We start from the raw sequence: 72,089 nt of genomic DNA, 5'->3' as shown, positions 1-72,089 counted from the left end.
TTGACCATTTTAATTTTTCACATAAGGCTTAATATTCGAGTTAACTGGGGTTTGATTAGTTGAAGGAGTTGATTTCAACCACCATTGACTCGCGCTAGCTTAGCCACTCCGGAGCCCTGAAACTAACAAATAACTGTCAAACTGCACAGAATTTGTTCAAATCATTTCCAACGACTAATTAAACCCCGGCTAACTCAAAGATTAAGCCTAATGTAAAAAATTCTGAACTTCCCCTTTAAAATAAAGACCATTGAATATGGCCATTAAAATGTTGTCTATAAAAGTTTTAGAGCAATAAAACAAACAACAAAAATGAATAAAATGAACAGGAATCCTTCAAAGTATTTCATAATGGGTCCAAATTATTTTTCGAACAGATCATGTGACTATAGAACCTTAGAGACAGCCGTTTGCATTGCTTAGCCAAAACTACAGCTGAGGAGGCAAGATGGATATTTAGAATTTCTTTAAACCTAAGCTTTCAAAACCCTCAACAACAACTGAGCTTGAACCGAGGATTGAGCACGAGCAGTATCAAAAAGTCCTGGCTGTCGTGTTACCTGTTGTGCTGTAATTCCAAGTGGTGCTTGAATTGGATGCTTATAGTGGTCGACAGTCTTTTTGAGCCAGCGCAAAGTTCGCAGCGCACGGAGATACTTTTGTTATCTTTACTGGACAAAAATGTGAAGTAATGGCTGTGTTTCCAGTGTGCAAATGCAGCCGTTTGTAGTATATCTCCTGCCTATTTCATTGCATCCTGGCGAGGTAGCAAGGCTATGTTGTTTTGGCCGCAAACTCCCAGCGCTCACGCATCATGGTAATACACGTGACCCTTTTTGTTCCGTCCCCGATTAAAAAATGTGACATGTGATGTCACTCCCATGACTACAGTATTCTTCATTCTACTCACATTATGTAGTAATAGTAACGCACAGGCATCAAGAAAAGTAATTTTACTCAGATTACTGATTTAGAAAAATGAACGCGTTAGATTGTTCTTTACTGAAAGAAAGTAATTAGATTAGTTACGCATTACGATACCGCGTTATTGACAACACTGCTTTTATATAATACCGTTAAATACACAAGCTTGACGCTACCTTAATGGGAGCTATTTTTTCACCGGACGCTCCGGCAGTGTTCAACGCAAGCTGCAACGAACGGCAGTAACTTTGTCATACCACAAAATATGAAAACGAAAACCATTACTCACTAAATTCAATATGCTGGCAAATGCATTCATCTAAAAACAATTGGGAGTGATACTTTACCTCCTCCAGCGAATGTGAATTTGTGCTTAGTACAAGATCATCTGTCGCAATTAGCGATCTTTGACGCTCTTTTTTTTTTTTTACCCTCCCCGCATACAAACTTGTTTCTCTCTCAGCGGCTGTGATGAACCTCAATGAAGTTGCTGTCCTAGCTAAGCCTTGCCTATCATTCGTCTTTGTAAGTTTTTAGTAACTTTGTGTATTGAATTTGAAAGGAAAATGTGTTTTGTTTTTGACGAACTTTTTCATGAAGCTAAACTGTTGAAGCTACTCACATGTGGAAAAATACGAGTGTACAACGTTTTCAATTTATTCATTTGGTATATTTCAGTTACCACGATTTGAGAGATCAATAAATTGAAGAATTTACGCCTTGCGTTTGGAGTGCTTGTTTTTGGGTTTGCTGGAATAGCGTCACTGACACACGCAGCATTAAACAGGGGAAGGGGTAAGCGCTGCCGCGCCAAGCCAATTCTGGCTGCATTTTCGACACATGAAAAATAACGAATACGTACTACTGTATGACGGAAAATTTTAGTGGTTTTGTAACCGCGACGTTTTCATAGCATGGTAATCCGTGAAGGTAACTGGCACATGCCTACAAACGACCCCCCCCCCCCCCCCCCCTTAACATTTTTCTCCTCGGATCTACACGATTCACGTAGGTCATCCTTTTTGACTTCAAAAAGGTGAGAGATTTTCATGCCTGTACAGTCTATCAGTGCTCTTGGCACTAGATAACACATTGATACGGAGAAGTGAAATTGACTTGATTGATATGGGCAAGTGAAATTTTAGAGCTGCATGAAGAATATTTATCGTGTCTGTTAAAGCATATCCTTTGGATGTATAATAGTTTTCATAGTAGAATTCTGGTGTCAGCAATACAGTACCACAGGTTCTACAAAACATCCTTACTAATTCATACAAATGGTTCATATGTTTCGTTCAGGTAATACATTACTAATGAATGATTCTCAGCCGCCACATTTCACTCATATCTGATAATGTGCTGCCTCTTCATGCTCACATATTTATCTTGCCATCTCCTCAGGGAAAAAAGAGCACCTAATGATTTTCTTTTTAATTGGTGATGTTTGCAGGTGCCAGACAGCTCTCACACTTGAATGTGTGCATGCGCACACATGTGTGCGTGTGTGATGAAAGTAACAACTAAATGTTCAGAAATATCCACTCATTCTCCAACTCCCTAATCACAATGAATGGGTGTTTACTCTTGTGAACAGTCTTGTTTACCCATCAGTCAAATGAAAAATACTATTAGAACATCTTTAATTACAGTGCTGGCCAAAAGTATTAGGACCCCTGCAATTCTGTCAGATAATGCTCAGTTTGTCCCAGAAAATGATTGCAATTACAAATGCTTTGGTAGTAATATCTTCATTTATTTAGCTTGCAATGACAAAACACAAAAGATAATGAAAAAAAATTAAATCATTATCATTTTACACAAAACTCCAAAAATGGGCCAGATAAAAGTATTGGCTCCGTCAGCCTAATACTTGGTAGCACAACCTTTAGACAAAATCACTGTGAACAACCGCTTCCGGTATCCATCAATAAATCTCTTACAATGCTCAGCTGGAATTTTAGACCATTCTTCTTTGGCCAATTGCTCCAGGTCTCTGCGGGTGCCTTCTCCAAACTGCTATTTTCAGATCTCTCCACAAGTTTTCAATGGGATTAAAGTCTGGACTCATTGCGGGCCACTTTAGAAGTCTCCAGTGCTTTCTCTCAAACCATTTTCTAGTGCTTTTTGAAGTGTGTTTTGGGTCATTGTCCTGCTGGAAGACCCATGACCTCTGAGGGAGACCTAGCTTTCTCAACCTGGGCCCTACATTATGCTGCAAAATTTGTTGGTATGCTACAGACTTCATTATGCCATGCACAGGGTCAAGCAGCCCAGTGCCAGAGGAAGCAGAGCAACCCAAACCATGGGGACCATGTATTTTTCTTTAAAGGCCTTGGTTTTTCCCCCGTGTAAACTCTGTTGGTGCCTTTTCCCAAAAAGCTCTACTTTTGTCTCATCTGACCAGAGAACATTCTTCCAAAGCGTTTTTGGCTTTCTCAGGTAAGTTTTGGCAAACTCCAGTCTGGCTTTTTTATGTCTCTGGGTCAGAAGTGGGGTCATCCTGGGTATCCCACCATAGAGTCCCTTTTCATTCAGGCGCCGACGGATAGTACGGGTTGACGCTGTTGTACCCCCGGACTGCAGGACAGCTTGAACTTGTTTGGATGTTAGTCGAGGTTCTTTATCCACCATCCGCACAATCTTTCGTTGAAATCCCTCGTCAATTTTTCTTTTCCGTCCACATCTAGGGAGGTTAGCCACAGTGCCCTGGGCTTTACACTTATTGATGACACTGCGCACGGTAGGCACAGGAGCATTCAGGTCTTTGGAGATGAACTTGTAGCCTTGAGATTGCCCATGCTCCCTCATAATTTTGCTTCTCAAGTCCTCAGATGTTCTTTGGTTTTCTTTCTTTTCTCCATGCTCAATGTGGTACACACAAGGACACAGAAAAGAGGTTGAGTCAACTTTAATCCATTTTAACTGCCTGCAAGTGTGATTTAGTTATTGCCATCACCTGTTATGTGCCACAGGTAAGTAACAGGTGCTGTTAATTACACAAATTAGAGAAGCATCAGATAATTTTTGAAAGGATGCCGATATTTTTGTCCGGCCCATTTTTGAAGTTTTGTGTAAAATGATAATGATTTAATTTTTTTTCCCGTTCTATTTTGTGTTTTTTTCAATGCAAGTAAAATAAATGAATATGTTACTATCAAAGCATTTTGAATTGCAATCATTTTCTGGGAAAAATTGAGCATTATCTGACAAAATTGCAGGGGTGCCAATACTAGGACAGCACTGTAAATTACTGCAATCCTACAATCTTAACATACCAAGCGAAATGCTGAGTAAACGAAAAAATAGAGAAAACATATCGCTTGAGCTGTATGTAAAATAATAACAATTAAAAAAATAATAATAATAATAATAATAATACTTATTCACTGCACTTCCAAATAGCACAAAAAAAATGGAACATTCACTGTTGTGGACAGTGAGTGATTCCTAACAGCCGAGGTCTGCAAACCAATGTTTTCAGATTGACAAGTACGATAACGACTTAAATACGTGTTTGTAGCGCCACTATGTGGGCAAAACACAGTGTGCCTAATCTCCGGAAATTACATTTGGTATGTTTTGACCTTCGTTGCTTTCCGTAGAACTACATCATGTCTGCCCCCTTGGTGGTAAGTTACCCTTCATGTTTTGGGCTTATAGCACCTAAGTAACCAGAACATTTAATGAAAGTTTATTTGCACACATTAAATGGGATACTAAGTGACTGTATTTTAAAGCCTGTGCCGCATTTCCTGTTGTCCTGGCGTTTGGTTAGCTAATGTTAGCTAAAACACAGACTCTAGTGCCTAGTTAATATGTCAGCTTATATGTTGGTGCATTTTGTTGATTGTGTTTCTAGTAACAATATTGTCTGTACCATTACTCACTAGTCTTTAGTTGGGTGCTGTCAGCGGTCATCTCGACTCCTCGTTGCTAGGCGACCATGGAGTTCCAGCCCTGTGAGTTCGCCACCCCTGCACAAAAGGTTGCTCCTATTCCTCACGGAACGTTTTTATGACGTCGAGATGCTCCTCAGATGGAAGTCTGGGATGAAATGGAGAGGGCTACAGAAGAAGAATGCGTAAGGAAATGACAATAGATTTGCAGTCAATTTTTAACTTGGACTGATGTACACCTTACCTCAGAGGAACATTTCTGTACAGTTTGAAAGCCAGACCCACAAAACTGGTCACAAATCCTTACACATTAAAATGTAACCCATTTAAAGCAACACTAGGTAACTTTTCAACCTTTATGAAATACTTTCATAACATTTATGATAATTCGTCAACTGACTGCTAGTTGAATGACACCTCTTTTGTATCTCGAGGGGGTCTGTATTGCTTTGACCAGCACTATTTAACTTTGAGGAGGGTGGCAAGAACCCTGCCACACACAAAAAAAAAACAAAAAACCTACAAATGTGCCGATTGCTTTACGGCATACGTCTCCTCCCCCTTTCCCCATTCATTATTAAGACAGAAGTGATGCAAACACTTTCGTGTGAATTCTAAAAAGACAGCAACAACGAGCAACAAAAGATGAGAAGTATTGTCTGAGAAGGAAAAAAACGAGAGGCTACCAGGATATACAGAATAAACATTGGCCCGGTGTAGGTGCGCTATCCACTCGGGGTGCACAATCTTCTCGGGGGGCCTGCGCTTGACAGTGATGTTCAGTTATTGTCACAATATGATTGGCCAAAGAGTCAAAATGCATACCCGGAGCCGTGCTCTCCTGTAAAATGCCTGTTAAAAAGTTGACAGTTGTTCTTAAGAGTCATAGTAATGCGTTCGCTTAAAAGTGCCAGTTTAAAAATGCGTATGTACAGCGATTGATGATATCACACACAGAGGTGATTGTTAACAATTAAATATGAAAGTTTAAAAAAAAAAAAAAAAAGAAAAAAAGAGCAAACGTGTGCGCACACCTGTCTCTCAGACTTTAAATATCAGGGCCCATCACGGTCCATTTCAAAAACTAGTTCAATTTTTTCATGTCTTATGTTTTTTTTTTTTTTTTTTTTTTTTTTCCTTTCTTGCTTGCTTTTGACATCAGTACCTTTGTTGTATGCTCCTTTCTTTAAATAATGAACATTTTATTCATATAAACAGTCCATTATTGACACATTAGAAAAAACAACCTGACCAATTTTGCTGCATCTAAGGAAGGTGGGAAGTCACACTTAACCCACTCGGATGGTCCCAGTTGTGACCTCAAAGCGTTCCAAGCAAATGTAAACACCAAAGCTGGTTAATAGCGACAATTAGTTGTTTTTTATTTTGGCCATTTAAAGACATTTTTTACCTCCAGCAAACCTGCCTTTTCATAAGTGATAGAAAACTTTAGGAAAAATTAACGTTTGAGATAAATTGCACACACTGTAACTGCTTTCTTTAGTTAAATCCTTGCTGAAAGGCAATATAAAAATATTCATTCATTAAGCTAATTTACGGTATGAGAAATGGTGCCTCAAACAAACTTAATTTAACTTCATTATTGTGTCATCAATATGTTGTCCTGAACTCCATTTTGTCCAGTGACGTCAGATTAAAGCAACTCGTGAAGTGGTACTTTTTCCCCTCGACTTCACGACTAGGATCTCCCAGTTCAAATGGCGTCCCAATTAAATTTTTCCTGGTCGGACCAAACACTAACCCCCCCCCCCCCAAACGAATTCTTCAGCGCTGACAAGTTCAGATGGGGTGGTGGTGTTAGCCACACTAAACCACACAGTTTCCTACCGTCATAAGTTATTTTTTTAGCCACAACTGGTATCATTACCTAATTATTCATCCCTCTCACAGCCGCTGGAAACAGAAATGTTTTTTAATCCATCTGCAGGCAACCAAGAGATTGATTTTTGACCAGTTGATGATTTTATGACACTGCGTGGTTGTGCTCTGGTCCTCATGGGAAACGCAGTCTTCATTAAGTCAAAACACTACCGCATTTGTCTACCGGCATCGCTAAAATCGACCAAAACTGAAAAGTTACCAAGTGTTTCTTTAAAAGTCGTAAAAGCACATTTCCAAATGTTTAATTCGTCAGTACCTTTTGCAGAGCTGTCGATTTTTTTTTAACAGGTAACTGAATAACAATAATACAAAAAAACTGGTGTTGCTACTGAATATTTCACTATTTTAAGTGCACTCTTTATGGTCACAGTCTATTTTGGGTCCAAGCTGAAATGTTTACCTGAAAGCGCTAATGGCACTGAATTTTTGTGAGTAGTCAAGGCTTGTGGTCTCAAAATTTGGAGTCTCAGATAAAAAGGATGACAGCTTTGATCACTGTTCAGTTCAATATTATTTTTGGAATAAATTTGTCAAAATATTGTATTGTAAATATTGTATTGTTCTCCAGTGAAAGTTATTATATTTTGTTATACAATTACAATACGTGTCAATTGTCTATGCATCTTTCACAGTCACTACGGCTACACAGAGAACATTCACGGGGCCAACATTGCATCAGCTTTCTACATCTTGAGTTTGAAGGGTGGTTTTCGGTAAGTAAACTTTTCTTTTTTTGTTTTTTTTCCCCAATCCCAATGTAGAAAGGAGAGAGAACATTTTCTCACTATGCGGAAGACCTAACATGATTGTTTGGCTTATCCTTCAAATGACAAGTAGAAAAGTGATTCTGGGTTCCATCCTCTCATGTACACACACGAGAAATAAATTGTTCGGTCCCTCTAAAAGACACACACAAAAAAAAACCCATACAAGTCCCGAAAGACAACTGAAGCTGACAAGGCTTGAATTGGACAAAGCCCATTTTGACAAGCCATAACAGGTTACCCGCGGGTTATTAAAAGTATTAAAAAAGCATTGAATTTAGTTTTCCATTATTAAAGGTATTAAAAGCATTAAATTAGCTGTCGTAAGTCTGGAATTTTTTCACAGTGGTTTTAATTTTCAAGAACATCTCAGTGCAACCTCAATTATATCCGTGACAAAGTTTTTTTTTTTTTTTAATCCAAGATGACACGTAGAATTTTAACGATGCGCTGCACCTCGTGCGTGCGAGCCGTTAGCATCATTAGCATCAACAGCAGGCAATCGCACAGTACTGTGTGCTAACCAGTGTTGTTAATTTTACTTTAAAAAAGTAATTAATTACAGTTACAAATTACTTACTTCTCCCAAAAAGTAATTGCGTTAGTAACTCAGTTACCTGAATTTCAGAGTAATTAGTTACTTGGCAAAGTAACTAGTGATAATTTTCATGTTTTTTTTTTTTTTTTTTTCCCCTCCAAAAAAAAAAAAAAAAAAAAAGGTCACACAATGTGAAGTTTAAAGGGTTTTTGGGACAATTGGCCCTAGCCCAATTCTTTACCCTCCACTTAACTAGACACAAGGGTATTGCGATAACTAGATAGTAACCTTTGCTATGTGTGGAAGTCATTTAAAGGGGAAATGTTAACTAAGGTTGGCCAACCATGTTTTTGAATAATATCAATGGCTAAACAATTATAAGCATATTTTCGTTATTTTTTTTTTTTTTTACGCAACCCTTCCAGATTCTTTGTTTAACCCATAGCAACGCCCTTGACAACGAAAATGCTTTTCTTCGGAAATCTTCGGAAATTACGTCACACCGGGAAGTGCGAGGGAAGTCCGCCATAGATCAGTATTGTTTGTTGCATTGCTTCTCGGTAAGATGCCACGACGGTGTGTGGTGATGTTTTGTTCTCACGCAAACGAAAAGTTGTATGAGTGGCCAAAGGATAGCAGGGCACGTAAATGGACATCTTTCGTTCGCACGAAGCGAATGAATTTCATGCCATCATCGAGAAGTGTTCTCTGCTGCAAACACTTCGAAGATGCCTGCTTACTTAACCGGTCTGCTTATGATCAAGGATTTGCCAAAAAGTAAGTGTGATTTTTGGGTAGATGACTGATGACTTTGTCAAAGGCAGAGCTGCCAACTGTTGTGGAATGAACAGTATAAGCTAGCGACGTTAGCCGAGGCTATCCCTGTTCATAGTTGTTGTTGGGTTCGTTAGGTTAAGCGTGTTTAAATTGTGCGTCATCTACGATCTTGTCCGAAAGGGTTAATCCACTGTCAATCGGGAAAGGGGTGTGGATGTGCACATAAACGGGTCGTCGTCGTGGTAACTCACGGTCACGTTGCAGTAAGAGACACACACCGCCGGTGAGTTTGTTTATTTATTAGTTATTTATTTGTATTATGTATTTCCACCTTCATGCTTCAAGCATTGCATTGCATTTGTACCGTTCCCCGTTTCTTTCACGGTGATCGCTTTGAAGCCTTCTAGTTTGTGTTTCGCTGCTTCGCGAGAGCCGCTGACAGGTGACAAGTGTTGATTTTAATGTCTGGCAGCGAATCAGCGAGCGCGCAGGCCACGCAGTGAATCATGGGAAATGTAGTCTCGGGACAACACTGAAGTGGTGCTTTGTAATCTGTTCGCTTGTGTGAAAAAACAACATTTCCTCACGCCATTAGACGCCACTTTGTTTTCTTATTGTTGCCACAATAAAGTGGAGAAAACCATCGGCGACTGATATAGTGGATAATATTTAGTTGTAATACGGGAGTTCACCAGTAGAGTGTACGCATGTCATTTAGATGTGTTATCGTTTGTGCCTTACTCCTTCACTGAAAAAGATAAAAAGTTGTTCAGAGTCACTTAGCAAGACGTTGAGTAAAGTTGTAAAAGCCAATAAAGGAGTCATGTGGGTCACTCGGTCAAGATATAACAATGACTCATCTCCTTCTTTCCCCCCAACGTTTTTATATTATTATTTTATATGCACGAGAGCTGCCGGAGCTGCCAAAATGAACATGAAGTCTGATTATTATTTTTTTAACAATGTCATCAGATAGACAAAAACATAAAATTATGTGCAAATATCTGCATCTTCAAATCATGTAAATAATAACAGCCTATATCTTACCAATGTTGTAATCTCGATGGGTCTTGTATCCATTCCATGTCAGGAAGTCTAGGCACATTGTTTGCATCCTGATTAGCGTCTGGCTAATAACATAAAATTCCAATCTCCTCTTCTTCCTCCAACTCTTCAAAAACTTGGATCTCCTCCCTTGCGCTTGATCTATCGCTTATATCGCTGTTTGAATCATTGTTTGAAGGGCTTTGTATGGCGGCCGTATGTATGGAGGTGCCATCGCGTTCCCGGTGTGACGTATCACTTCCGGTTTGTCCCCTTTCAGGCTCGAACTTCGGAAACGCGATTATTTTGTCAAATATACAACATATAAATTATTTTTTCATGCTTTATTTGTTGGGCAATGTTTAATTATTTTACTTGTGACCCTATTTGGCATGTGAAGAAATTGCTTCACATTACTGCTTTAAAGTTGTGAATCAACCGTTAAAGTTGTTAAAATTGCTCCCGCTATTGCATTGTTACCTTCTGTCTACTTTCAACATGTGTAAGTTTTAAAACTGTTTCATCATTTAAAGATAGATTTAAGTCAAGATTTTGCCGATTTAGGACCATTTTAGATTAAAAAAAAATAAAAAAATAAAAAAGTAGGTTCGCTAGGAAGGATCTGTACAACAGAGCCTTCCTGAGAGGTCTACTGCTTTAAGATGGCGGCTGTTTACTAACGCATGTAGTCCTTAAAAAATGTTGCCAATGCAGCCGTGTCTATCATTTGCATCTAATTCTATAATATGTGATATCTACCGTATCGTGGGCGTAGTTTGTAGGCTACAGTCAGGTATTATTGGAGCCATCGAGCATCGCGTTTGCAACGGCGTCTTCCCCACTCCTGCTCTGCTCTCTCGTCTCCGTGAGTCCGTCTCTCTGACTTTTTTTAGTCAACCAACTTAGTAACGCATAGTAACGCACGCCTTTCCCGCCTCAGTAACGGTAACGGCGTTGCCAAGCTGAGAAAAGTAATTAATTAGATTACTCACTACTGAAAAAAATAACGCCGTTAGTAACGCCGTTATATTGTAACACCGTTATTAACAACACTGGTGCTAACGCAAGGAACTGCTCAGATGCCTGTTATGTTCGACGAAAGCCTCTCAACAAGACAACCAAGTCCAAACAGTTGGACCAGCATGTGAGATATTGGATCGGCGACCAAGTCGCATCCAGATACTTTGGGTCGCAGTTTATGGGTCATGCAAAGGCAGTGGACCTGCTTAACATTTCAAAGTAAGTTGTCAATTTCTACAATTAAAATGTGTTAGATACAATAATGTATTTCTGCACGGTTTGCCTTTCGAATGAATGTGAATTTCGCAGTTTTAACTCAAGAGTTAGCCATGTTCAATGGGGTATTGGCAGGTGCACTAGCCTTAGCATGGATAAACCGGAGTCGTAGATTCACCATCACTCTCAGATACACAACACGGTTGACACTGTCTATTATTGGAACGAGTGCGGGGTAACTTACTAACGTTGATCTGAATAACATGGCATGGTGATAGGCAAATTATAATGTAGGTGATAGTAAAACACCTCCTGGTATATTTAAATGTTTTTCTTGATTAAATAAGAGTATGGATTTTCTCTATCTGATTAAAAGAACTGTCTTCAATTGCTAACAAAGGATTAACATGTGTTTTTTATACTTCTTGTAATGTGATTAGAAAAAAACAATTACCAAGGGAAATGGTCATGTGTAGCTTTTTTATTTTGTGGTAATTAATGGTAAACTACTGCCATTTAGTGGCTGTTTTTTAAACTTTCACTGCCAATTGCAAACACTTTACAGTTAAAGTGGCCAACTTGACAATCACCTACCCACCACCTTGACTAGGTCCTCTTAAAAACCTGTTGTATTGCAAATGTAATTTCTGAAGTTGCTTTACAATAATAGTGTAAAATCCATTTTATCCTGGGGAAAAAAACTCTGAAAGACCTTATATTTAAATGTGTTTTAATTGTATCTTCAATAAATGTTTATTCTTTTGTCAAACACACTTAGTAATTGAGGTTAAATTTGATGTTCAGTGCTTTATTTTTTAAATATAATTCAATATTATCTAAATAATGGGTGCGAGAAAAGTATTAATTTTCTGTTAAAATGGCATTAAAAATGGTCTTAAAAGTCTTCAATTTAGATTTGTCAATCCTGGGGGAACCCTGCATAAAGCCTTTACCACAATGTCTTGAATTGTGTTGAAACTGGAGCTTTTTCAACAAGTCACAAAAACTCTGTTTATACAGTAGATGCAAAAATGAAGTAAAACATGTAGGATGCTCGATAAGTTGGTATTGTGATTACATTGCACTAAATTGACCCTATATTCTACACTTTTTTGATTTTCAAGAAATTCTACCTAACTGCTAGCTTACTGTCCCGATGAACTTAATATTGTTAGTGTCGTATGTTGTGTATGTCACATTTTTGTAGTAGCTATATCAGAGGCAAAATTGCATCTATTATGTAAAATGTTTATTTATATACAATACAAATAAGGCATTCAAGTTTTATTTCCTGAGCCATAGACTTCACTATTAATTGACGGGGCGCGGGGCCAATTCATAGGAGGCCTATTTTAGAATTCAAATATTTTCAAAACTAAAGCCGCTAGCGACTTAAAACCAAAACAGGCACCTATATTAGGCATGTATAAGTCTCCATGAGTACCGGCATCAAAAAATTCAAAGTCCTTCCCTAATAAAATCCAGATTAATTACTTTTTTATATAAGTAAAAAAAAAACTTCAAATGGCTATAAAATTCTCAAATTTTACGCTAGATGCAAAAAAAATCACCAAATGCAGAGATAATTACCTATATTTCCGGGATCAATAGCAATATTTACCATATCATAAATTATTTTTGCCCGAAATAGTGACTTAATTTTTTTATTTAGTGCAATTTTGACATTTTCAACAGCTAATAAATTACTCAATATTCACATCAGAAACATAATACTTGAGGAAAGCATGCAGAATTAATTATAAATAATATATAAATAAATTCTATATACAGTCGCAACTCATCATTTATTGAATTCCGATGTCGCTATTGCCTGAGCACCTTTTGTCAGCTAGCTGGCCCTCGTCGTTCAACAATCACATAGCCTCTTGGCCTATGACTTGTGGGCCTTGGTTAGCTTCCTGGACTTGTACAAGTCCCTGTCCCTGCTGACCTGCTTATGTGCGGCAAAATGGGGTTGGCCAGCCTGTGCCCCTCCTGGTACCTGTACTCCTGCAATGTTGGGTCTGAGGCTGCCAGGAACTCAGGCAGGTGACTGAAGCCGTCACTGTGGCACATGGCAAGGGAGAGGAACCTAACCCTGCGCTCCTTCTTCTCCTCCCTGCACATCAGGGATTCCCACAGCGACATCCCGAAGGACGCCATGTGGGCCATGGGGAGAGATGGCCGCTTGAGGACCACACGGCCTGTCTCCAGCTCTCCCCTGTCGACTAGCTCAACCAGGGCGTCGAACATCACAGAGGGCGGATCATCCCTCTCCTGTCGAATAGCTCAACCAGGGCGTCGAACATCACAGAGGGCGGATCATCCCTCTCCAGCTCCACAGCGATCTCCGTGTTCTACTGCTGGGCAAGCTCCTGCTTGGCCTAGACCTTCCTGGCCAGGTAGCCGGCGTAGTTGCAGACAGTGGCGAGGAGCAAGTCATCCGTCGGTGGGTCCGGCTGATCGTTGGCCAGCTCTCTGGCAAGCTCAGCCAAGATCTCGTCATCCTCTTTCTCCTATGCCTTGGTGCGGTCCAGGTTGGCCTGCATGTCCCCGGGGAAGAACCCGATGAGCTTTAGCAAGTGCAGGCACTGGGCCAGCCTATTGCTGACCATGAAGTTCTTTACGCTGGTTCAGTAATTGGTGCTGCACATGTGGCGGCGCTTGCCAAAAGAATGCTCCGTCGGGTCGGGAGTTGGCCTTCCCCATCCACACATACTTGACCCCTGGGATCTTGCGGAGGATGATGTCACTGCAGGAGGCGGGCAGGGCATTGCACGTGATGTGCAGAGCGGAGGTGGTGGGCGTCTCAGCCTGCCGGTCTTTGTCCCTCTCTTTTTTTTCTTCTCTTTGCTGGCCCAAACCTGGAACATTTTATAAAATAAAAATAATAATAATAAAACTGAAAAAGCTTGCTGTCGATTCAATTCAGTTTAATCAGCTAAAGTGGTGTTATGTACCTTGAAAATCTCACCAATCTCCTGGAGGAACTTGATGCTGGCCTCCAACTGCTCATCAAAACAGCTTGCCTGTTCTTCAACACCTCCTTACTCTCTTTAAAATGCAAGAAGCAGCAGTACCTTTTGGCACTTGGGTCAACGTTCTTGTCCCTCTGTATGTTCTTGAGACACCTGGCCCTCAGCTCGTGATCCCTGGGGAATTTTTGGAGACTGATCAGGGTCCCCTTGGTGGCCTCCTGGTCGACCTCCTTGTTAGTCAGGTAGCCCGTCTTGCTGTCCACAATGCAACACTTATGCCCCATGGTTTTGCACTGAAAGTTTTTAGATTGAAATGTTACATACAAATCAACAGTAAAAGCTGATTTTTTAAAAAATATTGACCCAGAAATGTTAATTTAGAGATACAAAATCCAACATAGCAGCCGTAGCAAATTAAAGAACTTTTTAAATTGAAAATTCTTGTGAATAAATGTGTAAATCCTTGATTTTTTTTTTTTTTGTGTGGATATGAACGTAAAATAGTCTGGAATCTTGGTTAAAAGCAAAAAAACGGGCATTTATCATTCATTTTACTTAAATATTTTGAAGTATAACACAAGTGTGTAATCCAATGTGGCGGCCATAGCGGTTTTTTTTTTTTTTTTCCCATTCATTGTATTCACAACGTTTCAAAGTGCATGCATGGTGCCAAAAATATAATAATTACCTTGAATCCTCGACCAAATCAGTCTTGAGACACTTATGCCTGCTTGTATGCAGTACCAGTTTCGTCCTGTTTCGACCTAAATCCGGCGTTAGAACGCAGCGTGTGTTTGAGGATAACAGGTCTTGCTGGGCCAGTGTGGGCCAGCCTCCTTCGAGAAGGCGTGGCGCAATGTCTGGGGGAAGTGTCCCGTCAATCCATTATGAAGTCTATGGCTGAGCCGACTTTGCATGTATATTGTGTGTCCCAGATTTGTTGGCCAGTCAGAATGGTTCCGTGCAAACCGAAGGGGCAAGTTCAGTTGGGAGTTCTTGAAATACAAAGACACACCTCTTGAGGAAGTAGACATGAGCCATACAATCATCAACTACATTGGACTGTCAAATTTGGGTAGTAGTACAACATTATTATTTTATTTTTCAAATTTCATTTTGCTCTACAGTTTATGTAGGGTTATTTCAATAACTTGCTCTCTCCCAGAGACACAGCAGTCTTTGCGCACTCTTTCCGTACGAGGATGCTCTGAGGTGGATGACTGGTTTTTGGCCAGGCTCCATGTGTTCCAAGACTCTTTAAAGGAGCTTAACATCTCACATTGCCCACGCATAACCACAGGCGGATTGGCTGCCCTGAGGAATCTTAAGTAATTTGTACTCATCACATAAGTAATTTACAAATTGCTGTAAATGTTGTTTGTTATTCCATCGTTGTGCATTTGTTGTGTTGTAGGGGACTGCAGCGGCTGGATATGTCAGCCCTCCAAGGGATTTCAAATCCTGGGTTGGTGGTCATTTTGTTGGAGGAAATGTTACCACAATGTGAGATCATTGCTTCTGGTTACGATTACAGCGTAGAGCCTGAAGGAGTTTATAAACAGAGCGGCCAAGGGTAAGAGAGTAAACAGGGACAATAGTCAGAATCCCAATCATTGTTGTGTAAGACAGACAAAATTCTGAAATCACATCTTGACATACCTAAAATAGGAGTTTGACTTGAGTGGATTTTATGGATAATTAAAAACATCCAATCTGAATGTCCATCCATATTAGATTATCAGGTCAGATCTATGTATTATCTTTGTGTTTGTATGAAAGGAAAGTTTTTTTCTGTATATGAAAATAAAATATTTGCTTCTAATATTTGTTTACATACTCAAATACAGGCTCATCTGACTCATATTTGTAAATGTAATGTCTGATATCTGCAATAATGCTGTTAATATCTTCAATGTAGGATTTGATGGAGTAATGGAGAAAATAGAATAAGTATTTTGTCATTTTAAGTTGAGAAAGTGAAAGATGGTAGTCTTGCACCATACAAAGTTGTATCATTCAGTTAACACTATCGTAAGTGCATTGAGCAAAGTATTTCCCTCTACAGTAAACCACTAAAGAACACAATGTTTGCACTGTCTGTCCTTTTATGTAATAAATAATAATAATTTAAAAATAAAACAGCATAATGGGAGCAAGAAATCAAGTTTAGTAAATCAATCACAATCTTTCTTTTTTTTTTTTTTCATATATACTAGGGGTGTAACCCACCAATGTCACGACGATGTGATACTTATTTTTTTGGGACAACTATCCGATTTTTGCCGATATTGCAAAGCCTGCCACGTTTCAATTCATGGGCCTTCTATTGATTCAATACAATATTATGTAAAGATTTGACACGTTTTTCCACCCAAAGCATTACAAAGCCTTTTTGTGTTTTTGACAATTTATTGCCGAAAATGTTTTAACATTAAAATAAAATATGACTATATTAATCAATTATGTTTTTTTATGTTTATTTCGGTTCTATTGTGTCTAAACAATTGATATATCGCTCCAGATCAATTAATTGTTACACCTCTAATACATACTGTATAGCTACCATGAGAGTGTGTGCGGTGTTGGGGGGGGGGGGGGGGGGGAATCACGTACTAGTGTTGTTGTCGTCAACGATGACTATAACGGAAATATTTAATCAACGAACAATTTTTTTTCATGATGATGACGAGACGATAAGCTAAAAATGTGTTTTGGGAATCTAAAACATAACGAGACCAATGCCAGCTTTCATCTGACAAGACTAAAATGTGCCATAGTTTCCGTCACATGTTCACAATGTGTGACGTTTTGTCTAGTTAGCCTGCATCGTAGCAGTGTCTGGTCGTGTCACTGATGTGACTGCAGCTCTCCAGGCGTGCACACACGGTAAGATTTGTTGTTTTGGCCAGAAATAATATGCAATGTTACTTTATCCTTTAAAGGTCTGTGCTGAGTTATCATTACACACTAAATGTAACTCATAGCATTAGCATTAAGCTGATGCTAATGGCGAGTGTCCTCTTAAACTCTCGGACAACTTTATTTTTTTTTTGTGGCGTCCAGGTGGGTATAATTAATAGAAAATATTGCACTGTTTTCCTGCTGAGTGTGTTTTATCACCGAGTTGGCGTCGTTCTTGTAGACGCTACAATATGTGCTTGTCTGTCAATGTTCATTTGAATTAATTTGAAACCTTTATTTTTTTTATTTTACTGACGAAAACTTGTTTAGTAAACGTGACTACAACTAGACAAAATTAGTCCCGAGTCTTTGTCACTAAAAACAAGAACACAAACACATTTTGAGATGACTAATGAAAATATGACTAAAATCGTATTATCGTCCAAAAGACTTAGACGAAAATTAAAAGGGCTGCCAAAAACATGACTGTCACATACCTTCCTCTCGATGAGTCATGAGTCACAACTGTTGTGAGAAAGTTCTTTTTTTGTTAAAGAAATTTTGAGAAACTAGGTTGCCAGCCCGACTGCTGTACCACACAGATTTTCTCTGTAACGTGTCCATACAATATTATGAGAACTTTGCTAGTTAGCTGGGATAGGCTCCAGCACGAGACCCTCGTGAGGATAAATAGCTCGGAAAATGAATGAATGAATCTTCCATCTTGTCCGGAAGGCATTTTAGGTATGACATTTATTCAACTTTATTTTAAAACTTTATTTATGTGAACATAATTCATATATATACATACATATATATATATATATGTATGTATGTATATGTATATGTATACTGTATATATACTATTGCTGTCAAAAATAGTGCGTTATTAACGCGTTAACGAAAATTAATTTTAACAGCGTCATTTTTTTAATCGCGAGATTAACGTTCATTGTGACCCAGTGGACTTGTAGTTTTTATAAACTGTGGCCACTGGTTGAGAAAAAAAGTTGTAACCCGGAAACAAAACAATAGGCACGCCCCGCGCATGTGCTTGATCTTGCCTGTTCACTCGCTGTGAAAGAGTAGGCTGTTTGAGTGAAACGAAATGGAAATGAAACGATTCTGAACGGAAAGTTCACGGAGAAGTCCAAGGTACAGCACGCGTTGGAGCAGACAAACACAGTCGCGCTCACTGTAGATTACTGGACGTCCCTCAGTAATGATAACTACTCACATTAGTGACATATTAGTGACTTTATGACTCACATGGTCACAGCACATTATTTCGACCCACTGTGGGAACTTCAGTCGCATGCTTTGACTGTTATGAAGAGCAAAGACAGGCACTTTAGCGACATTGTTGCAGCGCATTTCATGCAAGTAAGCCAAAGACTGGAACATTGAACACAAACTGGTCTCACTGACCACTGATAGTGCAGGCAACTTGATTGCTGCGGCCAGACAGCTTCCTTTTGAACACTTGCCGTGCATCGCACACAGTGTGCACTGAGCAGTCACGGTTTCTTTACACAACAGCCCGTTTGACAGCGCATTGGCAAAATGCCGAAAAGTTGGACAATTCAAATAGCCCAGCAAATGCCGTGGAGCTAGAGCAGCAACAGATCGCACACCATCAGAAGAAAGAGTCGCTCGCACAGGAAGTGTCAACTAGATGGAATAGTACCCTTCAAATGATCAAGCATGTCCAGCGGAATACGGGACATCTGAGAGACGCGCTGGCCCTACACCCAAGCAATGTCGCCATGCCAACAGCTACCGAGCTGGAGAAAATGAGGAAGCTCAACGCTGCATTGGAGCAGTGCTGGTAAAAGTTTGTCCATGTCATGTGCCTATCTGTTAATTTAATAATCAAAGTAGATATGTTTCAGAACAGTAATCTTAATGTGTGTGTGGGGGTGTGTTTGAGAGAGAGAGACAGAGACATATCCCTCCTCTCTCCCCATATACTACTGTAACTACTGTTACCAGTGTGGGCTATCTGTGTGTGAGTGAGTGAGGGAGCTCTATGTGACTAACAACACTGAAGAGCTTCTTTATATTATTGCAGGCAGGGCCGGCCCAGCCTATATGCAGACTATGCAGCTGCTTAGGGCCCCTGACCACTAGGGGGCCCTCAATCTGGCAATTGTTTAATTTATATTCTATTTTGTTTGCTACAGTTTGCTTTATTTGACTTGTGAATTTTGATACTTGATTACAAGCTTTAAAAAAATAAAAGTTCTTTCTAAACTTTTTTCTTTCCTCTTTTAGAGAGGTTTGGCGCTATCTACTGTAAGTACTGACAATCATTTGGGGTGAGAAGTTTGAAGTATGCAGTGCAACAAAATCTGATTAATATACAAAATATGGATGTATGGGTTGGATTGCATGTATGGGTTTCACAGTACACTGTGACGAAATGGTGGGCCAAAAATATGGGCCCCTTTGCATTATTTTGCTTAGGGCCCCCAAATGGCCTGGGCCGGCCCTGATTGCAGGCAGGGGCGCCGTATAGGGGGGAAAAGTGGTACTGATTCTAAGGGCCCATGGCCTGAGGGGGCCCACAAAGAAAATTAGAGCATTAGGTAATCGTTTGCAAATTTAAATATTAATCATTATAATTTTAAAAGGTATAAAACGAAGGGTTTCTTTTTCTTGTTTTGTTTTTGGCAAAAAGTAAACATCCAGAGAGCATATGTATTGCCAGCAAACCCCCCCCCCCCCCCCCCCCCGCGTATTTTCATTAATTGGTTTCGTCCGCTCTTCCTTTGATCAGACCGCGCGCAGGCTGAGCAGCGGTGCACATTTACACCAGTCAATGACTCTGAGTACTGTGCGTGCGGTAGGCTACATCAAAAATGTTTTCAAAACAGAAATCAGGCTATCAAAAGAGGAAAGAAAATAAAGCAAAGCAGGAGAGCGGTAGAAAAGGCCAACAGGATGTGAAAAAGTACTTCACAAAGGAAGGTTGGTGTAAATTGTGTCAGTGTAGTGCTGAAAATTAACCTGTTATTTTAGCTCACGCGACGTCTATTAGAAAACTCAGAAGCAGGTCCCAGCTCACTCCTTAAGAAATACGGGATTTTCCCGACCTCAGTGAGCGACATTGACCAATTCAAGAACATGAATTCCAAATAATGACGGCATTTTTTGGTATCACACAGATGTTGAAAGTTGGTGTTGATTTTTTTTTTAATCTGGTTAAATCCAGTTTGTCAAGAATTTATTGAATTTAGTTTGTCATCAATTAAATTTAGTTAGTTAACAAGGAAGGGACCTGGCTTCGGAGCTGTAGCCTATAGTGGAGATTGTAAGTTTTCAAATGGGGCTAAGCCTACTCCATAATGAAATACTGTAATTGTTTGCTAGCTAGTGTTTGCTCCACTTTTAGCTTACATTTAATTAGTACAGCAGGTTAACCCTTTCGCAAGCTCTCCACACCAAAACAGTTGTCTCTGCCCTCGCCTGTTGTAATAGGCACAAGCACAACTCCTCTTGCTGCGTCTGGCTCAGCAGCCCTGTCTCCTGACACCCTTTATGAGCCAGCCTCATCTTTACTCCCAACTGAAGGAGGTGAGGAATCAACTTGAACACTGCCACACCACACATAAAATATCAGTGGCTAAGAGACAAATAGTAATAAGTAATAATAATTAATTATAATTATTATTATTATTAATTAATGATACATAATTAATAATTAAATTAAGATACTAGAATAATATAGAAGATATTGTTATATTTGTCATTTTATGTACACTACAGAGCCAGGACCATCTTCAGTAAGACACCTGAACTCTGTGTATACTGCTACATTCCCCCCTAACTTGTCCTCTCTTGGTCTCCTAAATGCAATTTTTAAGATGCAGCTGCAAAGCATTTTTGGAGAAGTGTGCATCGCTTTACGAATATTTTGCACACTCCCCGTAACGGTTGCGGGCGGCGAGAGAGCTTTTAGTAAGCTAAAACTCATAAAAAATTATATGAGGTCCACTATGTGTCAGGACAGGCTTTCTAGTCTTGCCATGTTGTCCATTGAATGTCAGTTGGCTCGGAAGCTAGACTTTAATGATTTGATCACTGACTTTGCTATCAAGAAGGCTCGGCGCTGGGCTCTTGGTGACTAAGGCTGAGCAACCTGCAATCTGCTCGCTTTGTTTGTAATTGTGAGTGTGATTGCTTGTGTGTGTGTGTGTGTGTGTGTGTGTGTGTGTGTGTGTGTGTGTGTGTGTGTGTGTGTGTGTGTGTGTGTGTGTGTGTGTGTGTGTGTGTGTGTGTGTGTGTGTGTGGTGTTCGCTTTGTTTGTTATATCATTCTAAAGATTGTTTTTTTGATTGGCGTTAATGTATGCTGTAGTATTGTTAGAATAAAAGTTTTGTTTTAACTTAAGTCATTCATTGTGGTATTTGAGAATATTTCTAATAAAAATATATTTAGATTGTAAAAGATGGGCTTCAGTACATTTCTTAAAGATGATATCAGTCTATTCATTATTGCTCTGTACGCTGTATGTTTACATAAATATATTTTCATCTTAAATTAATGCAGAAAATGCACAAATTAGTGTGTAAAAATTCACCAGAATGCAGGAAATTACGTAGTTGATACTCTAAATGTGTGTGTGTGTCCCGGCACTGGTGGTGGGGCCCAAAGTGATATCTTTTCATGGGGCCCAAAATCCCTGGCAGCGCCCCTGATTGCAGGTAGGCCTACGTGTCTGAACTTGTGTGAGATATTGCTTGAAATGTGAATGACTACTCAAAGTGAGAATGGTACTGCGAAATATAACACTACATATTGTTTTCAATTTTTAAAAAAATGCACAAAGCAAGCCTATCCACTTTTCCATGTTGATAAGAGTATTAAAATAATTCAAGGGACATTTATAATACATAAAAAGTTGTGATCAATGTGCGATTAATCGCGAGTTAACTATGACATTTGTGCGATTAATCGTGATCAAATATTTTAATCGCTTGACAGCACTAATATATACATATACACACTGGCAAGGGCGTAGGTTTGGTCTCAGCATTGGTAGGGACGATATTACAATGCAATTACAATGCAAACAATGATCCAAATAAGGTATGTGTATCTTGACTTCGTTGTTCCTTGTGGAGGCTGGCCTGACCGCAGTAGTTTTGACAGTTAGCAAGTTTAATGTTATGCTAACTGTTGCAGTTTGGACTTTCAGTAGCAAAATTAAAATAATAATAATACATTTTATTTATAGAGCGCAATGCTCAAAGACACTTTACAGTTGAAACGTGCGCAGTACAAAACAATGGAGAAAAGAATTATAAATTAAAAGCCTATTTAAAAAGGTGAGTTTTTAGCCATTTTTTGAATGTAGGAAGATCTGAACAGGTGCGGATGGGTTTAAGAAGTGAGTTCCAAAGGGAAGGGGCAGGATTGGAGAAGGCTCTGAAAAAAAAATGTGTGGTGGTTCCCCCACCTACACAACATGATCGTCTTTTTACATGACTTACAGTGGTTGCTGATGCCCGGAAAAAAAATAAAAATAAAAATTCTAATATCCCTCCTGTTCACCGAAAGGGGTGGCAAATTGTCGACATGAATCTGTCAGGGTTGTAAGAGTTTGTCTGTGTCTGTGTGTGTCTTTGTGGCGGGACGGTGGGGTTTCAAGTCATCAGCCAACCAAATGTATGTTGGGGGGGCTGGACCTGCACATTCAGCAAGTGAAAAGGGATAAATGTAAGTCTGAACATAATGAAAATATTTCACTGAATAATGGTAGGGTCTATTCTATCCTTACAGCATATGGTAAGAATCTAAATTACCTATATATTTGAACTATTTATATAATGCATATTAGGTTGCTTAAAAGTTGGTGGGGACAATTTGAGCTTTCTGAAAAGTTGCTAGTGATATGTCCCTACAGTCCCTATGCAAACATACGCCCTTGCACACCGGTAAGACAGGAACCATAGCAGAATTGTAGTCTGTAACTGCCTCTGTCGCTTGCTAAACCGTAAACCCAGTAGATGGCGGTAATGCCCCATGATACAAGGGGTAAACTGCCAACAAAAAAAAACAAGAGGAAGAAAACAGGAACCATTTGTGTGTTTAGCAACACGTCATTTGAACACGGTTAATGATTTTGGACGGACAAAAACAAAAGTAGAAGCAGCCGATGGCGTATTGAAAACTGACACTACGGTGTGAAAACAGCTGTTGGGTTTTCCCCTACACCCACTGTTTCAGAAAAAAAAACACAGGCTGATAAATGTCTGAGGCATCAGGTAGGATAATTGATTTAATCGCTGGCTCATTAATGGCGCAGTTTTGTCCCTCAAGCTAATCACAACTAGCGTAACATCATACTTCGCGAAATGTATCATTCGAATAGGTTTCGTTGACATTATCTTTTGCATTTCAGAACCTTCTAACAGCAAAGAAGAAGAGGAAACCACATCTGAACTAGAGGTTAAAAAAAACATCGATATTTAGCGTTGTCCCGATCACATATTTTCTACCTGTGAGTCCAAGTGCGAGTCACCTGAGTTTGAGAATATTCTGATACGATACTACGCAAATATATTAATGAGGGGGGAAACGTACAACCAAATATCTTATTACCCCCAATTTGACCAAAGGTATCCCAACATTATAGCCATACAAAAGGGTTATTACTATTCAGTAGCAGTGGTTTCCACGAAGCGAGGAAAAAAAACAATCAAAAACCCCTTTTTGTTGCAAATTCGTTGTGCACACCAAAATAAGGTTGCAAATAAATTACGTTTAAATATTTAGTTTACATAAACAATCTAACATAAAAAGTAAAGTTGGTCATTCAGTGTGATAAACTGAGCTATTTTGCTTGGTAATTTCCTGACTTTATAACTGTCGCTGGACGTTTTGTCTTTGTTCTGCAAAATTTGATGACTGTATACCTCTGGATTATTTTATTGCTTGCAGCCCTGAACTCAGTCAATGACATTGATAGTTGACATTAAATCCATTAAATCTGCTTGAACTAATATATATTGTATTGTGAGTATGTATTATTTTACTCTGCTTGAACTAATAAATGTCATACCTGTGTGATTGTCATCGGGATATGGTCGTGAAAACCTGTAGTCATACCTGTGTGATTGTCATCGCGATATGGTCGTGAAAACCTGTAGTCATACCTGTGTGACTGTCATCGGGATATGGTCGTGAAAACCTGTAGACCATGGGTGTCCAAACCTGTCCGCAAGGGCCGCTGTGGGTCCTGGGGGGGCATTTTTCGGCACAACATCGGACCTCCAAGTCAAATTGTATAGGATGTCTTTCGCCGTCAATGGCAGCCAGTGAGTTAATACTTACACATGATCTATTTTTACCCAATCCTTTGAAAATGATGTGATCGGGGGACGATTTCTGAGCACTTGTTCGGATCAGGGACATCCCTAATTACAATCTGTCCTCCTATGCTTGTTGACACTTTGGCCTTCTCCTGTAAGTAGCAAACACGACTCGTGTTAGTTTTATTAACGCAAGGGTATGGCTCACTTCAATCAGTGCAACATATACAGTAACAACCAATCCAGTCAAATCTTCAGGAAAATGATTCGTTTGAATGGTGGTTTGTCATTTGATGAGCCCACAGCTAGGACAACAAGAAAGTAGAACCATGTACAAAGCTAGGACAACGAGAAAGTAGAACCATGTACAAACCTTATTGCAGACATGTCCAAAGTCCGGCCCGGGGGCCAAATGCGACCCGTGGTGAAATTTCATCCAGCCCCCAGCCCCTGTCATGAAATCAATAACGTCTGGCACGCACACAGACTTAATAAATTGGTCAGCAGTACTGCTACAAGCATATAAGTTAGCTAACACACTAAATGCTGCTCCTCATTTACCCACTAAAAGGCAGTAGCACTCTAAGCAACATTACCACATGTGACCCTGTACTCCCAATTTTCTAAAATGGTGACAATCAACAACAACAAAAAAGTTGACTGCAACAGCTGGCGCTTCAAGGATAGGTGGAAACTGGACTATTTCTTCACTAAAATACGCAACAATTGTGTGTGCCTCATTTGCAAAGAGACAGTCGCTGTTTTTAAAGCGTTCAATATGAGGGGATATTACCAAACAAGACACGCTGACATGTACTACAAGATTACAGGGTAGATACATAGCGAGACATTGAAGCAACTTGAAGGTAGTTTAATTTCACACCAGCAGTATTTCGCAAGAGCCCAAGAGTTGAAAGAGAACGCCACAAAGGCTAGTTGGAAAATTGTTGAAATTATTCATTAAAAAAACAAAAAATAAAGCAAATGTGACACACAGAACGGCTTGCTAAAATTTGCTTAAATATATTGTTCTACATAAAGGATGTCAGCCAAGGTCGGCCCCCCCACATTTTTACCACACCAAATCTGGCCCCCTTTGCGAAAAGTTTGGACACCCCTGTTAAAGCCATGATTTGGTATGACATGCTTTTATTTAGGCAGAATCGATTTGCCTCAGCTATAATCACTGGTAAAATGAGTGTTTTTGTTTCTTCCTCTCTCTGATAGGAGCATTCTAACGACAGCAGTGAGGAGGAAGGGGCTGAAAACTCTGAGAGTATGTCCACTTATTTTTTTAACTATCATTTCAATTAATTGTTTTTATTTAATCATCAATCATTTCAATTAATTGTTTTTATTTAATCATCATATCAGGGTAATTACTCATTTTCAGTATTATTTTAGCACCTTTTTAATGGTTATTTGGATACATGCATCTTTCATTCCTTTTTCAGTAACATTTTAAATTATCTTTCCCCCCCCAACACATTTGTTGCCAAAAGTAATACTGGTATTGTGTCCTGTAGAGTCATCTAATAATCTCTTTAATCTTGCCAGTGGATTTCCTGCGGAACTTGTTTTCCCGCACTCTGGGTCTTGGCACACCCGATAAGGTTTTGGATGATTTGACCTTGGAAGGAGTGGCCCAATACATTCTTAGTGGCAAATGTGAGTCTCGATTTAAGTTTATGTTTTTGTTTGTTTTGTTTTAAACCTCAGCTGATATTTCTGAGGAGGTTTACTGAGAAATGCTTCTTCCAGGTAAAAACATCCTCTGTATGGCTGGTGCTGGTATATCCACATGTAAGTATATCATTGAAAAGATACATTTAGTTGTAGAGAAACGTTTGGAAATGTACTTAAAGTGGGGGCTGACATTCAAATTTATACATTCACAGCGGCTGGGATTCCTGATTTCCGCTCCCCTGATACTGGTCTATATGCAAACATGAAAAAATACAACCTGCCCTACCCTGAGGCCATCTTTCAAATAGATTACTTCAAGGTTAGTAGGTTTGATAGTAGGAGTGGGAACCTTTTGGTACCTCACGATACGATACGATTTACGATACAAAGCTTATGATAACGATGATCTCACGATATGGCAATACAAAGATTATCGATACATTGGTCAGGAAATCAACCTAAGATAGTCTACAAAACGACTAATAAACAGAAAAGAAGCTTCTTTTGTGAATTTGAATGAGTTTACCACAAGTAGACATGCAATCCATTTGAACTGGGAGAGTGGCGAATGAACTGGCATCCCTCCCACTTCAAACGGATTGAACGTCTATGGCCATCAGTGGCAGCCAATGCTAGGCAACGAGGTAATTTTGGGGCATTTCAGATAATTACTTTGTTGATTTTGAGTCACTTCCAGTTGATTTCGGGGTATTTTATGGGTCACCTCCTGTTGATTTTTGGTTACGGAACAGGAAGTGGCCCAGGAATCTCCCAAATGAATAGGCAGTGACTCAAAACGCAACAGAAAGCGACCTGTAAATACACTAAAATGAACAGAAATTGACTTGTAAATGGCCTGAAAATCAGAAAGAGTGACTGAATGCTCTGGTTTCAAATGAATGAACGTTCGTTCGACCCTCCCAGTCTAAATGGATTGGGCATCGAGCGCCATCAATGGCAGCCATAGAGTTAACTGAGACACTATTATAGTTGAAATTTTTATAGCAACTTCTTGGTTCCTTTTTTTTTTTTTTTTAACATTGACACCTTTTTAAAAAGATATCTTGATTCTTGGCAGGTGCATATCGATAACCTTTTGTGATACAAAGTATAACGATATATCACCATTTCGCTATTGTGTCACACCCCTATTTGGGAGTATTTTTCATGTCAAAATAAAGCAATTGAATAAAAAAAATTACTTGAATTTTAGAAACTCTGATACCATAATAGGTATTGCTATAATCTGCTAGCTGCTAGCTTCTTTTTCTACTTAGCGTAACGTCTTTTCAGTCTTCACTGACCAAATTTTCTTTTTGTGTATTAGAAACATCCAGAGCCGTTCTTTGCCTTGGCCAAAGAGCTTTATCCAGGACAGTTTAGGGTAATGCATATGATCCTCCCTTTTTTACTGTAAATATAGAATACATAAAATATTCTATTAAAATGTTTTCTAAAGCTCTTTAATGCTGACATCATTAGAATAAATATTGTGCTTTGTTTGACTTACTTTATAGCCAACTGTGTGCCATTACTTCATGAAGCTGCTGAAGGACAAAGGACTACTGAAACGTTGCTACACACAGGCAAGGGGAAAAAAGCTCTTAAGAAACTGCATTTCCCATCCGTTTATCTTAATAAAGATTTATGTATTTTTGATCATTTAGAATATTGACACCCTGGAGCGAGTGGCCGGGCTTGAGAGCAGTGATCTCATTGAAGCCCACGGGACGTTTCACACATCCCACTGTGTCAAATTCACTTGCCGCAAAGAGTACAACCTGGACTGGATGAAAGGTGTCTTTTTCCATTAATAATAACTTAAATGGATGTAGCACGTTTTCAAGAGACTGAGGGACTCAAAACTTTCTGGGTGGGGGCTTTAGTTGAACGTTATTTTATATTTTACTAAACCTCTTCTTCCTTTTGAAGATAAAATATTTTCTGATGACATTCCCAGATGTGAAAAATGCAACAGTCTGGTCAAACCAGGTCAGTTTTTTCCTCTTCTCTCTCATTGCTCCTTTTATTTCTGAAGTACATTTGCATTCTCAACAATACTTTCACAGAAGTATGGACTGACATGTTACTTTTCTAATTGCGATCGTATTGTCTATGGCTTGTCCTTTCTGTACTTAGATATTGTCTTTTTTGGCGAGAGTCTACCAGTGCGGTTCTTCACTTCAATGAAGATGGTAAGATAATGTAGTGGATGGCAAGCAGACATGCATGTTTGAAAACGAGGACTTGCAAAATGCCTGAATTAATTTCCTATTTGCACATCCAGGATTTCCCACGTTGTGATCTTCTCATCATCATGGGAACATCTTTGCAGGTCCAGCCTTTTGCAAGTCTGGTCAGCAGGTACGAAATGCCATTGTCTTTAAAAACAGCAACTGTGATGAATATATTTTGTTTATTTATTTATAACTTTGCCAATCTCCGTTGCTCTGTTGTTTTTTTCTACTTAGGGTTTCAAAAAGCTGCCCAAGGTTGCTCATATATTTTGTTTATTTATTTATAACTTTGCCAATCTCCGTTGCTCTGTTGTTTTTTTCTACTTAGGGTTTCAAAAAGCTGCCCAAGGTTGCTCATCAACATGGAAAAGACAGGCCAAGTGAGCTTTGCTTTATAGCAGACTTCAATTTGTGAAAATATTACCAGAATTTATGCTATCCACTTTAGTCTGGTCACAGTTAACAATAAATACTGTAGTTAAAAAGTAGTTATAAAATAGTCAAATGAAAAGCAGTCCCTGTAAGTATGTTGGCAGCTGAGCGTGCCTTTTTGTGTTGTGTCAAAAACAAATTCTCCCACTGCTGCCTATTCGTTGCAAACTGTCTTTTAGTTTTATGCGCTTCATACTATCATTTTTGTGTGACAGGGTGACCCTATGTTAGGTTTACTGGGTTTTGGAGGAGGAATGGACTTTGATTCGGACAAGGCATACAGGTAACTGCACAGCCACCCAGAAAAGCAGCTCTCAGATGCAAATTTTGACTTGTCCAAAAATGTTGAATAGGATTCTTCAAGCCAAATTTGTTTTGGGTTCATTCAGTTTGTTTGTCTGTTTAAACAATTATGTAATGCTGCAATGATTAATCGTTAACTCGAGTATTCGATTAGAAAAAAAATATTCGAATTAAATTTTGCTGCTTCGAGTATTCGTTTAATTAAAGTGGCGTTGTATTGGTTTGTTTTGAAAGTGTTTGCATTTAGTTATATTGATTTGGGTGGATACACTGCCCTCTAGTCTGCCTCATTTCACATGGCTGAATCTAGCTGCTCCCTGTTAAGACCAACATAAACTAAGTTTTTGTTTGAGCAAATGTTTTTTTTTTTTTTTTTTAATGCATTCGTAATTTTTTTAAAGGTATATTGAGTCGTTTTTTTTGTGGGAATATGTGTTTTAACTATTTGTTAAGAGCGTTGTAAAAAAAAAAATAAACAGCATTTTATAGCATTTAAACTAGCGGACTTTTGCTATTTAAGTTAGCCAACTGTTCTTTTGTTGTACATATATCCTCATTTCTTTATTTTTTTTTTTCTACGGTTGGAGGCCCAGGTCAGGTATTTTAATTTATTATGTTCCTTATCTGATTACTCGATTATTCGAACTAAATAGATCATCGATTAATCGACTACTAAAATAATCGATAGCTGCAGGCCTTCAATTATGGAACAAAAATGACAAATCCCTAGAAAAACACTCTACAAATGTGGACAGGAATGTAACAAGTTTCTTGCGAAAAAAATCATCGCTTCAGTGAGGATAAACATTTTGATTTGCCAGCAGATGGCGCCAAAGTCAATGACTGAATGAGGGTTTTTTTTTTTTACCTATTTATCTTTTTTATTTATACAGTACATTATACACTCACCGGCCACTTTATTAGGTACACCTGTCCAACTGCTCATTAACACTTAATTTCTAATCAGCCAATCACATGGCGGCAACTCAGTGCATTTAGGCATGTAGACATGGTTTAAGACAAACTCCTGCAGTTCAAACCAAGCATCAGTATGGGGAAGAAAGGTGATTTGAGTGACTTTGAACGTGGCATGGTTGTTGGTGCCAGAAGGGCTGGTCTGAGTATTTCAGAAACTGCTCATCTACTGGGATTTTCACGTACAACCATCTCTAGGGTTTACAGAGAATGGTCCGAAAAAGAAAAAATATCCAGTGTGTGGCAGTTCTGTGGGCGGAAATGCCTTGTTGATGCCAGAGGTCAGAGGAGAATGGCCAGACTGGTTCGAGCTGATAGAAAGGCAACAGTGACTCAAATAACCACCCGTGACAACCAAGGTAGGCAGAAAAGCATCTCTGAACGCACAGTATGTCGAACTTTGAGGCAGATGGGCTACAGCAGCAGAAGACCACACCGGGTGCCACTCCTTTCAGCTAAGAACAGGAAACTGAGGCTACAATTTGCACAAGCTCATCGAAATTGGACAATAGAAGATTGGAAAAACGTTGCCTGGTCTGATGAATCTCGATTTCTGCTGCGACATTCGGATGGTAGGGTCAGAATTTGCCGTCAACAACATGAAACCACGGATCCATCCTGCCTTGTATCAACGGTTCAGGCTGGCGGTGGTGGATGTGTAATGGTGTGGGGAATATTTTCTTGGCACTCTTTGGGCCCCTTGGTACCAACTGAGCATCGTTGGAACGCCACAGCCTACCTGAGTATTGTTGCTGACCATGTCCATCCCTTAATGACCACAATGTACCCAACTTCTGATGGCTACTTTCAGCAGGATAATGCGCCAAGTCATAAAGCTGGAATCATCTCAGGCTGGTTTCTTGAACATGACAATGAGTTCACTGTACTCAAATGGCCTCCACAGTCATCAGATCTCAATCCAATAGAGCATCTTTGGGATGTGGTGGAACGGGAGATTCACATCATGGATGTGCAGCCGACAAATCTGCACCAACTGTGTGATGCCATCATGTCAATATGGACCAAACTCTCTGAGGAATGCTTCCAGCACCTTATTGAATCTATGCCACGAAGAATTGAGGCACTTCTGAAGGCAAAAGGGGGTCCAACCCGTTACTAGCATGGTGTACCTAATAAAGTGGCGGGTGAGTGTATATATATATATATTTTTTTTTATATATATATACAGTGCCTTGCAAAAGTATTCGCCCCCCTTGAACCTTGCAACCTTTCGCCACATTTCAGGCTTGAAACATAAAGATATAAAATTTTAATTTTTTGTCAAGAATCAACAACAAGTGGGACACAATCGTGAAGTGGAACAAAATTTATTGGATAATTTAAACTTTTTTAACAAATAAAAAACTGAAAAGTGGGGCGTGCAATATTATTCGGCCCCCTTGCGTTAATACTTTGTAGCGCCACCTTTTGCTCCAATTACAGCTGCAAGTCGCATGGGGTATGTTTCTATCAGTTTTGCACATCGAGAGACTGACATTCTTGCCCATTCTTCCTTGCAAAACAGCTCGAGCTCAGTGAGGTTGGATGGAGAGTGTTTGTGAACAGCAGTCTTAAGCTCTTTCCACAGATTCTCGATTGGATTCAGGTCTGGACTTTGACTTGGCCATTCTAACACCTGGATACGTTTATTTTTTAACCATTCCATTGTAGATTTGGCTTTATGTTTTGGATCATTGTCCTGTTGGAAGATAAATCTCCGTCCCAGTCTCAGGTCTTGTGCAGATACGAACAGGTTTTCTTCCAGAATGTTCCTGTATTTGGCTGCATCCATCTTCCCGTCAATTTTAACCATCTTCCCTGTCCCTGCTGAAGAAAAGCAGGCCCAAACCATGATGCTGCCACCACCATGTTTGACAGTGGGGATGGTGTGTTCAGGGTGATGAGCTGTGTTGCTTTTACGCCAAACATATCGTTTTGCATTGTGGCCAAAAAGTTCCATTTTGGTTTCATCTGACCAGAGCACCTTCTTCCACATGTTTGGTGTGTCTCCCAGGTGGCTTGTGGCAAACTTTAAATGAGACTTTTTATGGATATCTTTGAGAAATGGCTTTCTTCTTGCCACTCTTCCATAAAGGCCAGATTTGTGCAGTGTACGACTGATTGTTGTCCTATGGACAGACTCTCCCACCTCAGCTGTAGATCTCTGCAGTTCATCCAGAGTGATCATGGGCCTCTTGGCTGCATCTCTGATCAGTTTTCTCCTTGTTTGAGAAGAAAGTTTGGAAGGACGGCCGGGTCTTGGTAGATTTGCAGTGGTCTGATGCTCCTTCCATTTCAATATGATGGCTTGCACAGTGCTCCTTGGGATGTTTAAAGCTTGGGAAATCTTTTTGTATCCAAATCCGGCTTTAAACTTCTCCACAACAGTATCTCGGACCTGCCTGGTGTGTTCCTTGGTTTTCATAATGCTCTCTGCACTTTAAACAGAACCCTGAGACTATCACAGAGCAGGTGCATTTATACGGAGACTTGATTACACACAGTTGGATTCTATTTATCATCATCGGTCATTTAGGACAATATTGGATTTTCAGAGATCCTCACTGAACTTCTGGAGTGAGTTTGCTGCACTGAAAGTAAAGGGGCCGAATAATATTGCACGCCCCACTTTTCAGTTTTTTATTTGTTAAAAAAGTTTAAATTATCCAATAAATGTTGTTCCACTTCACGATTGTGTCCCACTTGTTGTTGATTCTTGACAAAAAAATTAAATTTCATATCTTTATGTTTGAAGCCTGAAATGTGGCAAAAGGTTGCAAGATTCAAGGGGGCCGAATACTTTTGCAAGGCACTGTGTATATATATATATATATATATGTATGTATGGAGAGAGACAGTATATTTGAGACAGAGAGAGTTGGGTTTTGTAATCTGTGTATTTATTTTATCTAGCATTAATGACAATAATGTTAGATTGTCAATCATATACTAAAAATACCAAAATGTATATGTTTTATTAGTGAAGTTTATGACCAATGCAATTGGTCAAGCCCATGTTGACCATCAGCTAATTTATATAAAGGACCAACATGTAAATGTTTTTTTTTTTCTTTCTCTGATTACTGCATTTGAGCTCACAGAAGATTTTTTTCCTGCTGCCAGTAACAGTTAGCCACAGTTATTATATACTGTACAGTACAAAGGATTGCACGGATCAGTTCGTGAAGTAGACCCTACTCAACACAAAGGTTGTGGGTTTGATCCTTCAACCTTGTAGCCATGTCAAAGTAAAGTGTTATATAGGATTAAGAAACAAAAGCTGTGAATATTTTTTTAGAACTTGGTACAGTGCATTACGGTAATTAACCTTGGCAAGACAAAACACAAGCTGGCGTCACTTCCTTACCTGTAACAGTTAGCCATTTTATGGCTATTATTGTTTCTGTGTCTTATGTATTAGTCATAAATGTAAAACAGCAGCGCATGGAACGGTGTTGGATCTGTAAGAAGGACTTGCATCTAGACATGAATGGGTATCAGGTTTTTGAATTTGATTGAATAGATTGTGTGCTTTTTCACCCCTCCACAGAGATGTTGCTCATATCAGTACATGCGATGATGGCTGTATGGCACTGGCTGAACTGCTGGGATGGAAGGTAGGTTACCGTATACTGTAATGTCAATATGCGTGCCCCAAATTGAGGATTCCTTAAGTGTGGGGGTGTGGGGGTGTCTTTGTGTTGCAAGCCAAAATGCGTGTTGAGAGCAGGCTTGAAATACACTGCAACCTAGCTGAAGTGTGCTAAAAGGAATAATTAATGTAAATAATGTAATGTTGCCAATGAAAGCACAGTCCTCAAGAAACATTACGCCATTTATTTAAAAAAAAAAAACAAAGTCAAACATACAAATGGAAAAGACTCACAAGGAATTTTTGACTTTCAATTCCCACCTAGATATGCACATCTGGACAAAGCAGAATAACAAAAATGAATGACAAAATGGTAAAAATTTGTTTTATGTCGTATATTGGGTACAGTGCACGAAAGAAACTATTTTTCTCCTAAATTTCCAAATAATTTGATGCCAAAATGCCATTATTGTGCTGCTTTTACTCCACCACATTTTTAAATGTGTGCTTTATTGTCTCATCCATGTCAGTATTAGCCACAAAAAATGATATCTTGTCTCCAGGCTGAGTTGGAAGAATTAGTGAAGCGGGAGCATGCCAGGATCGACAGCCAGGACAAGGAAGGAAAGTCAAGTGAAAGCAAAGGTGCAAGCTCTTCATAAGTGGTGTGAGAAGACGTGTGGTCATATGGAATACTTTTTGGTCTCGGAGATTTCCGTGAAGATGTATTATGCGCTTATTATTTATTGTTTACAGTTGAAGCTTTTAATGTGGACTAAATGGCTATAAGAATTCCTCTCCTTCCTATCATGCCTTTGTATGTTTTTTTTGCACTTGAATTCACTTCACTTGCTTCTGATTTTCTATGAGTGATGTTTTGGTATCTCACATCACACCGCTCTATATAAGGTTGTATGCATGGGTTGTTTTGACTACACTAGACAGTGAGATCTTTTAACAATTAGTGTTGACAGTATAGCAAAATTACATTTACTAGAAGAGTGACAAGATAGGAAAATGCTCTCAAGGCTTTTTATTTTTTTTTTTTTTTTTTTTAAATCCAGTTGAAGGCAGATTTCAGATCACTTCAATAAATTATAACCGTTTAACTTTGATTCTCTTGTTGTGATCCCAAAGAATTTGATCATGAACTAACAATGTCTTTGTACTTAATCAGGGTGCATTGTTTATTTACTAGTGCAATATTATGAGGTGGTCGACTTTAAAAAATATCTATTTTTATTTAACACTCATTCTTTGCTTTCATTTACAATAATTGATTTGTCATACTGAACGGAATACCTAATGTCTTAAAATAAATTGTGCTGTAGTGACTAGAAAATGCAGAAACAACTGTAGAATAACACTACGAGTGAGGGAATCATTTAATGAGCGAACATTCACTGTAACTTGTGTACAAAAAACTAAATACTGGCAATAAAACTTATCTCTGCAAAACTAACAACTGCCAAATGTTTCTTCTGTCAATGACGTGATTGAATCCCTAATATGGCACCGTGCTGCAGCATACACAAACATTAATCTACATAAAGACTGGAAAATATGACCAGAGGTGGGTGGAGTAGCCAAAAATTTGACTCGAGTAGTGTTACTCCAAAATAGTATAACTCAAGTCAAGGTAGTCATCCAAAAAGGTACTCAGGTACAAGTAAAAAAGTTTGGTGAAAAGAAAACTCAAGTCATGAGTAACATTGTGAGTAACTGCTTAAGATGTTTGATCTTTATTTTTTTTCAACATTGGAATTTTTTAAAAATCTATATTAACAGTTAATATTATACTTTGAAGGAGAACACAAAAACGTATTACATAACCACATTATGGCAAAGGGGGAAAAAATACAGAAATTTGGCCAAAAAGAGCTTGAGTGCCTTCTAGTGGAGAACATATTTCCTATTATGAAAGTAAAATAATCATATCTCCAGTTTTCCTTGACCAATCAGCGCTAAATAAAAACTGGGAGAGAAGTTAAAATCCGTGCTTTCAAGTTATGTTGACGCCAGCGCTCTTTGTCAAGTACTTATTTATTTATTTTTTTACAGTGCTTTAAAGACGCCACGCGATTGAACAGATCGGCGTGATAAAAGAACGCAAGCTTGAGTCCGATTGGTACAATGGCGTCATGTGATCATTGTTGCAACGTTTCATTGTTGAAACTGGTAATGCCACTGTTGGCATCTGGCAAAAAAAAAAAAGTAAAATTTAATATGTAGAATAAAGAGGGAAAATGTAACGACTGGTGTAGCCCAAAGTAGCGGCGTAAAAGTAGTGTTTCGTCTTCACAAATCTACTCAAAAAGTATGGCTTAGTAAAACTACTCAGTACATTTTCCCAAAACGTCACTCAAATAAATGTTACGGAGTAATTGTAACTCATTACTACCCACCTCTGAACGTTATTGCATAATATTGACGCGCTTTTACAATTTTGGCATAATTGTTTCGTCTAAATGAAGCGGAAGCATCACTGCAACCAACTCATTGTTTATTCAATTTCCACTTACTTCGGGTGTAGTTGCCATGTGTTCCAGAATCTTAGTGCATGTCGTGTTTTAACAAGGGCTGTCAAAATTATCTCGTTAATGGGCGGTAATTAATTTTTTTAATTAATCACGTTAAAATATTTGACGCAATTAACGCACATTCCCCGCTCAAACAGATTAAAATGACAGCACAGTGTCATGTCCACTTGTTATTTGTGTTTTTTGTCTCCCTCTGCTGGCGCTTTGGTGCGACTGATTTTATGGGTTTAAGCACCATGAGCATTGGTTTAATTATTGACATCAACAATGGCGAGCGCTTAGTTTATTTTTTGATTGAAAATTATACAAATTTTATTAAAACGAAAACATTAAGAGGGGTTTTAATATAAAGTGTCTATAACTTGTACTAACATTTATCTTTTAAGAACTACAAGTCTTTCTATCCATGGATCGCTTTAATAGAATGTTAATAATGTTAATGCCATCTTGTTGATTTATTGTTATAATAAACAAATACAGTACTGTTAGGTCTAAACTTACTTGTATCTAGCAAAATAATAAAGACCTAGAGGAGGACGAAGACAAGGATCAGATCGGAGGCGGATAAGGTTTTACGCTAACGGCCGTCAGGAGAGAAGGTTGATGCGTGCCGTGTGGCTCGCAGCAAGCTTATCTAAACCCTCCCCTGAGGAGCGCCAGCCTTTTATTAAGGAGTTGGAGAGCATTCATTGCACATGCGTAAGTTTTATCGAGATTGTATCATTTACTGAGAACAGAAACCAGAATGAAACATTATGGTGACATTTACTGAAAACAGAAACTTTACTCTTTCCATTGTGTAAACACTAAAAAGCATAAGTGAATAGAGAAAACAATCATAACACCTAGTTTTAAACACACATAATTGCATTTACTATTATTGTGAATATTGTTAATACTGTTATTGTGCAAAAGCATTAAAGCACATCTCACATTTCCCTCCTGTTGTGGGTTTAAAACTTTTCAGCTTTTATCAGAGTTAGACATTCCTTAGAGCGGGGTTGGTGTCAGACCCGTCAATTATCCATTAGCAGGAGTTATGAAATGCCACGATACGGGCGAAAAACCTAAGCACGTAGGAAAAAATTCCCCTATTCCCTCCCCATTAGCGCTAGGGACGAGAGCAGCTTCATTGCCATGGCTTCATGGAACACAAAACATTAAAATAATATGGTGAGCAAGTGTATATACAGGCTGGAATTCTTTTGAACGCCATATTTCAGCGATTTATGATCGCCGCGTCTGTGTTATTTATCGAGAGTCCATAGGGTTGCAGAGTCGGGATGGCCAAAATGGGGAAACATCTTTAGACGACATTGTTCGTATCGTCACTGTCCAAATCGTTCTGCTTTAGACAAGAGTGTCCGACTCGTCACTGTCCATATCGCTCTGCTTTAGACGAGAGAGTCCGACTCGTCACTGTCCATATCGCTGTCAATGTCCTCTGAGTGATCTTGGGCTAGGGACTCGTACTGGACGGTGTGGGCGGTGAACATGGCGCTAACCTTCTGGTCCATGTTCGAGAGCACGCGGTTGATGATAAACTTGCAGAGGGGCACACAGCAACAGGAGAGAACGATAACAACGGCCAGGATGGAGGCCACTGCAGTGATGGCGGAGATGATGACGTTCTACCAGCTGCCGAACGTGTCCTGGAACCACTTAAGGATGGCGTTCTGTGGGACTCCCTCCTGTTGATGGAGTCGGTCTTTGAACTCCTCGAGCAATTCCATGAGCTAGGTGACAACACCGGCATCCCCCTCAGGGAGGGCCTCCTTCGAAACCGCTCCTTCAGAGGCGCCAATGTTGCCACACGGCCTTCAGATTCTCCCCCTCGGCCTTCTGTCCCCCTCCTTTTCTTCCTCCATCTCCCACTCACATTCCTTTGCTAAATGTCCTCTTTGATGGCACAAGAGGCACCATATCTAAGTTTCTCTGTTTACTTAGTTAGCTTCTATAAACTCCACGTTAAACATATTCACAAAATCAACCAAAGGTTAGCTCAATAATTTAAGCTTATCTTGGGAGAATTGTAATCATATCGCAAATTTGAGAACAACGCACAATCTCTTAAACCCCATACTATTACGGTTACCGTTACTATTACCCTATCAAAAACAGTTTACGTTCTGCAATCAACCCAAAGTTACAGAGTTACAATTCTCCCAGTATAATAATTTCCACTTGGCAAATGCCAATATTTGCTTATGATCAATTTTGTCAGCTCCCATTTTAATCAGTAAATTGAATTTTGCAGCGGCACTAATATATCGCGCAATGTTCCACTCAAAATTACAAAATTGGAATTTGTCTTTGTTTTGGAATTTCTTTAGAGCTGACAAAATGTCTTTTCACCTTCTTTGGGTCACTGTTGAAGATTCATCAACATGTAATCCAAAAATTACGATTCCACGACACAATTATAATCTATTCAATTGATTGTTTTTAGTCAAAATCTAATTCTTTAGTATCAGTTTATTTCACAAAATATTTTAACTTTCTCTTTTATTCCACTATGGCTTCTCTGCTATTCTTTAACACTTAAAACACTACCTCTTATAGCATTCAATTCAATTTTTTAATTCCAATCATTTTCAACTGATATCTATATTAGTGTTGTATCGGTCGCGAACGATTCGTTCTTTTTGAACGAATTGTTTTGGTGAACGAGACCGAACTAATCATCATCTGCACTGATTCGTTCTATGAAGGTGGTGCTTGTTCGCTGCGTGGGAGGGCGTTGAGCAAGCGGCAGCGTCTTCTGACATCGCACACGACCAATCAGACGCCAGCCTCATCGCGGGCAGGGGAGGGAGCGGAAACAGAATCAGGGCGTTTGTCACTCATGTCCACGTGTGGCCAATAAGCAGCCAGCGTGCAGGCAGGGGGGCAAGACTGAGTTTTGTCACTTCCCGTTCAGTGACTCGGTCCTCCGGTTCCTGACCTAGCTTGCTGCTAACTTGATTTTCCAGTAATGACTATGCGGTGAACGAATCAGAAAATGAAAGGAAATGACTTTGTCACATATTTGTTAACGTGGAGCCTATCAAATGCTGCTCAAACAGACAAAAACACCACACAAATCTAGCGAGCATTGTTTAGAGTAGTACTTTTCTCAACAAACTCCTGACTGCCTATGACGACATACTATCAAATTTACAGTAATTTAAAACACGGGTAGCTACGAGGCAAGCAAAAGCTGAGCTGCGGTCGCGTGACGGCAATGAAGGGGGCAAAGAACTGTCACTATAAGGAGGCTTCATGGCAGCGATATTTACCTCATATGTGCACAGAAAAAAATATTTAGTATGATCACCATAATACTGATTTGCAATGAAACGGTATATACATGTCCATTTTTTCCAAGTGTTTTATTTTTTTTCTTTCGTGTCAGGTGTTGGTTGGTTTGACAAATTATGTCAATCTGTCCATCATGTGCTACTCAAGCGCCCAAAACAACGCACGCAGACACGGGAGATGTCGCAATATGTCTACATTTTTCTTAACAGACTAATGAGAGTAGAAAGGCGACATCGTAAAGAGCTAACAATTATTTCTCGTCAGCATTTGACGATCTGAGATGCGGGGACGACAGGGGAGCTGACCGGATTATTTTATTTATTAATACCAGTGCAAAAATTCAACACGATCATCTTAATACTAAAAAACAAAAATACAACAGAGCGAGATGTAAATATGATGTGTTGGTCGTTCCATATTCAGAAATTAAACTTTCGATGTATTTTTATTTTCGTGACAGCAAACATGCTGTATATGTGATTGTATGTGTGATCAAGAACCTGCTAAAGAAAGTCCGTGCGCCCCCGCCCCCTACTCCCCTCACAAAAGGAAAATGTTTAACCGTGTCCTAAATCGAAATGCAAGCACGAGCCATGACTTTGAGCCCATAGAACTAGGACAGACGACGCGGAAGTTCTCCCTCGCTTTTGCAGCAGCAGGAGGGAGACGAGGCTGTCTGTGAAAGCAGAATGATACCGCCTGTCACTCATTTCTGAAACTACGACGAGTGGTCAATGTGGAAGAGAGGGAGGGACCAAGCAATGTCACTTCCCGTTCAGTTATACTGCGAAGCGGTCTTTGGTGATTCGTTCGGCAACGTCACTTCCCGTTCAGTAACCGAACGATTCGTTTGGGCGGGGAGGGAGATGAGGGGGGCGAACGATTCGTTGAACGATTTGTTTGAACGAATCTTTTTACTGAACGAACCGGAATGGATTCGTTTACTCAAGTGAACGACAAATCTCGTCACTAATCTATATAATTTATAATGGAGGATAATTCAGCAGTCCAGAGGAGAACAAAGAATGTTTTTTCGTGCACTAAAAAACATCCATTTGTATGTCACTCCAGGTTGGTAGAATTATCTGCTTTAATTCAGAAGGATATAATGAAGCTTAAAATAAATCTGTTAAGTTTATTTTCAAATAGCTATTTATCAACAGTTGATCTTTTCCTTTTTCAAAACATTAACTATTTTCTTTCTCTTTTAGCCATTCTCCTATTTTCTTTTAAGAGCGTTCTATAAGTTTCAATTTAGCTCAATAGTCTATTTTTATCTCTAATGAGATTCCATTTCAAAATTCATATCCTAAATAGTACAAGGGAAAGGCTGGAATATTCCCAGCTGCAATTACAACCTTCCCTTATAATTAATTTGGGCAAAAACCCAGCGGATGCCGTCGAGGACCCCATGTTGCAAATAGGGGCCACCGAAGGGCCGCACTCCACATGTTGAAAAACTTCTAGGTTTTTCCGATTTTGCACAAAAAACGGTCAGTTGTTTACGCAATAGACGGTCAGCTATTTACAAACAATTCCCTCGCTTATCAACACTCGTCTCACACGCCCAAAACTTTCCAAGCCCTACTTCCACAGCTCCTCTTTTCCACTTCAGACGTCCACCACACAACCAAACACATTCGCAAATCATCTTTTGCTAGGCTTATGGTTACCTCTGTCCTCAATACAACTTACTCAAACCTTCAACATCACAATTCACCAATTATCACTATGAACATGAAAAATCATGAAAGAAAGACACAACGCAGCCTCATAATCAGTCACATGACAACAACCATAGTTATCCACAATGACTTATCATACAAGACAGTACAATTTCAAATACAAATCGAAGTCACCGTACATTTAACTAATGGCTCACACCAGACCAAAAATAAAAGCATACAAACAATTTGAGCTCAATGACAAACTGTCAACACAGATACACAGAAATTCCTATTCACAACCGAATTCACCTTTCGTTTTTCCCGTTTCATCATTTTCCGGTCTATCTTCTATTGTTTTAGCGACGTTTTGACCCATTTTCGCAAGTTTCGTTGTTTCAATGACCTCTATTTCACGTAATTTCGATTTTATTTGCCGTGCACGGTCTTTGTATAACTTAAGTATTTTATGTCGGCACGTTATTTGTACGCTGCCGTCTATTTACGGCTTATAATTTGTGTGATTTTAGTCTTCCTTGCTTCCGCTCCTACTTTATCACTCTTTTAAAGTCCGTTGGGTCCCAGACCCTTTTTTCTACGATATTTCGTAACGCAAAATACCGCTCTACGTGTTAATATTCCGTAACGCAGAACATTATTTTTCCCGAAACGCCTCGTAACGCAAGACGTACGCACGTTATTTCTATGTACGTGTTAATATTCCGTAACACAGAATATTATTTTTCCCGAAACGCCTCGTAACGCAAGACGCACGCACGTTATTTCTATGTGCAGTTCCCTGAACTAAATTTGTAAGTCCCTGACATTACACAAATGCACATCAATATCTCTACGGACTCAAAAAGCTTTAAATTCTGTCCTAACTTGGATCACCCTCCCCTGGTTCGTGTGGGACCTGTCACCGGTAATCCGGGTCGTCGTAGGAACAAAGGCGCAGCCGTCCGGTCACGAAAAGAAGGTCGTAAATATCCCGGCGGCGTCCATTGGCCCCGCGGCGGCTCGGAAGCACGCGGATTTTTAGGTCCCGGGTTTCGGCACCAAAGAAAAATGTTAGGTCTAAACTTACTTGTATCTAGCAAAATAATAAAGACCTAGAGGAGGACGAAGACAAGGATCAGACCGGAGACGGATAAGGTTTTACGCTAACGGCCGTCAGGAGAGAAGGTTGATGCGTGCCGTGTGGCTCGCAGCAAGCTTATCTAAACCCTCCCCTGAGGAGCGCCAGCCTTTTATTAAGGAGTTGGAGAGCATTCATTGCACATGCGTAAGTTTTGTTTTATCGAGATTGTATCATTTACTGAGAACAGAAACCAGAATGAAACATTATGGTGACATTTACTGAAAACAGAAACTTTACTCTTTCCATTGTGTAAACACTAAAAAGCATAAGTGAATAGAGAAAACAATCATAACACCTAGTTTTAAACACACATAATTGCATTTACTATTATTGTGAATATTGTTAATACTGTTATTGTGCAAAAGCATTAAAGCACATCTCACAAGTACTTATGTACAGTATGTTGAATGTATATATCCGTCTTTCCATTCCAACAATAATTTACAGAAAAATATGGCATATTTTATAGATGGTTTGAATTGCGATGAATTACAATTAATTAATTTTTAAGCTGTGATTAACTCGATTAAAAATTATAATTGTTCGACAGCCCTAGTTTTCAGACCGAAGCATGCTGCTGTAGGAAATGGTGTGTTCCTGTCTCTAAACCACTTAATACGCTGAGTTTAGGCTCTATTTCCACTTCTGGAAGATGATTGGATGAAACCCAATCGAAATCAAATCATGAAGTTATGCATTTCCTTTTTGCTATTTTTGGCCCTTTAAAAATCGCTGATCAAACGTAACTTGAAAAAGGATCACGTAAAGTGCTCATTTCACATCAAAAACACATGAATTAACATTAAAAATAACCAATAAAAGCATGAAATATCCCCGACCACAAAATTGCACTTTGTTCGAGTGTTTTAGTAGAGTAAAATTCAGGACAGAAAAAAATGTGAGTCTGAAGGGGTTAACGTGTATCAATTTTTGTTTATGTTAAATGTACTAATGATAAACTTTGAAATGTTATATTTAATAAAGGGGATATTACAATCACTACACGGGCTCTTACAGGGCTTCACTTTAGGCCTCACTAATGTATTAACTGTGTTTTTTTGTTGATAATGAGCAATTGTTCTCCAAAGACCAGGTAGTGTCATGCGGTTTGTCAATGTCAAACGTGCACTAGAAACTTCTTTTCCTCTTTAGCACAGACTTTCAATGCAGATCTAACCACATGTATACAGACCACAGCTTAAACCGTTGCACTTAATATAGGCAGTGGAACCATGTGCAGGGGACAGGACAGTCATCAGTGGAGTTCTTGGAAGATCTTTAAGAAGAGAGGTTCTCATTTTAGTCACCTTTGAAATGAATTGTGACATGCATAAAGGAAGAAGGGGTTGCATTATCTGGGGTCTTGTGCAATTTCTATAGAAAATCCACATGAAGTGAAGTTGCCCAAAACATGTAAGTATCAATCACTGACTCTGTTTTATATACTTTTTTTTTCAAGAGCATGTGCCTGACTTATGCGTTGCCCAGTGAAAATGTTATATGTACTGCTTTTATGTGTAGGAACGGTCACAGTCCAAAGAACGGGACAGCATCAATCCCATGGAGAAGAAACAGTAGGAAACGATCACTGCTTGACCACCTTCGAAGCTGTCAGAAAGCCTGGTGCCCTGCTGTACCCTGGGACCGTGCTCAGGCACATTCCGCCCTCTCTGGGACGCCTGCTGGGGTAAGCCCTTAAGCACCCATCCTGTATTTGAGTGAACACAATTGATAGTAGATGTATTCAAATATGTTATATTAATAGATTTAATAAATTATATTGTATTAAATCATTTATATTGGATCATAAAGGTGAAATCGAAAATCGTAGTTGTAGTTTGCAAAGATGTAAAACTACACCGTGCATGGAAATGGAAAATCTTAGTTTGCAAAGGTGTAAAACAACACTGTGCAAGGCAAAAAAATTTCACACGATCTTAATACTTTGTAAAAATAATAATAATAATAATAATGTTGTAAATGCTCCTTGTGGAGCCAAACAGTTTGACACCAATGCAAAATATTGTTGAATTAAAATATCTCTGGTTTTATGAATTAAAAAAATATTTTTTACACTAAGAATTCACTCTATTGTATTCTTGTGTGTCACCCCTCAATCCACTTAGCTGTTTTTATTCAATAATGATAATTGTAAATGCTATATGGCCTTATTTACGGTAAATGAGAAAACCATTGTGGTCTATAAACAGTTTACGCTTCAATGTGTTTTTCTTTAACTTTGCAAGTAACCTTTCTCAACACATGCTAAAACGCACAATCCTCTCTTAGCCATAAACAAGTAGAGGTAGTTCCCTTTTTTTCTAGTTGACATCCAGTAACAGAACACATTACTTTCTGGATTGATTGCAGAAGTAGTGTTGAATAGAAGCCGGTTCACATCAATGCAAGGGATTTTGAAAGGAGGTGTGAGGACATGAGGTACATTTTGTGTTTGTATTTTTATTAGCAATGCATTTATTTGATTATGAAAGACGCATCGTACATAGCCATTGTGTATTTAAAGTGATTAAAGATTACAGTACCGGTATATTTTCTAATGTTGAAAGAAATATGGAGAGGCTGTTGCTAAGCTATTTCTGCTGTAACTTGCTCAACAATCATGTTTCTGTGTTTTTAAATGCGTTCATTGCTTGGTTGCTTTCAGAAAAATTGTTTCTGTCCGTATTTAGCACAAAGCCACTTCCTCTGCCAGAGGATGAGTAAGAACACATTCAGCAAAGTTGCGGTGATGTAAGACACGTGAACTCTTTGCAACAGCTTTTTATTACACCATAATTGTTTGTCAAACAATCTAAACATTTAAAAAATATAACACTATTGCTGTTAAATGTATGTAATATTGAAGATGTCCCAAGTATTCTCTGATAATGTCATCAGTGTTTTAAATTAGCTCAAAAATATTTTGCAAAGCTTGATTTAATTTCATCAATATTATTTTAATTTCTGCATTTTACATTAGTCTTTAGGAAGACTGAATTTCGAAACAGAGATGGTATCTTTATCATGAAAATAGAGCCTAAAGTCCAGTATAATGAAATAACAGTGTTAACATTTATATGGCCCATCCGCCAACCAACCATTACTCTATCCCACTTTTGCAAAAGTCATTAGGTATGACAATAAGTGAGACCATCAAGGGTTAGAGATTTAGTAACATTTGCACTATTGATGAAAGAAAATGGCACAGCATTAAGCACATTACTTTTTGTTTTCTTCTTTTTTTTCAAATTGATATCAGTTGGCCAACATAGTGCAGTACTAATTGAGGTGCTATATGGGGCATTTACCTTGCTGAAGTTCCAGCATGTGACATCATTGTTCAGTTTGACGACAGAATTATTGTAATTCTGCTCTAGTCACTCTCTACTTTTATTCCATCTTGTCATTGTTCAGCTGGTGTTTTTCATGTTTCCTAAGTATGCTTTCAACCACATTTCAGATACTGAAATGAGTCTATCTGTGTCTCCCTTTAGAGTTTTGTGGTTGTGAGGGATTGTGTGACATCTCTGCCCAGTTTGCTGTGTGTATCTGCGGGAAGAGAAAATGAAGCAGTTCTTGAATATAATATCTCATGTACAGCCACAGGTATGAACAAACCATGACACTGAACTCGTTATCACGATCAGGCACAAGGTTTTTTGATCAGATCAAATCAGGCAAAAGGTTTATGCGGCAGGTGCACAAATAAAAAAATATATATATACAGTGGGGAGAACAAGCATTTGATACACTGCCAATGGGAAAACCCATTGGCAGTGTATCAAATACTTGTTCTCCCCACTGTATATATGCAGTATATGCAATATATACAGTCATGGACAAAATTATTGGCACCCCTGGAAGTTATCCAGAAAATACAGCATTTCTCACAGAAATTAACACAATTGCAATTACAAATGTTTTCAGTATGAATGTGTTTATTTCTTGGATGTGCATTGGAAAAACACAAAACAGCTGGGGAAAAAAGTCAAAATTGACACAGTTTTAGACAAAATTCAGAAAATAGGCTGAACAAAATTGGTAGCACCCTCACCTCAATTTTTGGTTGCACATCATTTGGAAGAAATAACAGAAAGCAATCGCTTCCTATAACCATCAAAAAGTTTCGTGCACCTCTTAGATGGAATTTTGGACCATTTTTCTTTTGCGGACTGTTCCAGGTTTTTCAAATTTGAAGGGTGCCTTCCTGCAACAGCAATTTTGAGATGTAGCCATAGTGGTTAATACGATTTAGATCCGGACTCATCGATAGCCACCTCAGAATTCTCCAGGGCTTTTTCTCCAACCATTTCTTGGTGCTATTTGAGGTACGTTTTGGGTCATTGTCCTGTTGGAACACCCGTGACCTCTGACGTGAACCTAGTTTTCTGACACTACATCCTACATTTCGGCCCAAAACATTTTTATGGTCTCCAGATTTCATGACTCCTTGCGCACTGTGAAGGCACCCAGTGCCAGAGGCAACAAAACAACCCTAAAACATCACTGGACCTCCACCGTGTTTGACTATAGGCACTGTGCTCTTTTCTTTGTAGGCCTCATTCTTTTTTCTGGCACCAACCAAGAAACGGTTGGAGACAAAGCACTGGAGAATTCCGAGGTGGCCATCGATGAGTCCGGATCTAAATCCCGTTAAACACTATGGAGAGATCACAAAATTGCTGTTGCAAGAAGGCACCCTTCAAATCTGAGAGACCTGGCACAGTTCACAAAAAAAGAGTGGTCAAAAAATTCCATCTGAGGGGTGGACGAAACTTGTTGATGATAATTAGAAGCGATTACTTTTTGTCATTTCTTCCAAAGGATGTGCATCCAAATATTGAGGAGAGGGTGCCAACAATTTTGCCCAGCCTAATTTTTGAGTTGAATTTTTGACTTTTTTCCTCAGCTATTTTGTGTTTTTCCAATGCATATCCAAGAAATAAACGCATTCATACTGAAAATATTTGAAATTGCATTAATTTCTGTGAGAAATGCTGTATTTTCTGGAAAAATTCCAGGGGTACCAAAAATGTTGTCCATGACTGTGTATTTCTATAGTGGCTAAAATAAAATTAAAAGTGCAAATAGTCACAAAACTGAAAAATCATCTCCCAAAGCAAAAATAAATACTCACTCAGTGTTTTAATTACTTCAACCTAGGGCTAGAGCAAAATAAACATTTCCAAAATAAATACATTTCAAAAAGTCTTATTAGTAGTCATACTACATTTGGTAGCTCCCAACCTGTAGATTCGCGATAATTTTCCTAGCAGTGAGATTTTCTTCTTTTTCCCATAATGTTTTTTTTTTTTTTTTTTTTTTTTTCATACACATTACCTCTACTGCCTTCTGGAGTGGAGGAGGCCTAACTCTGACATGGATTTTTTTTTTTTTTTTACTCAAATGTATTCACTTTCTGACGCACCAAACCATGGTGCTAATACCGTGATGGTACGGGACGAATACAGCACCGTTAAACTCTGATTTACTGTCATGTACTCAGACTTTTAGACTGCCTGGAGGAGCGTCACAAAAACTCACTTACATTGGTCTTTCTCTTCTCGGGGAGGACACTCACTAAATTTGGGGCTTCTCCGTTATTCGCAGACAGATCAGAATGAGATTTGGTAGGTCTATTCTAGGCAACTACACACAATGATTTTTGGAGACTTTTTTTTTTTTTTTTAAGTCTCAGAGCTGATTAATTACCTTAATTAATTGGGGAAGTAAAATTGCTGGTCCTCCGTTATTCGTGGACCAATCAGAATGAAATCTTGGGGCCATATTCTTGGTATGTACTGTACACACATTATTTCTTGGAGCCCTTTTTTTTTTTGTTAGTTGATTAATTAGATTAATTAAATCTGGAACTAAAATCGTACTCCTCCGATATTCGTGGATGGATCATAATTTGATGATTTTTTTTTTTTTTTTTGTCTCAGAGCTGATTAATAACATTCATTGATTGCGGACTTATTGCTTCCTGTAGGGTCCCAATTAGACAGTAGAGGGAGTCGAGCAGTCGTAGTTGAACCTGTTAGCTGAAAAGGTGGACTATAGTTTAGCTTGCACAAATGACCAAAATAATAATAAGACTCTTGATCCCCTGCCAATTGACAACTTTACTGTGTATTCCTATAGTGTTTATAATGGAAAACACCCATAATATTTAGATCTTTTACACCGCTCATTATTTCTGGTAGTTTTTCAGCTGTCGAAGTCTCGTCTTTCTTTCTCCGACTTGGCTCAGTTGGTGTTCTTCTATTCTTTGACCAGGTGAGTGTTTTACTTTTCTTTGTAACTAAACGTAAGCCGTGCCATTGAATATTGTTAGTATAAGTAAGAACCAGGCCAACTGTCACTGTCTACGTTGGAACAAAATCACGGGATATAATAAAAGAAATTAAAACACATCTTTTTTTTTTCTTCCAAAAATACTAATGCTCAGACAGATGCTGTCGATGAGGTACACTGGTATTAAAAAGTATCTGAACCTTTTGGAATTTCTCACATTTCGGCATAAAATCACCATCAAATGTAATCTGATCTTTGTCAAAATTACACATGAAAAAACACTGTCTGCCTTAACTAAAACCACCCAAACATTTATAGGTTTTCATATTTTAATGAGGATAGCATGCAAACAATGAAAGAAGGGGGAAAAATAAGTAAGTGAACCCTCTGCCTATGGAGACTTAAAGAGCAATTGAAACCAATTTTTACCAAACAATTTAAGTCAGGTGTGTGCCCAATCACTGATGAGTGGTTTAAAGCTGCCCTGGCCACTATTAAACACACACCTGGTAAGAATTGTCTTGATGAGAAGCATTGTCTGATGTGCATCATGGCTCGGTCAAAAGAGCTGTCTGAAGACCTGCAATCAAGGATTGTTAATTTGTATAGAGCTGGGTAAGGATACAAAACCATCTGTAAAAGTCTGGATGTTCATCAATCGACAGTCAGAGAAGTTGTCTACAAACAGAGAGAGTTTGGCACTGTTGCCTCTTTCCCAAGAAGTGGCCGTCCACCAAAGATAACGCCAAGAATTCAGCGCAGAAGACTCAGAGAGGTAAAAAGAACCCTAGAGTGTCTGCTAAAGACTTGCAGAAATCACTGGCACTGTCCAATATCTCTGTGCACACATCAACTACATGTAAAACTATTGCCAAGAATGGTGTTCATGGGAGGTCTCTACGGAGGAAGCCACTGCTGTCTAAAAAAATAACATTCTTGCTCGTTTAATGTATACAAAAGGCACTTAAACAGTCCACACAAGTTCTTGGCAGAATATTTTGTGGACTGATGAAACCAAAGTTGAATTGTTTGGGAGTAACACACAGCGTCATGTGTGGAGGAAAAATGAAACAGCTCACCAACATCAACACCTCAACCCCACCGTGAAGCATGGTGGAGGGAGCATCATAATTTGGGACTGTTTTCTGCCTCAGGTTCTGGACAACTTGCAATCATTAATGGAAGGAGCTATTCAAAAGTTCATCAGAATGTTTTGCAGGAAAACCTGAGGGCGTCTGTCAGACAGGTGAAGCTAAAAAGAGGATGGATGCTTCAGAATGGTTTCAGAAGAACAAAATGCACGTTCTGGAGTGGCCAAGTCAAAGTCCGGACTTGAACCCCATTGAGATGCTCTGGCATGACCTAAAGACAGCGATTTATTCCAGACATACCAGGAATCTGACTGAACTTCAGCAGTTTTGTAAAGAATGGGCCAAGATTAGTCCTGATCAATATGCCAGACTGATCTGCAGCTACAGTAAACGTCTGGTTAAAGTTATTGCTGCCAAAGGGGGGCCCACAAAATATTAAATGTGATGGCTCACTTACTTATTTTTCCCTCTCCTGTCATTGTTTGCATACTATCCTTATTAAAATATGAAAACCAATAAATGTTTGGGTGATTTTAGTTAAAGCAGACACTGTGTTTTTCATCTGTGTGATTTTGACAAAGATCAGATCACATTTGATGGTGATTTTATGCAGAAATGTGAGAAATTCCAAAAGGTTCAGCAACCATTTCATTTCACTGTATTTATTTAACAAAACATCTTTACGGTGACACTTTATATTTCCTTCTCATATGCCTGTTTTGGAAAAAGCTTTTGATGTGATGCAGAACGATTTTACACCTCCAATCATAATCATGTCGTTAAAATGAATACCAAACAATGTGATTTGGAGGTAAGTATTATTCTACTTGTGGAGCCAAAAGTATGGTTACCTCTATTAGATCTGATCATGTTGTGCACCTGTATGGCCAGAGTTACGTTTCATTTTTGGAAAGTCATTTCTGACTTCGTAAGGGCCATCCACCACTTCATTGTTCCCAAACATATACAGTACAGTACAAAAATTTAAGCTGCTTCATATAATCTGTGCTAGAGATGTGTTGGACCTCTGTCTAAGAATTCCTCGTTGGATGGACAATGTAACCGAGAGCACTAAAGATTATCTTCCTCAGCTTGAACCTCGTGAGTCTTCCCAAGTCTAAGTCTCATTTTATCTTCCAGTACCATATAAATAAAAATGAATGATATATGTGTAAGAATATAAATGTGTCAGGGGTTGTTTTCATAAACCAACCAGTATTGCTTTAGCAACCTGTCAACTTTTTCATAAGGTCTAATATTTACATCTGTAATGTTTGTAGAGACCTGGCTCAGCGCACCGCCTGAACAAATGACTGATGAAAAGTTTCACATGGAGCCAAATATTGTTGTCTGTTCTATACAGGTAGTATGATGCTTAATGTTTTAGTGCAGAAATTAAATAAACTAAAAAATAAATACTTTCTGAAGTATTGCAACTAGTATGCTCTTATGTGTGTGGGTGTATGTATTCCTAAGTGCATTTTTGTTTGTCTTATATCAAAATCACCTATATTTAATGTCTTGTGAGAAATGTTTTTTTTTTTTGTGACTGTAATTACTATTTTTACAGCTTTTGCATTCAATGTTCAATGTTGTATTCATATAGTTGACCTCGGCGAACGGGGCCTTGTGTGTCATCAACCCGCTCTATCTTCATGAACACGGTGATGACTGGCTTTCACATCAGTCGACTGGTCTGCAGTCCACCACACAGATGTCTAATTTTAGACGAGAACGGCGTCTCAGTTCCACTCGAACATGGGCTGGAGCGGGCCTGATGAACAAACGAGCCATTTCTTTGGACCAGGAACCTTTTCAGTCCAGCACTGAGTGCTCAGGTTGAGTTATTGCTCTTGTAGTAAAAATAATCATTGGCTTGGTTTTCAGTTTCAAATATTTTGTTAACGTCAAGAGACAAAGATAATTAGTTAACGTTGCCCAGTGTTAGGTCTGACACTTGTTTCTAACTATTTTTCTACGGGTCAGAATCCAAAACTGATCTGTTTTTTTTCTTTATCAGGTCATGTTTTTGATGTAAAGAACCCTGGTTTCTTAAAATATATGAAAAACAGTGAAAGTCTTTAAAAAGTAAAATACTGACGTCCAATAAAATATAAAAAAAAACAGGCATGGCGCCAATGTCACACTTTTTTTTTTTTTTTTTAATGTTGCTAGTTGTGTGTACGTAATGACAAAGTTATAAATAAGTCAACTGGAGAGAAAAAAAAACACCCTGAAAAATTTGGGATTCCTTACCCAAAGATTAGTTGAAAACTGTGCTCTATTGTTTTTCTTCTTTATCCCTGATCCTTAATTTTCACAGTGCAAAAGGTACACATAATTATTTTGGGTAACTACATTTTGTTGTAAAGCGTACTTGTCTTATGTTAAATGTGTTTTCACTTGAATTATCTTTTACTAACTGCAGGAACAACAGGGTGGTTCACTATCTTACTCTTCAACATGATCACAGCGTTGGGACAGTTTGGAGGCATCTAAGCTTTCACCTGATATTTGTTATGTGAATAGAATAGAATAGCCCTTTATTGTCATTATACAGTTGTACAGTGAGATTCTGAAGCATCTCCCTTTACTGTGCAGAATAAGTTAAAATCTCAAAACTGACTTGCAAATATGAAAGTATAAAATCTAATTAAATATAAATATAAAATATGTAGGAGATAGTCCTATGTTCAGGCAGTGCAAATAATTGAAGTGAAATAGCAGTAGTTTGACAGTGAAGGCATTGAATATTGCACGTTAATATTGCACTTAAGTATCGCACATAGAATATGTGTGAATAGAAGTGAAGTAGCAGTAGTTTGACAGTGAAGGCATTGAATATTGCGCGTTAATATTGGACCTGAGTAAGTATTGCGCATAGAATATTGCATGTAAATGAATATTGGACATTGGGCGATGTGGCGTTACATGGCTTTAGCAAAGAAACTGTTCCTCAGTCTGTTCTTGCTTTTAAACTCCTATAGCGTCTCCAAGAGGGGAGCAGTTCAAACAGCTGGGAACCAGGATGTGAGCTGTCCTTGAGGATGTATAGAGCTCTGCTGAGGCACCGGTAGGAGTATATGTCCATCAGGGAGGGGAGAGGACAGCCAATGATCCTCTGTGCTGCCTTGACTGTCCTCTGAAGCCTCTCCCTGCCTGCTGCAGTGCAGCTTCCGTACCAGGTGGAAATACAGGATGTTAGCAGGCTCTCACTGGATGATTGGTAGAAGGCCAACAGCAGCTTCCTATCCAGCTTGTTCCTCCTGAGGACTCGCTGGAATTGCAGATGCTGCCGAGCCTTCTTAATGAAAACTGTTATGTTCGCTGTCCATGAACGGTAAACTGAGATTTGGACTCCCAGGAACCTGAAGGTGTGGACCCTCCCCACACACTCGCCGTTGATGTACAGTGGAGGCGGATTGGTTCTGTTCCTCCTGAAGTCCATGATGACCTCTTTGGTTTTGGTGGTGTTCAGGGCCAGGTTGTTGTCTGAGCACCAGGCTGACATTTAGTGGACTTCCTTGCTGTAGGCTGCCTCATCACCCTGTGAGATCAGACCAATCACTGACGTGTCATCAGCAAACTTGATGATGGTGTTGCTCCTGTGGATTGGACTGCAGTCATAGGTATAAAGGCAGTACAGGAGGGGGCTCAGCACGCAGCCCTGTGGTGAGCCGGTGCTCAGTATGCGGGTGGAAGAATGGTGGGGGCCAAGTCTCACAGTCTGAGGTCTGTTGGACAAGAAATCCTTACTCCAGGAGCATATGAGGGGAGAAGGGGGACAGGATGTCCAGCTTTGTCATGAGAATGTCCCGGATAATGATGTTAAATGCAGAACTATAATCCATAAAGCATCCTGGCATAGCTCTGCTGCTGTTCCAAGTGACTCAGCACAGCATGCAAAGCTATGGTGATGGCGTCCTCTTTGGATCTGTACACCCGGTATGCAAAGTGGTAAAGAGAGTCAAGTATGGGTGGGAGACTGTCCTTGATGTGCCGGAGAACCAACCTCTTGAAGCACTTCATAATTGCTGGGGTGAGGGCAACAGGGCGGTAGTCATTTGGTCCAGATGCTGGTGTCTTTTTGGGACCCAGAATGATGGTAGCGGATTTCAGGCAAGTTAGGTTGGTTGCTTGGGACAGGGAGAGGTTGAAGAGCCTGCAGAAGATGTGGAACAGTTGGGCTGCACATGCTCTGAGTACTTATATATACAGTATAGCCTTGATACAAAAGCAGCAGAAACTACTTTATCAGTACTAGAGTTTCTCAGTATAACCAACTGAGCACCCCCAGCCCCCCCATACTCATATGTCCTTTGATAGTTTCATGGATGTAACAAAAATCCTGAAAGATAATTAATTAAATTCAAAGTTTCTATAAAGTCAAATTAAGGTGACTTTTAAAGGTTACAGTGCATTACTTATTTTCACACGAAAGCCTAACTTAACTAATTTTCTGTTTCCTATCCAGGATTAATCAGAGCCAAATCAGAAGAGTCTCCCCCATCAATGTCATCTATCCAAGGAGGGGTTGTGCTACGGCGCTCTAGTCAAAGTTCATCTAGCTCATCTAGCCTGTCCACAAGGGGGAGCACAGGGAGCTTACCTCCTTTTACCGAGTTACAAAACCGTGGCTCTCTTCAGACCCCTCATAGAGTGTCCTGGATAGAGGATGGATTTTGGCAGCCTCCGGCCCAGAGGCCATCATCCCTACTTCAGCCTCCTTCACCTGAGCTCGACTCACTGTCAATCAGCAGCATTGAAGAAGACCAGGTAGATCAACTACAATGCTCCGTGGCGCACCACCCATCGGCACAACGGTTGGCCGACAAAGTCTTAAATCGCCTCTCAGCCGTGGGCCAGGCTCTCGGCAGCTTGGTGTCTCAGAAAAAAAGGCTGATCAATCGTGTGCTAGATCTGAGCGAGAGGAAACGTAGCATATTTGGAGATGCTGTTAGAGAATTTGTGGCGGTGACGATGCAGAGTGATTGTTCAACGGGGTCAGAGTTCTTACAGGAAATAAGGTCATCGCTTACGTCACTGAGGGAGACACTGTTGGACTACTATGATATCCAGGCAATGCTGGACAGTATGACTGACCTTTCTGACTCAGAGATAGGTGAGTGGGCTCTGAGTTTGACTATCTCTTTTTATTGAAATACACCAAAAATATGTCATTTATTTACAATGTTATTATTATACAAATTACTGTATTGGCCCGAATATAAGACGGCGTTTTTTGCATTGAAATAAGATTGAAAAAGGGGGTCGTTTTATATTCGCGGTCTAGACGTTATACCCATTCGGGACGCTAGATGAAGCCAGATATCATTGAAGTGATGTTCTGTTATGACAGATTTCAGCTACTCTCCCCATTCAAGATGCTAGATGACGCCAGACATCATTGAAGCGATGTTCTGTCATGACAGATCTCAGCTACTAGTTTAACCAGTTTGCATTATTTTATCGCAATTTTTCCTCATTCAGATTTGTTTCAAGACTACAGTTACAGTTAGACTTCTCTTTGATGGTTAATGCAGTTATTGCAATTTTGTTGTTTTATCACAATAGATTGGTTTATTTACATTTCAAAAACCAGAGGCCATTCATTTACGCATGTGATTGCACTTTAGTTTACATATTTAAGTGTTCAGATATTAAGATTTGAATGAGGCAAAATAACATGCTTTTTCTCTCAAATATATTGTTATAATCATTTGTTTCAGATGTACTGTAATTATTGTCTGTATAAAATTTAATTTGGTGTTCAAAAAGTCTTTCTTTTTTCAAACTTGAGTCTTGAAAAAGAGGGGGTTGTCTTATAATCTCTTGAATGAGGCAAAATAACATGCTTTTTCTCTCAAATATATTGTTATAATCATTTGTTTCAGATGTACTGTAATTATTGTCTGTATAAAATTTAATTTGGTGTTCAAAAAGTCTTTCTTTTTTCAAACTTGAGTCTTGAAAAAGAGGGGGTTGTCTTATAATCTGGGCCGTCTTATATTCGGGCCAATACAGTATTATCATATCCTACTTGGATGAATGCCCCATGGTTGTGTGGGTTTTCTCCAGGTACTCCTGTTTCCTTCTACGTTGCAAACACATGTATGCTTGGCTGATTGAACACTCAAAATTGTCCCTAGGTATGAGTATGTTCGTGAAAGCTTGTTTGTCCTGTTGTGCCCTGCAATTGACTGGCAAACAATTCAGGGTGTGCACCACCTACTGCCCAATTAGATGGGATAAAAGGGATGCCTTTATGAATTAATGAGGGTGGTGATTGTTTTCCGTTTCTGTCTTCTAATATTCCTATATTCATGTCATTTCTCTAGACTCTCTGGTAGAGAGATCAGTGCATAAGGTGGCCCTAAAACCTGTGTCGGCTCACATATACTCTTGCATTCATATCTGGCGCACCAATGATGGCAGCCTACAAAGACTAAAAAACAACCAGCGTGTTCTGGAAGACAGCAGTGTGGAAGCATTAGGAGGCGTAGCTGGAGTTGGAGTCCCTGACTTGGTCACCCTTGAACGGATTCAGCAAAGGTGGATGAGTATGCATAAGGCCTACTCCCCAAACAAGAAGGTCCATATCCTGCTCAAAAACTGCAAGAGCATCTACCACAGTATGAGTAACAATGCTAGCTCAGGTAGCTTGGTGTTTTGGGAATAAATGCTGAAAATTGAATTATTCCCAGTGATGTCAAACTCACTCTTTTATTGCAGATGTAGTGTTTGGAGCTGATGATTTCCTGCCTTGCTTGACATGGGTCATTTTGCGTAGTGAACTGGTCACCTTGCAGCTAGACACTGACTACATGATGGAGCTGCTGGATCCAACACAGCTGCAGGGAGAAGGTATATGGTTAGATTCACTTCCAAACAAAATGAGCAAAAGTACAAAAACACAAAAATCATTGTTAATTTAACTTTGACAGCTATAGATGTATGTGTAGATGTCATTAGATGTCATAAACTGGCAATTAATGAGTTTTGATAACTTCCTTTTTTATGTAGCTTCACATGAAAATTAAGAATTTCTGGAAATCCGTTTATTGCAGATACTATATGCTTGCTCAACTTTGTGTGATGTTTATAGAGCTCCTTTCTAGAAATGTAACTTTTATTCTTCTTCCTGTACATCAACAGGTGGCTACTACCTCACAACCCTATATGCCGCTCTTTATTACATCACTAGCTTCCAGCCACGCTTGGCTGCACGTCAACTGAGTGTTGAAGCCCAACACTCTCTTAGCCAATGGCATCGCAGGCGGACCCTGCACAGCAACCAATCTCGTCACAATATGCGCCGACGGACCATTCGGAGACAGACGTGTCCTGAAAAGTCAGTGCAAGCATGGGAGACAGAGTGTAGGGATGGAGAAGAAAGTATGAAATACGAGCCACAGCTGGAGACAAAAAGCAGCACAGAGGCTGAAGGTGGACACACTGAGCTGCAGGATTGAGATGAGGACATCTATAGCTGCTACTAAAATACAAATGTAGCTTGTTCAGCTTGGTTGACGTCATCCACTGAAATGCAACACATTATGAAATTACAAATCTAGTGTAGGCTATATTACAATCCATCGATACAAACTTAATTTATCTGTCAAACAGTGTTTCGAAAAAGTATCTGAACCTTTTGGAATTTCTCATATTTCATATTTCTCATATGAAATGTGATCTGATCTTTGTCAAAATCACACTGATGAAAATACAGTGTCTGCTTTAACTAAAACCACTCAAACATTTATAGTTTTTCATATTTTAATGAGGATAGCATGCAAACAGAGAGAATGGGGGGATCGTTGATTTATGTAAATACCTTCACCGTGAGGAGTTGAACCTGGTTCATATCATATTGGTCATTTTGTAAAATGTAATGTGTTAATATGTGATACAAAAGTACTCTCGATTGAGTTCAACCGTGTCTCTCGGAGTTCTGTTGGGAGAGCTCAGGGAATATTGCGCTCTGTACACCCTGATAGAAGCTGCCCTTTTTTCGATTATTCTGTTCCTAATTCTTATGGACAAAATCGAGGCATTTTGTGAGTACAGTTTGGTGGCCTCAGAACTCCATCTTTGCAACTTGGGATCTCCCTGGAAGAACTGGATGAAATAGCTGTGAAAAGGGAAGTTTAGGCTTCCCTGGATGGATGGACGGATGGACCCAAGGCAAAATTGAATGCATTTTTTTTCCCTTGGTCATCTTTAAGAAAAGTCTTAAATTTTCCGCTTTTTCTCCTTTTTCTCACATTTTCTCACTCACTCACTCACTCACTCACTCACTCACTCACTCACTCACTCACTCACTCACTCACTCACTCATTCACTATCCAGCGTTGTGTGTGTCGCTCGCTGACTGTGCTGCCTCCACGGTTAACTGTTTCCTGGTTTTTCTGTCCTCTGCCTGTCTAAAAGTTTCCTGTATTGTGCTGTTACTCAATTTCTTGATGTTGTCAATGTAGGCCCTTCTTGGTCATGCCGTTTTACGTCAACCCTCTACCTTTCATTGGAGTATGTCTCTCGTCATGCTGCACTTTCTATTCCGAAAAAGTGTTTCGGTAGATATTTTTTTTGTGTGTGTGTTGAAAATAAAACCTATTGAAACAATAGCGCATTTAACTTTGAGTATAAAATATATATGTGGAAAAAGGTTTTTTTGTTTGTTTACACCACCTGACATCTTGATTACTACCGGGTCCAGTGTTGTTAGTCTTACTTTAAAAAAGTAATTATACTTACAGACTACTTCTCCCAAAAAGTAATTGCGTTAGTAACTCAGTTACCTGAATGTAAGAGTAATTAGTTACTTGGCAAAGTAACTGGTGATAATTTTCATGTTTTTTTTTTTTTTTTCCTCAAAAAAAAAAAAAAAAAAAACTTATGTCACACTATGTGAAGTGTAAAAGGTTTTTGGGACAATTGGCCCTATCCCAATTTTTTACCCTAATTTACCCTTGACCCTGAATCAACCGTTAAAAGTTGTTAAAATTGCTCCAATAATTGCATTAGTTCCCTTCTGTCTACTTTTGATATGTGGAAGTTTTACTGTTTACTTTTTCATCATTTAAATATAGATTCAAGTCAAGATTTAGGAGTATTTTAGACAAAAAGTTACTTAGGTTCGCTCGGAAGGTTCTCTACAACAGCCTTCCTAAGAAGTCTACTGCTTTAAGATGGTGGCTGTTTACCAACGCATCTAGTTCATATGCTGTGCATGTTGCTAACTTCGCCGTGTCTGTCATTTTGCATCTAGTTCTATATTTATGTGATTTCTACCATGTCTACCATATCCACCATATCATTTGGCCATAGTTTGTAGGCTATTGGCTACAGTCAGGTATTATTGGAGCCACCTAGCATCGCGTTTGCTCGGCGTCACAACTTTTTTGCCTCCTCTCCTCTCCTGCTCTGCTCTGTCGTCTCGGTGAGTCCGTCTCCCTCAGACTTTTATCGCGTCATTCAACCAATATAGCAACGCGTAGTAACACACGCCTTTCCATCCTCAGTAACGGTAACGACGTTGCCAAGAGGAGAAAAGTAATTAATTAGATTACTCACCACTGAAAAAAATAACGCAGTTAGTAACGCCGTTATATTCTAACGCAGTTATTAACAACACTGACCGGATCACAGTGAATAAGGCGCTACTGGAATGTAAAAGTAAACAGTTGACGGAGGAGGCATTAACATGGCACAAAAACAAATTAGCGATTTTTTTGTTTGCAAAAGCAGCTACATTTTCTAAAATTCAAGGTTGAAAATGAAGATGATTGTCCTTTGGTGTCTTCAAATAGGTAAGACATGCTTGCATTGTCGCGTTGCAAACGCGATGCTACTATGCTAGGTGGCTCCAATAATACCTGACTGTAGCCGATAGCCTACAAACTACGCCCACTTGATGCTTCGGTAGATATCACATATATACAGAACTAGATGGAAATGACAGACACAGCGGCATTAGCAACATCTATAATAAAAACTAGATGCGTTAGTAAACAGCCGCCATCTTAAAGCAGTAGACTTCTCATGAAGGCTCTGTTATAGAGAACCTTCCTGGCGAACCTAAGTCACTTTTTATCTAAAATTCTCCTGAATCGGCAAAACTTAACTTAAATCTATCTTTAAATGATGAAACCGTTTTAAGACTTATACATGTCGAAAATAGACGGAAGGGAGCTCATGCAATAACAGGAGCAATTTTAACAACTTTAAGGATTGCTTCACAACATTAAATGACTTCCACACATAGCAAAGGTTAGTATCTAGTTATTATTATCTAGTTATCGCAATATCCGCAATATCCCTGTTGTCCCAAAAACCATTTAAACTTCAGATTGTGTGACCATTTTTTTTTTTTTTTTTTTTTTTTTTTTTTTTTAAATAAGAAAAACATGAAAATTATCACCAGTTACTTTGTCAAGTAACTAATTTCTTTTACACTCAGGTAACTGAGTTACTAACGCAAATACTTTTTGGGAGAAGTAATTTGTAACTAATTAATTACTTTTTTAAAGTAAGATTAACAACACTGGTAGTAGTACGTAAACTATCCAGCATGTGTCTATACTGCCATTGTGCACGCCTTGTATGAAGAAAACGCGCGAGCATAACAAATTTGGACCGAATCAGTTCGATCCTTTTCCTTTTTACGATTCCAATTCGACAATTGTCTTTCGTGCAGTCTGCTGCTTTTAATTGAACCCAAGTATTTAAAGTCTTTGACCGTCTCTAGTTGTTCTTCTTTGACCCTCAGTTCGTTTTATTGTTGCCAAATGTGCTTGTTTTGTTTTCTTAGCATTTAGCTACAGGTGTTTGTCTTGTCCTTCTTTATTTTGAGAGTCAATAATATCTGTTGCATCTTGATGGTTGGTTGCAAATAGTGCAGTATCATCAGCGTATCTCAAGTTCAATATTTGTCTTCCTCCAATTTTAATGCCTTTCCTGTCCATTTCAGCATTTCTAATAACTTGCTGTGTGTATGGAGAGAAAAGGTACGGAGATAGAATGCAGCCTTGTCTTTCAGAGTCAAAAATTGGTCAAATTCTACCCTAACATAGGGCGAACAAATATTTTGATTCCCAAAAAAGAGGACACTGGGCCCGGCCTCGAGATACTTGAATTTTACTCGAAGTTTACTCAAAGGTGCCTATATCACTTTAATATGTTTAAAGTGTGCTTCCTCCGTCTGGATAGAAAAAAAATCAGTTTTATAAAAAAAAACATCTATTGCCATGTAGTAAATATGATATACTACTGTATATGGCAATATTTTTTTTACTCAACAGGTTACTGGTAACTCAAGAGGCTTTATTCTTCCTAAAAAAAAAAAAAAACGACTTAAATAATGATAAAAAAAAATAATATAATGCAGACCCAGGAAATGTATGTATATGTACAATATACAGTATATGTGTGTGTATATACATATATATATATATATATATATATATGTACAAATTTGCACGCATGCGCAAATTTGTATTAAAAGTTGAATAAAGGTATTTTTGATTTAATTACTCTTTTGGGCACATGAGCATTTGATTATACAGTACAAGTATTGATCGTAAAAAACTTAACAACTGGGAAGACTCTCTGGGAACAAGTCACAGTGCAAAGTGTCAGTCAATTTCAACACACGCTAATTGTGAAGAAATACTCCTCCGTAGGAGTGGGAACCTCTTGGTACCACACGATACGATACGATTTGCGATACAAAGTTCACGATAACGGTGATCTGACGACATGGCGATACAACGATTAGCGATTGTGCTGTGAATTGGAATGAGTGTATCACTAGTAGACGTCCATTCCGTTTGAAGTGGGAGGGTGGCAGCGAATCATTCGCTGCCACCCTCCCACTTCAAACGGATTGAACATCTATGGCTGTCAGTGGCAGCCATTGCCAGGCAATAAGGTAATTTTTGGCCATTTAAGGTCATTTACATGTTGATTTTCAGTTACTTCCTGTTGATTTTGGGGTATTCTATGGGTCACTTTCTGTTTATTTTGAGTTACAGAACAGGAAGTGACCCGGGAATCACCCAAATGAATAGGCACTGACTGAAACTCAACAGGATAATCTGAATGAATTACTGCGAATGCTCTGGTTTCGAATTAGCGAACATTTCCAGTCAAAATGGATTGGGCGTCGAGCACCGTCAATGGCAGCCTTAGAGTTAACTGAGACACTATCATGGTGGAAGATTTTGGTAGCAACTTGTTAGTTCCTTTTTTTTTTTTTTTTTTTTTAAACATTGACACCTTTTTAAAACGATATCTCGATTCTTGGCAGGAGCATATCGATAACCTTCTGGGATGCAAAGTATCACAATATATCACCATTTCGATATTTTGTCATACCCCTACTCCTCCGTGTCAATTTGGAATTTCCTTTTATTAACATAGATGACGAATCCCTGAGGCATAAGAAACATGTAATTGAAATATAATACTAACATTCAATCAAATACACGAAAGCAAAACAATTACTACAAAACGAATACAATATACTGTATATTTGTGTTCACATATAACCCAATATACAACAGAACACATGAATTTAATCAAACCTGGCCGGAAGATACAGACAGGACGTGAAAAGTGAACATGTCTGGGCAGCTGGGCTAAAGAGGACGTTTGGTGACCCTACCCTAACAGGATGTAAGGCTTGAGGTTAATGTTAGGATGTCACTTTTTTTTATTTTTTAAAGACGTCTGAGAATAGAAAAGAGTGTGGGGGGTGGTGAGCGAATCCATTTTGTGATTTAAGTTATGGCAACACACATATAAACCGATACTCAAGTACAGGTGCCTCTGGTAATTGGTGTTTATTATGTCACGAGGAAGGGCGGGCAATTTGGGATACTCGCATTTGCTTGGGTAAATTCAAATTGACAATGATGAAATTGCTGCCAGCACTGATGGCCATTTTTTGGAAATATTGGCTTTTACATTTTTTTTTCCACTATAACAAAAGTCTTTCCACTGGAATGCACATGATAAAGGTGCTCCCTGGATATTTTCAGGATACCCTTACATGGTTCATAAGTTAAATAGCTCTTTTAATTTTATATCAGTATACAAAACATCCATAAAGGGTAAACTAAAAATGAGCAGTTGTAAAAAGACAGTGAAACGAGTAGGCAGTAATTAGTGTATCCAGTCATTTAGTTCCTATTGCTGTATGCTTGTTCCCATTCGTGACTGAGCTGTTGCAAATGTCACGAACATGTGGTGTCCTGTGATTGCATCCCAAGTAGCACACGAGTAGCCTGTGTCTGTTTTCTAAAACTTGCACAAAGGTAATAAGACCTTGAGATCTCCAAGGGATGTTGTATACAGTGCCTTGCAAAAGTATTCGGCCCCCTTGAATCTTGCAACCTATCGCCACATTTCAGGCTTCAAACATAAAGATATGAAATTTCATTTTTTTGTCAAGAATCAACAACAAGTGGGACACAATCGTGAAGTGGAACAACATTTATTGGATAATTTAAACTTTTTTAACAAATACAAAACTAAAAAGTGGGTAGTCTCAGGGTTCTGTTTAAAGTGCAGAGAGCATTATGAAAACCAAGGAAGACACCTGGCAGGTCCGAGATACTGTTGTGGACAAGTTTAAAGCCGGATTTGGATACAAAAAGATTTCCCAAGCTTTAAACATCTCAAGGAGCACTGTGCAAGTCATCATATTGAAATGGAAGGAGCATCAGACCACTGCAAATCTACCAAGACCCGGCCGTCCTTCCAAACTTTCTTCTCAAACAAGGAGAAAACTGATCAGAGATGCAGCCAAGAGGCCCATGATCACTCTGGATGAACTGCAGAGATCTACAGCTGAGGTGGGAGAGTCTGTCCATAGGACAACAATCAATCGTACACTGCACAAATCTGGCCTTTATGGAAGAGTGGCAAGAAGAAAGCCATTTCTCAAAGATATCCATAAAAAGTCTCGTTTAAAGTTTGCCACAAGCCACCTGGGAGACACACCAAACATGTGGAAGAAGGTGCTCTGGTCAGATGAAACCAAAATGGAACTTTTTGGCCACAATGCAAAACGATATGTTTGGCGTAAAAGCAACACAGCTCATCACCCTTAACACACCATCCCCACTGTCAAACATGGTGGTGGCAGCATCATGGTTTGGGCCTGCTTTTCTTCAGCAGGGACAGGGAAGATGGTTAAAATTGACGGGAAGATGGATGCAGCCAAATACAGGAACATTCTGGAAGAAAACCTGTTGGTATCTGCACAAGACCTGAGACTGGGACGGAGATTTATCTTCCAACAGGACAATGATCCAAACCATAAAGCTAAATCTACAATGGAATGGTTCAAAAATAAACGTATCCAGGTGTTAGAATGGCCAAGTCAAAGTCCAGACCTGAATCCAATCGAGAATCTGTGGAAAGAGCTGAAGACTGCTGTTCACAAACATTCTCCATCCAACCTCACTGAGCTCGAGCTGTTTTGCAAGGAAGAATGGGCAAGAATGTCAGTCTGTCGATGTGCAAAACTGATAGAAACATACCCCAAGTGACTTGCAGCTGTAATTGGAGCAAAAGGTGGCGCTACAAAGTATTAACGCAAGGGGGCCGAATAATATTGCACGCCCCAGTTTTCAGTTTTTTATTTGTTAAAAAAGTTTAAATTATCCAATAAATTTTGCTCCACTTCACGATTGTCTCCCACTTGTTGTTGATTCTTGACAAAAAATTAAAATTTTATATCTCTATGTTTGAAGCCTGAAATGTGGCGAAAGGTTGCAAGGTTCAAGGGGGCCAAATACTTTTGCAAGGCACTGTATGTGGTCATATGGTCACATCACCAGTGGTAAAGATGCTCAAATTATTGTTGTCTCACTCATATAAATTCCAAAAATGATTAATAATATAGTAAAGGTAATTTGAGCAATTAGAGCTATTAGACAGTCAGGCCTTTGAGTAAATCAGTACTTAAAGCGGAAGTTCAGGATTTTTAACATTGGGCTTAATCTTCGAGTTAGCCAGGGTTTAGTTAGTTGGTGGAATTGATTTCAACAAATTCAGTTATTTGTTAGTTTCAAGGCGCCGGGTGTCTAAGCTAGCGCGAGTCAATGGCACATTTATTAGGATGACTATATTCTGATTTCCAAAAAAGAGGACACTCAGCCCGGCCTCAAGATACTTGAATTTTACTCGAGGTTCACTCAAAGATGCCTATATCACTTTAATATGTTTAAAGTGTGCCCCTCACTCTGGATGGAAAAATGCAGTTTGAAAAAAAAAAAAAAAATAAGGACTTAAAAAAATTTTTTTTTAAAATAAATATATATATATATATATATATATATATATATATATATATATATATATATATATATATATATATATATATATATATATATAAATAATGCAGACCCATAGAAATGTAGTCCAGTCAATACACATACACACAGTAGGCTATGTGCCAACTAAACATTTTTATAAATTACTATCACGACAAATGTCCTTGACAAATTGTTATTCCCATTCAATTGATATTCTCATTCAATGTTCTAGATTGCACACAAATAAAAACCGAAATAAACTGACAAACTATTCAACCAGCATGTTTCCAAACGTAGCAGTTCAAAATTATGTTTCCCATAATGCCGTGCGCGGTTTAGCTTACTGATAGCTAGCTGAGGCAAAAATCAAACTTTGCTATAAAAGTTTACAATCATTGGCAGCGCAACGATGCGACACCAAACGGGATTTTACAGTCAAAGCTCCATCAGAAGTCAACAGTTGCCATTATATACGTATTTATCATAAAAAACTTCAGGCGTTGTGGCCAAATCATTAACCCAGTAGATGGCGGTAATGCCTCATGATAGGGGTAAACTGCCAACAAAAACAAGAAGAACTACTCCTTCCCTCCCTACTACTAGGAGTCATGTCATCGCAGGCAGGCGCTGCCAACCAGCGGCCTGAGGGATTCTTTTCAAATTTGTCCCGTGAAAAATCATAAAAACCGGGCATTTTTATGAATTTATAAGACGAGGATACTACGTGAAAGTAGGACTTGTCCGGGCAAAACAGGACGTTTGGTCACCCTAACCATTATGGCATGCAATAAAAAACGATACAGATCTACGAACCGATCCAGTATAGTCAAATAAATTCCAAACACAGATCATTGTTTCAAAACACCAATGCGGCCAAAACAATGTCACACCAAACTGCTGTTTGCATTTGATTTTAGCAATCCTTTTTACGTTTGTGTCTTAAATCATTCAATCCCCAAAAAGTTGCTTCAATCATAAAAAAAAATGTTTTCAAAGAAAAAAATCCTTTTTAAAAAAAATAAAATTGCCCTCCTCATTTTTAGGGGGGGGGGGGGGGGATATGCAAAGCAAATGACCGTCTAAGGTGCTATTCACATGATCTGTTCGAAAAATCCTTTTGACCCATTAGAAAAATATCTTTTTTTTGTTCATTAATTTTTGTTGTTTGTTTTCTTGCTTTACAACTTTTATCTATCATAGGAAAGTCAATTACATGCAATGACACTTTTCGACCACCAGGGGAGCCCTGGCCCCCCCTTAAACTCCGCTTATGATGGACTCGCGCTAGCTTAGCCACTCCGGAGCCCTGAAACCATACCTGTCAAGTTGTACGGTTTTGGGGTAATTTGTACAAGTGAGCACTTATTTAAATTTGTACGCCGTACGTTCAAAATCTGTACGTTTTTTGTGCATTACGTCTTTTTTCTCTGTTCGGATTTTGTCACCGTTTCGGCAACGAGACAATGTGAGTTACTATGAGTAACTACATTGGTTGAACGACGCGAGAAAAGTCAGAGACACGGAGAGTGAAGAGCGGGAGTGGGAAGGAGGGAAGAGTGTTGTGACACTATTGCAAACGCGTTGCTAGGCTAGGTGGCTCCAATATTTCCTGACTGTAGCCAACAGCCTACAATCTTCGCCCACTTGATGCTCCACTAGATATCACATGCATGTAGAACTACATGCGAAATGACCGACTTGGCGGCGTTAGTAAACAGCCGCCATCTTAAAGCAGTAGACTTCTCAGAAAGGCTTTGCTGTAGTGAACCTTCTTAGCGAACCTAAGTAACTTTTTATCTAAAATACTCCTAAATCGGCAAAATCGTGACTTAAATCTATCTTTAAATGATGAAACAGTTTTAAAATTTTCACAAGTCGAAAATAGACAGAAGGGAACTAATGCTAAAATGGGAGCAATTTTAACAACTTTAATGGTTGATTCACAACATTAAATGACTTCCAAACATAGCAAAGATTACTATGTTTTTTTTTTGGGTTCAATGAAAAAAAAAACATGAAAAAAAAAAAAACATGAAAGGTAACACCAGTTACTTTGCCAAGTAACTAATTACTCTTACATTCAGGTAACTGAGTTACTAACTCAAATTCTTTTTGGAAGAAGTAATTTGTAACTGTAAATAATTACTTTTTTAAGGTAAAATTAACAACACTGGTCATAAAGATGCAGTCTGCAGAATGAAAAGCTATGCTGTGACGAAAGCGGAGATTTTATTCTGCCAATTTGTTGCCGAACACAATTTGCCTGCAACTATTGCAGATGACTTCTCAGAATTAGAATGATCAATTGACCTTTTTAATTTATAATTGGAAACACTAATGAGCCTTCCAGTCAAACTGAATTACGAGCTGAAGTGCCATGAAGTGCAGCCATCAAAAGACATGATAGAAATTGCCAAAAGTGCTACATACAATTATAACAAAAGTCACTGTTCATTTTTAGTAATCATGATGTACGTAGCTGAAGATATTGATTGTTCTTTGATTGCACTAGGTTATATGTGAAAATATTACCAATCATTTCATATTATTTTAAAAATTGAGTTTTATTTTTGTTTCATATTGCAGGCTGTATAAAACGTAAGATTAGTCACCAATTTGTAAGCGCATATGTCAATATTTGTAAGATAGCCAACGGCCTCAGGTTGACAGGTATGCTGAAACTAACAAATAACGAAACAAAACGGAATTTGTTGAAATCAACTCCACCAACTAACTAAACCCCCGATAAGTCAAAGATTAAGCCTAATGTCAAAAATCCTGAACTTCGCTTTAAGGGGAAGCTTTCTGATTAGAAAGGCTTTTGCTGTAAAGCTATAGTTATTTAGCACAAGCTGATACTGATGTTGCTCCTGTTTCATTGCCTTGGAGGTAGATAAAGAATACAAGAGCAGAGTCGGGCCGGATAAATTTACTAGTAGAGAAGGCTCTGTTGGTGCTAAGAAACAAACTGATTGATTGCAAAACTTAGTTGAGGAGCCATGAGGACATCAGGAGCACAAACAAACTTCGAAACGGAATGTGAGCAACATCAGAGATGAACTACTGCAGAGCAATCCACAAAAGTAAGCTGGCAAGCTTACACAGTGGTGGGAGGGCCAAGGTAGTATACTACTTGTATCACCAGGTTTTTTTAACTGATAAACAACCGACAAGGAGGCGAGTATGGAAGGAAGTTGTACCCACGCACATATGTTGATGCCAAAATGAAGGCCAGAGATGTGACCTTAAAAAAATGCATCATTGAAATTACTTTGTATATTACGCTTTTAATTGCTGTGGTTGAGATGTGTACATTTTATTATTCTTAACCACAAGACAAAATATTGAAAGATAAATACTGTAAAAGGTCCTATTACTATATAGCGGTTTAACCCCAAATGATCAAGAGGGGGTGGAGCATGTACCAGCAACAGATCCCTTTTCAGGATAATAATCATGGTATCAGTCACTATGTAATCAACAGCATGTATGTATCCAATATACTTAATGGATGCACATAAATTGTGCACAAACACATGTAAATGGTTATAAGTACGGAGGCTCTGTTATATAAATGCAACACACAAAAAGCTCCATGTACACACATATGGAAGCATCTTATTGCTGAATTCTTAATGACCAAGTCAATCAAATTTGCCTAATGAGACATCTGGCTTTTTGCCTGCATGTTGATGTCAAGCACCGGAACAGCTGGCAACACACGCACACGCATATGAGCAAAACATAAGATTCTGTTTAGAAGAGAGTAGTGAGGATCACAACTATATTTTTTGTGTCACATAGTTGCACCACCATATATTTTTATATATAATATATTATTCATACATTCGTGTGTGTGTGTGAAATCCTCACCACATTTATAAATTAGATAAATACCCATGTGTGTGCGCGCGTATGTGTGAAAGTGTGTGTATGAAAAAAAAAGGGGGTGTGGGGGGTAACAGATGGCTGTACCCTCAGGCATCTTAGGTACTATGGCAGGATCATGTAGAATACAAAAAAAACCACATTCAGTGTGTGTGTGTGCGTGAGCGCACATTTACAAACTTTGACTGTAAAATGTGGGGAGATTATAATTCATCACAAGGAAAATTAATCAGTGGGTGTCTAAAATTCTCTTGAATTAAGAAATGTTGAATTTGATACCGCCAATTATTTCTGAGCTGTTAACTTTTACCAAACTATCAAAAGGGACTACCACGTCCAACACAAAAGCAACACTATTCTTTAACTCGTTAGTTTTCTCTGACAGCGGTAGATGTCCCTTTGAATTGGGGGGGTCTCCCAGTTTAAATAGTTAATACTAAATACAGTACATCCATCATGAATCTTTGAACAGTGATCGATCGTTTTTCACGGTTTATGTAGACCACAACCCGCCACGATAAGTGAAAAACCACAAAGTAGTCCACACCCCAGCCCTCCACCAGATTTTTTTTTTAATGTGTTCAATGTTTTTATTCAGATTTAGCATTGGAAAGAGATACATATAGGATTTTTTTCCACTTTTTTCCCAAAGTATATACAAGTTTCCGAGGTACTTCCGAATTACAGTGGGGCAAATAAGTATTTAGTCAGCCACTAATTGTGCAAGTTCTCCCACTTGAAAATAGTACAGAGGCCTGTAATTGTCAACATGGGTAAACCTCAACCATGAGAGACACAATGTGGAAAAAAAAAACAGAAACTCACATTGTTTGATTTCTTAAAGAGTTTATTTGCAAATCATGGTGGAAAATAAGTATTTGGTCAATACCAAAAGTTCATCTCAATACTTTGTTATGTACCCTTCGTTGGCAATAATGGAAGACGAACGTTTTCTGTAACTCTTCACAAGCTTTTCACACGCTGTTGCTGGTATTTTGGCCCATTCCTCCATGCAGATCTCCTCTAGAGCAGTGATGTTTTGGGGCTGTCGTTGGGCAACACGGACTTTCAACTCCCTCCAGAGATTTTCTATGGGGTTGAGATCTGGACACTGGCTAGGCCAATCCAGGACCTTGAAATGCTTCTTACGAAGCCACTCCTTTGTTGCCCTGGCTGTGTGTTTGGGATCATTGTCATGCTGAAAGACCCAGCCACTTCTCATCCTCAATGCCCTTGCTAATGGAAGGAGATTTTCACTCAAAATCTCTCGAGACATGGCCCCATTCATTCTTTCCTTTACACAGATTAGTTGTCCTGGTCCCTTTGCAGGAAAACAGCCCCAAAGCATGATGTTTCCACCCCCATGCTTCACAGTGGGTATGGTGTTCTTCGGATGCAATTCAGTATTCTTTCTCCTCCAAACACGAGAGCCTGTGTTTCTACCAAAAAGTTCTATTTTGGTTTCATCTGACCATAACACATTCTCCCAGTCCTCTTCTGAATCATCCAAATGCTCTCTAGTGAACCGCAGACTGGCCTGGACGTGTACTTTCTTCAGCAGGGGGACACGTCTGGCAGTTCAGGATTTGAGTCTCTCCACTGTGTTACTGATAGTAGCCTTTGTTACTGTGGTCCCAGCTCTCTGTAGGTCATTCAGTAGGTTCCCCCGTGTGGTTCTAGGATTTTTGCTCACCGTTCTTGTTATCATTTTGACGCCACGGGGTGAGACCTTGCATGGAGCTCCAGATCGAGGGACATTATCAGTGGTCTTGTATATCTTCCATTTTCTAATAATTGCTCCCACAGTGAGGTGAGTGTTTTACCTATTGCAGATTCAGTCTTTCCAGCCTGGTGCAGGTCTAAAATTATGTCCTTGGTGTCCTTTGACAGCTCTTTGGTCTTGGCCATAGTGGAGTTTGTGGACAGGTGTCTTTTATACCGATAATGAGTTAAAACAGGTGCCAAGGTAACAGGTAACAAGTGGAGCCTCGTTAGACCTTGTTAGAGAAGTTAGACCTCTTTGACAGCCAGAAATCTTGCTTGTTTGTAGGTGACTAAATACTTATTTTCCACTCTAATTTGGAAATAGAAATTCTTTAAAAATCAAACAATGTGATTTTCAGTTTTTTTTCCACATTCTGTCTCTCATGGCTGAGAAATATATATATTGACAATTACAGGCCTCTCTAATCTTTTCAAGTAGGAGAACTTGCACAATTGGTGGTTGACTAAATACTTATTTGCCCCACTGTATAGGATTTTTTTTCCACTTTTTTCCCAAAGTATACAGGTATACAAGTTTCCGAGGTACTTCCGCTTTACTACCTGATGTCTGCCTACAACTTTTGTTTTTAATTTTTTTACTATTGACTTCAATGGCGCTGGAGTGGCATCACTCTCTAAAAACCCTGAAAAACAACAATTTGGAAATATCGCATCCTTCTGCCATCTTGACATGGGAAGACAACACAAAGAAGTGGCCGAGGGTGATCACAAGTAAAATATTATCGTATTTTATTGACTCTTTGCCAGTGGATGGAAACGCCATCAGGAAGCTCCGAGGCATTCCACAAAGTTGGATGCGTCCTCATACACGAACACAGGAATTTTGTTTTCATGAAGGCGGTTGTAGAACCAAGCCAGTGCCTCAATGCTCCGTACCACAAACCATGGGTTGACGTCCAAACTGCATGCTGTTTGTGCATGAAACGACTTGTTGCCTTTGCTATTAATATTATGATGATGATTGTAACTATGATCTTTAATATCATTTACTTCAACTACTGCAACTACTGCTGCTAGCCTGTTGCTAATCAGTACATGTTACAAAAGCAAGTGTTACAAGTAGGGTTGTTCCGATCATGTTTTTTTGCTCCCGATCCGATCCCGATCGTTTTAGTTTGAGTGTCTGCCGATCCCGATATATCCCGATCCGATTGCTTTTTTTTTTGCTCCCGATTCAATTCCAATCATTCCCGATAATTTTTCCCGATCATATACATTTTGGCAATGCATTAAGAAAAAAATGAATAAAACTCGGACGAATATATACATTCAACATACAGTACATAATTACTGTATTTGTTTATTATGACAATAAATCCTCAAGATGGCATTTACATTATTAACATTCTTTCTGTGAGAGGGATCCACAGATAGAAAGACTTGTAACTCTTAAAGGATAAATGTGACTTAGTATATTGTGACTAAATATTGCCATCTAGTGTATTTGTTGAGCTTTCAGTAAATGATACTGCAGCCATTCAACCCAAATCCATGATGGGAAGTGCAACCATGACTGTGCGTAGGGGCACCAATTGATACATCTTCTCATCGTTGGGAAA

At 39.0% G+C, this 72,089-nt stretch overlaps 3 protein-coding genes across 7 annotated transcripts; all 3 read left to right on the top strand.

Moving 5' to 3' along the window:
- The first annotated feature begins 1,380 nt into the window (after positions 1 to 1,380).
- dmac2 (distal membrane arm assembly component 2) lies at positions 1,381 to 16,501 on the top strand. Of its 2 annotated transcripts, XM_057839899.1 has the most exons (7): positions 1,381 to 1,449; positions 4,527 to 4,553; positions 4,815 to 5,005; positions 7,355 to 7,435; positions 14,995 to 15,134; positions 15,225 to 15,387; positions 15,474 to 16,501. In XM_057839899.1, exons 1-7 carry the CDS (start codon positions 1,396 to 1,398, stop codon positions 15,634 to 15,636), a joined length of 819 nt encoding a protein of 272 aa, XP_057695882.1. In that variant the 5' UTR covers positions 1,381 to 1,395; the 3' UTR covers positions 15,637 to 16,501. The 2 variants fall into 2 exon arrangements, with proteins under 2 accessions (XP_057695882.1, XP_057695883.1); XM_057839900.1 differs by lacking the exon at positions 4,527 to 4,553 and having other exon boundaries at positions 15,474 to 16,500.
- Positions 16,502 to 23,048: 6,547 nt separating this feature from the next.
- Positions 23,049 to 34,540, top strand: sirt2 (sirtuin 2 (silent mating type information regulation 2, homolog) 2 (S. cerevisiae)). Of its 2 annotated transcripts, none has more exons than XM_057839997.1 (16): positions 23,049 to 23,229; positions 23,367 to 23,413; positions 25,504 to 25,552; positions 25,834 to 25,944; positions 26,038 to 26,079; positions 26,175 to 26,281; positions 27,290 to 27,346; positions 27,480 to 27,548; positions 27,630 to 27,759; positions 27,895 to 27,954; positions 28,102 to 28,157; positions 28,250 to 28,326; positions 28,528 to 28,579; positions 28,847 to 28,914; positions 33,460 to 33,526; positions 34,065 to 34,540. In XM_057839997.1, the coding sequence occupies exons 1-16, from the start codon at positions 23,214 to 23,216 to the stop codon at positions 34,161 to 34,163; spliced, it is 1,107 nt and encodes a 368-aa protein (XP_057695980.1). In that variant the 5' UTR covers positions 23,049 to 23,213; the 3' UTR covers positions 34,164 to 34,540. The 2 variants fall into 2 exon arrangements, with proteins under 2 accessions (XP_057695980.1, XP_057695981.1); XM_057839998.1 differs by having other exon boundaries at positions 23,367 to 23,465.
- An 8,859-nt stretch (positions 34,541 to 43,399) lies between these two features.
- On the top strand, positions 43,400 to 58,198 carry rinl (Ras and Rab interactor-like). Of its 3 annotated transcripts, XM_057839132.1 has the most exons (11): positions 43,400 to 43,559; positions 43,668 to 43,833; positions 45,641 to 45,752; positions 48,353 to 48,425; positions 50,547 to 50,635; positions 50,815 to 50,897; positions 51,141 to 51,372; positions 54,009 to 54,656; positions 55,873 to 56,190; positions 56,267 to 56,398; positions 56,690 to 58,198. In XM_057839132.1, coding segments are annotated over exons 1-11 (2,172 nt in total). In that variant the 5' UTR covers positions 43,400 to 43,557; the 3' UTR covers positions 57,007 to 58,198. The 3 variants fall into 3 exon arrangements, with proteins under 3 accessions (XP_057695115.1, XP_057695116.1, XP_057695117.1); XM_057839133.1 differs by lacking the exons at positions 43,400 to 43,559; positions 43,668 to 43,833 and adding an exon at positions 44,471 to 44,585; XM_057839134.1 differs by lacking the exons at positions 43,400 to 43,559; positions 43,668 to 43,833 and adding an exon at positions 44,856 to 44,897.
- Positions 58,199 to 72,089: the final 13,891 nt, after the last annotated feature.

Source organism: Corythoichthys intestinalis, chromosome 6 (genome assembly GCF_030265065.1).
Source record: "Corythoichthys intestinalis isolate RoL2023-P3 chromosome 6, ASM3026506v1, whole genome shotgun sequence".
Taxonomy (NCBI): domain Eukaryota; kingdom Metazoa; phylum Chordata; class Actinopteri; order Syngnathiformes; family Syngnathidae; genus Corythoichthys; species Corythoichthys intestinalis.
The sequence above is the reverse complement of the archived record's forward strand: the minus strand, read 5'-3'. Positions and strand labels throughout refer to the sequence as shown.

What these genes read in the sequence shown, in the direction of transcription:
- rinl (XM_057839132.1), top strand. An exon ending in TCTTCCTCAGCTTGAACCTC is followed by an intron (nt 50,636 to 50,814) that starts GTGAGTCTTCCC and finishes TAATGTTTGTAG; the next exon opens with AGACCTGGCTCAGCGCACCG. An exon ending in GTCCAGCACTGAGTGCTCAG is followed by an intron (nt 51,373 to 54,008) that starts GTTGAGTTATTG and finishes TTTCCTATCCAG; the next exon opens with GATTAATCAGAGCCAAATCA.
- sirt2 (XM_057839997.1), top strand. An exon ending in TTCAAATAGATTACTTCAAG is followed by an intron (nt 26,282 to 27,289) that starts GTTAGTAGGTTT and finishes TTTGTGTATTAG; the next exon opens with AAACATCCAGAGCCGTTCTT. An exon ending in ACATGGAAAAGACAGGCCAA is followed by an intron (nt 28,580 to 28,846) that starts GTGAGCTTTGCT and finishes TTTGTGTGACAG; the next exon opens with GGTGACCCTATGTTAGGTTT.
- dmac2 (XM_057839899.1), top strand. Translation starts at nt 1,396, where the DNA reads ATGAACCTCAATGAAGTTGCTGTCCTAGCTAAGCCTTGCCTATCATTC. An exon ending in CATTGGACTGTCAAATTTGG is followed by an intron (nt 15,135 to 15,224) that starts GTAGTAGTACAA and finishes GCTCTCTCCCAG; the next exon opens with AGACACAGCAGTCTTTGCGC. An exon ending in GCTGCCCTGAGGAATCTTAA is followed by an intron (nt 15,388 to 15,473) that starts GTAATTTGTACT and finishes GTTGTGTTGTAG; the next exon opens with GGGACTGCAGCGGCTGGATA.